General features: G+C 44.5%; 3 protein-coding genes and 1 long non-coding RNA gene across 5 annotated transcripts; 1 reads left to right on the top strand and 3 right to left on the bottom strand.

The window, feature by feature from the left end:
* Positions 1–41,558: 41,558 nt before the first annotated feature.
* HOXA1 (homeobox A1) lies at positions 41,559–43,372 on the bottom strand. The gene is made up of 2 exons (XM_013127840.3): positions 42,679–43,372; positions 41,559–42,254 (listed from the first exon to the last, which is right to left on the bottom strand). Exons 1-2 carry the CDS (start codon positions 43,295–43,297, stop codon positions 41,896–41,898), a joined length of 978 nt encoding a protein of 325 aa, XP_012983294.2. The 5' UTR covers positions 43,298–43,372; the 3' UTR covers positions 41,559–41,895.
* A 232-nt stretch (positions 43,373–43,604) lies between these two features.
* LOC117436781 (uncharacterized) lies at positions 43,605–47,213 on the top strand. Its single transcript, XR_004550115.1, has 2 exons — positions 43,605–43,711; positions 47,056–47,213. It is a non-coding gene; the product is annotated as an uncharacterized lncRNA (long non-coding RNA).
* Positions 47,214–47,742: 529 nt separating this feature from the next.
* HOXA2 (homeobox A2) lies at positions 47,743–50,209 on the bottom strand. Its single transcript, XM_034062937.1, has 2 exons — positions 49,456–50,209; positions 47,743–48,771 (listed from the first exon to the last, which is right to left on the bottom strand). Exons 1-2 carry the CDS (start codon positions 49,835–49,837, stop codon positions 48,026–48,028), a joined length of 1,128 nt encoding a protein of 375 aa, XP_033918828.1. The 5' UTR covers positions 49,838–50,209; the 3' UTR covers positions 47,743–48,025.
* Positions 50,210–54,655: 4,446 nt separating this feature from the next.
* HOXA3 (homeobox A3) lies at positions 54,656–65,382 on the bottom strand. 2 transcript variants are annotated; one of them, XM_031045005.2, is made up of 3 exons: positions 65,318–65,382; positions 57,380–57,971; positions 54,656–55,940 (listed from the first exon to the last, which is right to left on the bottom strand). In XM_031045005.2, exons 2-3 carry the CDS (start codon positions 57,852–57,854, stop codon positions 55,168–55,170), a joined length of 1,248 nt encoding a protein of 415 aa, XP_030900865.1. In that variant the 5' UTR covers positions 57,855–57,971; positions 65,318–65,382; the 3' UTR covers positions 54,656–55,167. The 2 variants fall into 2 exon arrangements, with proteins under 2 accessions (XP_030900865.1, XP_005144484.1); XM_005144427.3 differs by lacking the exon at positions 65,318–65,382 and adding an exon at positions 60,791–60,848.
* Positions 65,383–70,828: the final 5,446 nt, after the last annotated feature.

Here is a 70,828-nt window from a genome sequence, read left to right as displayed (position 1 = left end):
ATGCTAAGTAACAAGCTCAATTTGCATTCCAAGGCACTGAGCCCCACTGTTGATATCTCGAGTAGGAGTTCAAGCCCTATTGAAGGAATCTCACTTAACATTGGTGTGAGCTTTAACATGCATTCCTTTTTCCTGTTGACCTCCTCTTGGGGGTTACAGTTGAGTAGCTGAACTTTAGCTGCTGCCTAGATATGTGCTGAGTGTTTGATACACATTGTCATCATAAGTCCATAAAGAACAGTTGTGCACATTGCCTTTGAGTATTTTTACACATGTTTTCTGATAAGTTACTGAGGATGCAAACACTTTTCTAAGCTCCTTTGCCAGATACTGGGTGCAAGGGTAAGTAACACTTGAAACAAAGCTAAAAAACCATTTCTTGAACAATGTCCTAAAGACTTTAAGAAGCACAAGTACCCCTTACATCTTTGTGTTCTAGAAGTCAAGGTTCAAGATTATGATTTTATAGTTTTAAACTATATAACACATTTTTAAATTTATTCTTTGCACTATGTTGATTATAATGGCCAGATCAAAGGCATTATCCACTTCTTCAGATGTGTCAATCCTGAGAATGTCTCAGTATTAGTACAAAATTTACTACTAAAGAGTCAAGCTAGTTAATTAACTACAGAAGTAGTGCCTTGCAGGTCTGACCAATTCAGGTTCTGTTATCTTTTTCTACAAACATGTAGTGACATTCAGGCTTGAAGCATTTTCAGCTATATTGACAAAATCTACAAAAGAACAGGAAAAGACAGAGCAGCAGAAATAAGACTAAGTATAAAATTCCTATCAGGTGAAGTGTAGTGAGAAATAATATTTTGATGGTAATAGAGGCAGGAAGAGAAGAAATAAGAAGATATTACTTTATTATAACTATCTATCTCCCATTTAGAACCAGGCACTTAAAGGGGTGAAGAGTTAATGTCTGCTGCATCCCAGGTAGTCATCAGCCTCCCAGGTAAATCATAAGTGAAGCAGTAACACCTTTCATTAGAACTGGTTCACGAATTTAAAGACTTGATTAAGTAATAACAGAAATTTTCAGAGATCCTGGGAAAGTCCAGCCCAATTTCCTAAAAATCAGTAAGAACTCAATGCCTCATCCCCTGTGAAAGTCCCAGAAGGGGAAAGCAGCACAGTGGCATGTTATATCAGGCATCTTGGTAGCCAGCCTTTTAACATTTAGCACCTACAGTTATGCAATAAACCTCCTACAGTCCCCTCCCCACAAACTGTGAGATTTTATGCCCACAGTTTACTCGGTGAAGTTACTGGTTACTATACCTTACATCTACTATCTTCTTCCATTGGGAAGAGTCAGGTACTGATGCTGCTTCTCCACACTCTTCCACTGGGAGCAAATAAGAAGAGCAGAAAGAAGAACTGTGTCAGAGCAACAGAGAAAGTGGAAATATAATAATCTATGTTTGGGAAGAGGGAAAAAAGATGTAGAAAATCTCAGGGAATTCTTAAAGTAGATAAAACTCAGAAGTGAAGAAAGGCAAACTGGAGAGAGAGTGATAGAAAGCTCAGGGTTCAGGAGTCTGAGAGCAAGCAGCCATGATCTCAGGTATGTCCACACCCATCCTCTTTGTAAAGCTCTCTGCAGACAGATGAAATGTCACGGAAAGGGCTTGTCCATCTGAGCACTACAGAGAGATTCAGGCTTGGCCTTTAATAAATCTAAGCCTATAGTGATTTAAGGCTACACTGCCAGTCAGTGGCCCCTGGTACTGAATTAATGAAATTGTTTTTTTAATAGGGGTGGAGCAATTGTTGCTTGAAGTGCTATGTTTGATCTGAACCATTGCTGCTTATATGTATGTCTCTGTTGAGACATCCCCTGCCTTGGATGCAATGAATTTATTCATCACAGTGAAATGTTAACTCTCAGATCTAATGAGCTTCTGTTTCACTACGGATCAGTTAGATAAAACATGTAGATAGCTACAAAGAGATTGAAAATGGAGTTGAAGTACCTTCTCTTTATTTTCCAGACTTATCCCTGAATCCGTTATGATTTGTGCAATTGTTTTTCTTACTCTGGTCTGCATACCAGAAAAAGAAGAAAAGAGAAGAAAACCCTGGCCCCATAAAGCCTGTGGCAGGACAATCATTAATTTCAGTGCTGATGGGTTTCTTCTTTTGTTTCCAATTACTAGCCAGTTGATAGAAATCTTCCTTGTAATTCTTTCATTTTATCTCTTTAAATGCATACATATTGTCTCGCCCCTCATCACTTAACATAGTCCATGGTAGAAAAAGTCATGTAAACAGGAACAGATATTTTTTGAGCTTATGGACAAACAAGATCAATAAGCAGAAATGCAAATATTAGTTCAATTTTCCTTCCTGGTCTTTACAGAATGCTTTGACTTCACTGTTGCACAGCTTCAACACAAAAGAAAATCCGGGAGATATGCTATGAATATGTTAACTTTAAATAACAAAGGTGAATAACAAAGGTGGAAGAGGGGCTTCTCATTTGAGTTTCAGGTGGATGATGGATGACAATCTTACTATGCTTCCAAGTTAATTCTAAAGTATTTTCTAGTATTTAAAATAAGAAACTACATCTATTGATTGCAATTTCAATCATTACAGACTTATAATGTAGAATTTTATCCTTTCCTCTTGCCTGTAAAAGAGCTTTTCCAAATTAGACACTGAAGACTTCAACATATCTAGAAAGATATGGCAGCTTTTTCTCCAAAAGAGGTATGAATCTTTCTGCTCTGGGCATGTTTATTTATATCATGCTCAGTTGTAGCCATTTTGCTTCAAATTTTTCAATACAACCTGACTAAGTTACTCATTTGTTACCTTTGGCAATCAAAAACACAGTAAAATCAATTTGTGAGGTCATCCATCTGTGATCCTCGTTGTAAATTTTTTTGTGAGAATGTTGTGATTCTTCTGCTGTCCACTTCTGTTGTAATGGTAATTATAAATCAGAATTATGTTTGGACAAAGAATGTAGAACAAGAGGATTTCAGTCCATCACAGAGCTTATATACACCACAATAACAGTTCCAGGCTTGTTTATTTAATGACAATGAGACTGTGCAGCTACTTATGCCTGAATTCTATTAGGCCTTCATGCAATCAGAAAGCCTGTAATACATTTATTTCTTAAAACACAGTCTTAGTTTAAAGATGCTTAAGTTTTATCTAATTGCTGTGTCTCACTGACCAGCATTCAACCTCTTCAACAAAGGAGAGGATACCTGGCTGTATTGAAAAGAGGTGTGGTTTTTAGTAATCTTCTATAGGCATTTAAAAATAGTCTAGAAACCTCCAGTGGCCAACGAGCAAGAGAATAAAATCCACTTGTCTAATCTAACCTCTTCCAAACATCTGCAGTGTAAGATACACATGACTTCCAGGCTGTGAGTAAGCTAGTTTAGTTTTGGGTGTTGATGATCATGAAATTGTTGTCTTTCATAGAGCTACGTGTGGTTTTATTTCTGCCAAAGATGACTTCATTACTTTCATTGCATCTGTGTATACATATGCCATGTCTTTAAAATTACATAGTAGGTATATCAATCAGTTTGGCTTTGGCACACGCTACAAGGGCTCTTAAAGTGCCTTCAACAAATATGTTCATAATCCAAAAGAAAACTCTTCTAAAATCTCATACATGATACAACTCTGGCTCTAATAGATGAAGGAAGGAGAAGCGTATAATGAAGTGACTAGTGTTTGTCATTTGTGATCATAAGGACACCTGCAAATTCTGCAAACATGCTTCTTTCTTCACACTTCAGGTAGCTATTATGACATCTGTACCAGTCAATGTTCTTGAGACAACAGTCACTGAACAAGATCATACTAGAACAACTTACCAGTAGCATCGCTGACATCCAGTGCTGGGACATACCCAGTGGTGTTTACACAGCTAGCAATACATTGTCTCTACCCATGGGAAAATAAGACAGTTCCAATAGGATTTCAGTATTGTCCAGAGAGGGACTACATTACTGAGTTCCAGTGTTCAGGCTCATTGGAGAGATGAAAGAGAATTTTCTTTCCTTGCCGTCCTCTGCTCTTAAATCTCATGTTATTTAGTCTAGTTATATCAATCCACACAAGCACAATTCCTACTGATAAAAAACCTGTGTATTATCTAAACCAATTTCAAACTTCAAAGCTTCAGTCTTCATAATATTTGTTTGAAAGTATTATATAAACTGTGATTATTTTAGTATCTGACTTTTCTTAACATCCATTTAGTCATTTTACAGGACTTCTTTCTTCAATTAATAGCAATTTTTTTTATTATTGATTATGTTACTTGTGAATTCATCAACAGGGGACTGTACAGTTATGCCCTAAATGAAAGCTTTAAAGTAGTTGGATTATATTATGCAAATAATTAAAAAATATTTTTAAGCAGGCATTACTTTAGCATTTAGATATCGGCTAAAACAGCTTTAATATGCAAGACAGGATGTTAGGTGCTTAGCTGATCCAAATGCCAGTCTATAGATTTGAAAGACTAAAGATCACATCACTGAGAGGTTGACAGAAGTGACACATTGCAAAGTGCCAATGATTTATGCCAATGTCTTGCTTGATGGTACTGTTATAGACAGCACTGTCATTACAAAGTCCCTAACGACTTCAGTCTACATTTATGGTGCACAAATTATAGGTGAGCCCAAGGATCGAAACCTTCCTGACTTTTAGATTTCAATGACCAAGTAATTCTCACTAGGTTAGCTTCTTGTGTGTTGCCTAATACTTTACACTCGCTTTTCTATTTAAGCACTGCAATTAAATCACATCAACATGGGCAATATATATATATTCATTATATGTAACCAAGCCTTTTTTAGCCTTCTTCAGCAAACACCATGCAAAATACACCAAACTTTATACTCCAGCAGTGAGCAGTAACAGCTCTGGCTTTTTCATCAACAGAAATGGTGCAGCCTCTTTGCAAGGTGCCAAGGGCCTCATGCAAGCTGCTTGTGTCTGCTTGGGTCCTCTGGTTCCCAGTTATGTCGGTGTTGGCTAAAAGGGATTTTCAAGATCAGGAAGGACTAAACCTCCTTCTAAAGAGTGCCTCTTGGACTGGACTCTAGAATAAGCTTTCCATGCTATTACAGACTGACTGCCTGTGATACTGTGATGTGTATAAGTGTGATTTTGTATGTTTTAAGCACCATTCCCATGCAACATTATTCCCCCTTTAAACAGGCCTGGAATGATCACTGATACTAAAATAAATTACGATGCCTGGGGGTTTTATTCTCTTCAGTAATTCTGTTACCTTAAGAAGACAGAAATTGAGGAATTAATTACATTAAGATATAGAAGTTCCCAACTAACACTGACAGTATCAAAAGATATAGTTTAAATCAGGAGAGACAGTGTTTCCTATGACTGTTTAAAAAGAAGGAGTAAACTTTCCTAGTCTAGGACTTCTGCTGTAAGAGTCACAAAGCCAACCACAAAGGAAAGGAGGAACAGCTGATATCTTTGATAGATCTAGAAATAGTGGGATGGTAGGACATGGAGGGAGACTCCAGAAGCAAAGCTATAATTAGGTAAGCCATAAGATTTCACACCTCCCAAATAAAGTCATCTCTTTATTCGCAATCAGAGATATAATCTTCCTGAGGGAATAATAATTTAAAAACATTGATTGAAACTCTACAGGTTATTTTTAATTGAGACAGTCCTTTCTGTGTCCATCAAGCAACATACTCAGCATTAACTGCTGCCTAAGAGCTGAATTGGAGCACATTATGTCCTACTGTAGAAGCCATCCAGTCCAAACATACTAGAAAATATCCAATTGCTTTGGTCTTGTGGTTTACTTTGTAACCACAAATCCTCAAGAAAAATACAGTCCTGTATTACACAATAGGATATATTCATGTCTGAGCTAGGACTTCCTTCCGTTTCCATCCCAGTCACTTAAATTCCCTGATGGTTCTGAGGGCATAAATGCAACACACAAAACCAGCCAAGCAAACATAAGAATGATGAATGTCTAGATAGAAACAGTGCCTATGTCAGTGAATTTTTGTGGTGCAGCTGGCAGTATTCTGCAAATTGCTCACTCAAACATGTCATCCCAAAGTCAGATTAAGATCTTAACCAGAAAGTTATGTGTCCAAAAATGTGGGGTTTTGACTGCCCTGAATAAAGCTTGTGTGTATCAGGCTTATTACTATCCATAACAATGTTAAATACAGTGGACGACAGGCCTGTTTAATCTGGATCCCTGTGCAGTATAAAAACAAGTCCACTGGTGTCTTTAGATCCACTTTAGGAAAGGATAGATAAAAAAGTAGTCATCCAGTGAGGAAAGGATAACCTTTTATACATAAAATCTGCTCTGGCAGACACCAGGAGACAACTTCAGAAATGCTTTGTTTCAACAGCCATCCTTTACAGAGAGCACTTTAAGCAGGAGTCTCAAACACTGTGTTTCAAACATGCTGTGTTAATATAGTTAACAGCATACTTTACATGAAAACAAATATAAAAAATATTAAGTAGCTATTCTTGTTATAGTAAATATACATCAATTTAATGCTGCTGTTCAGTCACATGAATAAGAACTTGCAGCATCTACAGTTTATTTTTTTAAATTTCTGAAAAATAAAAAGTCACCATTTGGAATTCTTTGATCTCATATTCTGGTAACTTCATAAAAGGAAGTTCTAGGCAGTTAAGCTAATCTTTGCAAGACTAAAAGCTTAAAAGGAGACTAAAAAGACCATTGAAGGTCAGAATTTACATATTGATCAAACTGTAAGTTTATACTCTTGCAAACATGTAATTAACTTTGCTGTTATTGAATTTTGGTTCACAACCAATTTTATTAGTCATAGTTTCACCAATAATTCCACAGGACTGAAGCATGAGTGACAGATACCTGTGATAGGGTAGAGTGCATATGAAGGTGTTATGTTTTAAAATAAATATAAATCACCTGAAACATTTGTAATTTTGAAGAAAATGCCATTCATAAAAACACAACTTTTGGCAATAAAATCAAACCATCTTCTGAGAATTTTTGATAAGAAGCTGAAGACTTATATAAGTTATGTTGCAAAGTTCGAAACCACTGGACCTTTCTCTATGCAATTTAATTTTATAAGCTAATAATATTAATTCAGTGATAAAACAGCCAAAAATGTTTTTCAACTTTTGTTTCCTGACAATCGAATAACTAGAAGCTGGCAAAAAAAGTATGTGGGAGATTCAACCTCAAGTGTATTGAAGGGATGATTCCTGTCCAAGCAGCTAGCAAGAACACATTGGTGAACAAATGTTGCTACATCTAAGAATTGCTCTAGGACAGTTGATGAACAACCTGGGATCTGTTCTGGTTATGCATCAGCAGCAGAAGTGGTCACTTATATTCCCGCTGAATGAGCAAATGCAAAATTTGCTCCCTGAGACATGAAGAGACTACACAGGAACCAAACATGTCACATCAAAGGACTATTCCTTTGCATCCAATTCCCAAAACTGCACCACAGCCAGGGATATTACAGACATATAAATGAAGATTAAGGTCTCACATTCTTCGAGTTAGTCATAACAGTTAGTAACAATGACTGATCATAAGTCACTGATCTTACTCGTCCTTTCACCTTAGGACAAAGAAAGAGCAGAGGGCAAGGTTTTCTTTTCAGTGTCTCTTTGAACTAACAGATTTCTGCACTATCAGGGTTTCTGTGTCGTGTTCCTGCCAGCAGACACATGATGAATCTGCACCCTTCTTATCAGATCATGTCTATCCTTCTTACCTGGGTACCCTGGGAGCTGGGTACCCAGAAGAAGCAGTGGGTTCTCCCCTCTTAGAGGTTAATGAAGCTGTTTAGATGAGGAGAGAGCTGTTTGAACTTTGCTGCAGACTCACATGCAGGTGGGCTGGCACTGCTAAGAAATCCCACACAGCCTGCAGCCAAACGTATAGATGACTCTGACAACTTTTCCTCTTATGTTGCCAAATAAGAGGACCTGGATACAAAGAACTTCAGAAGTCTGCACGTGTGCTCTCATGTCTAAAAGATGTGTAAAGCAAAGCTAGGTTCAGACCTGAACTCTTGAAATTACAATACCCTCTAACCAAGCATGCCCTTGCTTGACAAAATACTCAAAAAATTGAGATTATATTAAGCATTTCAGGAATGACTATCACAAATCTCAGCAGGTTGCTGTGCCTTCAATATACATTACCCCCAGCCATCATCTCCATGTCAATACAGCCATCAGCAATGAAGACTTCACTCTGAGAAGGGAATTCCTGACTTCACTTGTTATAGCAGGACCCAGAAGCATAATATCATAAAACACTGGAAAAAATGACAGGACCATTGACAGTTATAAGCAGAGCAATGTTATATCTAGTGGCAAAATGTAGCTGTTTGTTTGAAATGTGTTTTATTCCTGTTGAAGACAGGTAAGTTTACACTGCAAGATAGTATGTCACTGGATAAATGTCTACTGAAAACAGAATAAAAACATAAAAGTGTTATGGTCTATCATTAGACAGAGCTAACCAGAAATAGCAATATTTCCAGCATTCATCTGTCCTCATGCTCTATAGATGGAGAGGGGAGGTTTGTTTAGTTAGACTTCAGTTCCAAGATATGAGATGTTTGCTTGTGGCTTCTGTGGTGGCAGCAGCAGTAGACTTCTTGTTGTTTTAGCATTTGAACAAATTACTGTGTCCACAAGCAGCTGTCAATAAATCTCTGGTTTCCTATTTTTTTCTTTCTACAGAGAAAATGTGGTAACAGATTACATCAACTACCATGTTCATCAACCATCGCATTTGAAATCACTGCATTTCATTACAGTCTTAGGCTAGAGCCTGTCAGTTAAACCTCCCATGAAACATGAAACATGAAACAAGCCAGCAAAATGAGAAGGTATGGTAGAGAGGACTGTCAAGGATGCCTCTTTTCTCCAAGTGTGAGCTCCATCTCATCACTTTTCAGAAGTTACTTATTGTGATGGCTGTGAAAATTGACTGCTCCAGCTATTATTCTGAACAACCTCCTGGTAAAAACTAGGTTGCTGCTGTAGTCTCTGATTACTCTCCCAAAGTGATCTACCAGCCTAGAGCTGTAACAAGCAGTTTTCTTAATGATGTGCTAGCTGTAAACATTTTCTTAGTTATAAATATATGGTGTTTAAAATTATTTAGTAGCTATTGTATATTTCATAACCCATGCTATAACTTCAGAGCACCAAGAAGCTGAAATTCAGAGCACAGTGTAAGATGACGTTTTGTATGCAAGCTGAGTCAATTTTATACTTCTCAGAATTTGGCCCACTGAGTATAGAAGAGCCCAAGCTGTCAAAAAGGGAAAGATATATTTTTTAAAATAAATAAATAAAGAGGGGAGGTGCATTTTGGCAATGCCTTGTAAATAGGTAGTTCAAGAAATGCCTGTGAGGTTATAGCACAGATCTCCCTTCCCTCCAGCAGTTCACAGCCAGTACTTGCTGCCTGGCACATGAAGTGATAGCACTTTACTAGTGAAGAACAGGACCTAGTCTAAGAACTTCTGCTGAACCTCTCCAGAAAGGGAGGGAAGGCACTGGAGTGGCTGGTGACAGCCTGGCAGCAGGGAAGGAGCTGGACCTAGTCCAGCAGAAAACTTGTTTTCTCAAGCAAGACTTAGGTGTGGTAAATTAAGGAATGACTGTTATAATTCCCTACTCCACTTTACACTTATAGTCACCTCATTGGTTTACACTAAGCCAGAAGGAACTGGCTTATATAGTGGGAACGCTGTGAAATGGCTCAGTGAGCATCTGATGCTGCAGCACACTTTCTGATGGCACAGCTCAGCTCCTGCAGTTGAACCTCTGGTTGCTTGGGGAAAGCAGTTTTATATCTTGCCACCCTAGAAGCCATTTGTATCTCTGAGGATGCTAAGAGGGAGCAGACCCTTCACTTGCCTGTGGAGTGTGTGTAACACTGGTAAAAAAGCCCTGGAACGTACTTACCCTGTGTTTATGCCTCCAGCACAAAAGCCAGATCCACAGGGTTGTGCTGCGTCTTTTAAGCTTCCTTTTCTTTCTCTGTTTCTAGTAGAAACAACAATAGATGGCAGGCACTAAAGGGATGGTTTAATTTAAAATTTCTATGAAGCTGGAAGAGCTGGGATTTTTATCACTTCATTTTTACAAAATTCAGGGCTAAATTCTGCATTTGGTAACAATCGGGTGACTTCAGAGGAGTCAGAAGGCATATCAGAGGACTAAATCTGGTTCTTAATCATTAAAATATTATGTAAAGGAACATGAATAGAAACAAAGGCAAGAGAGTCTTCACTTCCATATCAATGTTCCAGATACTTTGCATTCATACAGAGCAGAGTTCATGAACTCTCTCTAACCATGTTAACAATCCTCTGGGTTTCTAAAGGAGCAGCAGGGGTTGGAATGAGAAGTCTCCCCATATACATCAATAACATCAGTCTTGACACACTGATGGGATTTCCAGGGGGTTCTTTGCTAACTGTGCCTCCTAAATCCTCCGTACCACTCAGCAGTGGTTGCTCGGTATGCCTTGCAGGGAGAAAAAAAAAATGTCTGAAGTTTGTAGTTGGAAACAAAGTGTGCATCTGTGGCATGTGATTTCTTGTGCAAGAACAAGTCAGAGCGCAGGCATTTCTCAGTGACTGATGTCAGTTCAGGTGTCTTCAATGGGTATTTTTACAGAAATTAAGCACAGCAATGTTTTGCACCATACAGTTTGCATTTCCCAAGATATATATGCAAATAAAGCATGGCTCCATTTGAAAATCAGTGAAGTACAGTTATTTCTCATATATGAAGATGAACTGTGTGTCTGGTGATAGCTAGCATGTTGTTCTTTTTGAGGAAGTAAAAAAATCAGAGCAACAGAACTGTGCCAAACCAAGAATCCACATAGCCCAGTCCAGTCTTGCTCAGTGTCTGACACCTGATTACAAAACAAACATACTTTTGTTCAGCAAATCCTTTTCAGATGCAGAAATCCACAGTATAAGGACACGCTATATACATCCATCTATTCTATGGAATTGTCCTTGATGGTCTTTAGCCGTGATTTTTTTTTTTTCTAATTTTTTTAATGCATTTATACTTTTTGAGTAAGGAGATTGTATTCAGCATCAGATATTCAGCTGCAGCTGATGGCATGTTTCTGTCAAATAAGAATCCAGCCCTTAGAAAATTCAATAGTAGTGTAACAACTGCTTCAGCTACATTAATTTTTTAACTGGCTCACCTTTCAGTGTAAGCAAATTTTTCCATAATGGAAAAATAACCATGTACTGAAATCAGGTATTTTAGTTGAGTGTTCCATAATGATTCGACATATTTTTAAAAACGAAATCTTCATCTTGAAAATAACTTTGAAGCTTTCTAATTCTGAATTAAAAAAAAAGAAAAAAGGTAGATTTTGTAGATTTATATATTGCAAATCTGACCAGTATGAAAGAAAATGTTTCAAAGTAGCAGTAGTACTCTATGTTCTATATGCTTTGAAACTATGTGTATGGAGTTCCTAATGTATAACCCAAATCCAAAAGATGATGATAACAAACTAATACAATCTGCGCTGAGCACATCCAATAAAGTTTTCCTTGTGATAGTTTCACAAAACTGTAAGTGAAATAAAACTTTACTGTGCTTGTGATTATTCACAAAATAAAACCCAATGCAGGTAGTGCTGCTGTAGCTAATGTTTTTCTGTCTTCATCCCAGACACATGCAGTTCCATGCTGGACCACCTATACAAGAAAGATATTGACAAGTGGGAGCAACCTCAGCAGAGGACCACAGAGGTCAGGGCTGGAACAGTTGCCCAGTGAGAACTGAGCCTCTTGAGCATGGGGAAGAGGTGTCTTTGGGAGGATATAAGGCCACCCTTCAGCCCTTGAGTACCAACAGGGTAGTTGTTGAGAAAATAGAGGCAGGACCTTCACAGACGTGCATGGCAGCAGGACATGGAGCAATGGTCATGAACTGAAACATGAGATTCAGAATGGGTATCAGAAAAAAACTTTTCATGATGGGGACAGTTGGATACTGGAAGTCTCTGCCCAAAGAGTATTTTCCTGTCACTATCTTGGGAGGTTTTCAAAATCCATCTGGATAAAGCCTTCAGCCACCTAAGAGCTCTCATATCTGACCTTGCTGTGAGCAGAAGGTTGAACTGGAGCCTTCCTGTGATCCCTGTCAGCCTCAGCTCTCCCATGATTCTGGGATTCTACATGTATCTGTGGTACCAACAGGATTTTACACAGTGTAGATGCTCCATCAGCTCACTTTACTAAGCACAGGCTGCCTCCCACACATACATGGCAGGCCCACAGACAGCAGTGGGTTGAGCTGTGAGGGGAATTTCCCTTGCTGTCTTCTAGACCTTCAGTAGAAGGCCCAAGAGAGTGGGGTGCAGTGATTGCACCCCCATGACCAAGGTCTCCTTTTGGGGTGTACTGTTGTATCAGGCACACATGCAGGCAAAAAGTGAATTGCCAACCAGCACCTTCTCCAGCCTCCATCCTTCCCCTAAAGAAACTGGCCTGTATGAGTCAGAACCAAGCTGGAAGAGGCTGTGATGTGGTTAGAGAAGAGAAACAGAGGCAGCTGGGGCACAGCAATAGTCAGGAGCACAGCGGTGTGATGGTGCAGACATGGCTCGGTCTGCTGATGGGAACAAGCCTACAAAGGGGGACTAAAGCAGTCTAGCATATGAGCAACTCTGCCTTTTCCTCACAGGGTTTTCACAAGCTCTGGAGCTTCTTCTGCAAGAAGCACTTTGTTTACTCGATTCCTGCAGTCTTAGGGACAGCTAACAACATTGGGGTGGTCCTGGATAGCCCTAAGAGCTCACCTGCTTCAAGGTCTTTGCAAGATCACACCTTAAGAAGTGGTCTCTTCTGTCACCTTCATTTTAATCATGCTCATTTCTCCAAGCATACCAATGTTGGGGTGGAAAGGTACCTCTGCAGTCTCCTTCTCGGTTTGCTGTGCAACTCTGAGCTACTTGCCAGAGATCAAATGCTTCTTTAAACAAACAGAAACAAACCTTAAGTAGAAAGTGAAGTAAGTCCTCAGGCTCTAGGTGACTAGGGTGGATTGATTGTACATATGGGAAATGTAATAACAAAACAGGTGTTATACTGTAATTGTGCTAAGTGTCCTAACAAACAAGGGTCATCTGGCACAATTCATCCAAAGCCTTCAGGGAACTTACAAAATTTATTTATAAGTGAGAGAAAAAAGTATTCTCCTTAAGATAAGGAAGTGTGGAAAAATGGAAGCTAGCCATATGCATCCTTCTTATGATGGCAAGCAGGTTTGCTTAAACAGGGGATGATCCTCCTAGGCACTTCTGTAGGAAGGAATGACCTCTATTCCCTACCAGGTCTCCTGCCCACACAGCCTGCCTGGAAACTGGTTCTCTTAACCTTAGACAACAGGGGAGGAGAGCAAGAACTGGAAACAAAGATCTAAACCCAACTTCATCCTGGTGAGTTTGGGCTGATTTTGTTTTGTGTAGATTTGGGGTAACTCAGTAATGGGGTGTATGAAAGACATGATGAAGGGAAATGTTATAGAGGAAACAGCTTTGCAAGTAGATATGGAATCAAGCAAGCAAAATATGTAAAAGGTAAAATAAGGAATAAAGAAATTTGCCAGCTCAGGGGCAAAGGTCAGGGATATAGATAAATGCATTCATGTTTGTATGTTTTCTCACTGTTAAAACCCAAAACATACTCAGCAGCATATAATCATAAATCCTGACTGGATCAGACAAGTGTTTTTCATTGCTCAATCACCCTTCCACCAAAGAGAGTGCTGACAGCTTTTGTAACAGGTGGCACTTGTTCTATTATGTGCTAGTAAAAAGTGAAATGGTACTGGCTGTCGTCCTGTTCCCAAGTATCATGCCTTAAATATGAAAGGGCTTTCAGCATCTGACTCAAACTGGCAGTGTGATCTTCCCTCTTATATCATAAGCCTGTCTACAAAAAGAAGTTTTGGGACTAAAATTAAATAGGTAGACATTTTAGATGATTTGTGGGCCTGTGTGTCCAAGGTAAAATTCTAACTTTACCTAAATCAATTATAAAATTCATACCAATTCTAACAAAGCCAAGTCTTACTGGACTTTTATGAAGCCAGGTATTTTTAAATGTCAGAAATAATGTATTTTAGAAACATTAGCACCTTTGCTAGCTGAACATGGGAATTCCAGTCACAAAAATTTGGCTTTGTTCTCCCAGCTTAGCAGGTCTCTGGACATACTTTGCTGCCTCCTGCACATCACATAGCAGTGCTGAAACTGGCAGTGAACAAGATCTTTCCTTCCCTCCTGAAAGTTTGCCATGCCAGTCCTGCTGGCGAGCCTAGGGTAAGAGCTGGGATCTCAAAGAACACATCCCTGATGGTAGATTCACTCAGCAGTGCTCAGGTTGTTGGATGCTCAGAAGCAGGTTGCTGGAGGCTAGGCTAGTGTTAGATCTATTCCTAGGTACGGGTTTGGATTTGCTCTCCCAGGGTAATGAACCCTTACCCTGTCATGCAAGAAATGCTGACGTTGCCAACAGTGTCTGTGGGTAAAATACTATCTGAATTAGAGTCATTAAACCCAGACTTATCTCTCCGGGGTCAAGGAGGCAAGGAACTGCAATTCACACTTATGGGTGAGTGAGCACATAAATTATAGCTATTTAACTGATTCCTTACCTTACAAAGATTAATTGGACAAGGCTTTCCCAGAAACCAAAGACATTTTGGACATGTTTGTATGTGGGAACACTTTCACAGTCTTCACTGAAAATGCTGCCACAAGATCATTTCTCATTACCTAAACTTTCTGAATTATTTCAAACTGTTTAATGGAGCAAGTATATCCAATGCCTCTCTCTATAGCAAGGATAGTACAATTCCCTGTGGTTCCATCAGAGATGCAGCAGGCTCCCAACAGCACAGGCAATAGCCTTCTGGCCTGGCATAGGAACAGTTAAGGAGCACATGAATGAACTCTGGTCCGACCTCTAGTAAGTGAAACTGGGTGTTTCCCATGCAGTCCTGGGAACAAACTGTGAGACATTAAGCCAGCTCTCTGTGGATATATTTCCCTAAAACATTTGTATTTCTCCAAACCTTGTGAATTTCCATAAAAATAGGACCTGTCCCAGATGACAGGAGTCAGGGGCTTGTATTTTATCTTCACAGAAACAGAGCATGAGGAGTTACTCTAGAAGGTGATGTGCAGTAACGGGTATGAACCAGCACTACTTAGCCCCAGGAATAAAGTATGAAGTCATAAGCTGTGCATTTAAAGAAGAAAAAAGAGCTATAGGAGTCAAAGACTTTATTTGTGACCAGAGGATGCCTGCCAGAACAGAATAATTCTGTTGCCTGACGCTTTCTTTCCTGAGGCTCACAAACCCCAGAGGTGTCTTGGGGACTGGGTGGAGCTGCAATGTTTTATAAAAGTACTCTGGAATTTTATTAAGGTGAAGGGTTGCAGGCGCCTGCAGTTCTGGTCATGTGAGCTTTCGCATCCAGCTGTCCCAGATTTTAATGAGGTGGTGAAGAACATCAGCTATGTAGTTCATGTGGCTGTTCTTTTGGCCTATAACAGGGTTTAGCAAGGTTAACATTATGTTCACATTCAGGTTTTAGTGTTTGGCTTCCTGGAAAGAAAAGATAAGCAAAAACAAATTTCCTATGTTACAAAAGGGATCAGAAGGACACTTGGAAAATGAAAGAAGTGGTTTGGGAATGTGGAGTGCATGGAGTGCAGAGGAAGGTTAGCCAGGAGATACAAGGGATAGCGTATTAAGAGTTTCATATTCAGAGACTTCATTGCAGGTCTCAGACTCACAGAAAGCATTGATTGTCCTATTTCATCCCCAGCCAGGAAGAGATGAAAGCTGACTTGACTTTTTAAAACCTTTATACTTTCAGCAGCAAATCAGATCAAACATACTTCTTTGAAAGAACAAATGGGGCTTCTTTATTAGAGCATATAGTTTGCTTTTGGTCCCAGTCCAGCTCTGACAGGACCTCAGTTCCTGTGAAAGGGCTGCCTGTGTGTTGATGCCTCTATCAGAGAAGCACTATATCAGCCCAGGAGTAGGTCACTGCTACAGAGGTACTGCTTACAGCCCAAAGACAGTAGCTCCCTCCCAGGAAGCAAACTAAATTCCTGTGTGTGCCACTGTTCCAATTTCTGGTCATAAATACTGGGCAGCATTCTGAGAATGAACTGGTATGTTGTCTCATATCCTGAACTTAGATTTAGTGCTCCTTCAGCATGCTTAGAAGTGGGAAAAAAAGCAATTCCATATGTGAATCCTACTCTGAATATCAGCTTCCCTTATAGCTACGGTCATGTTACACAGTTTTTCCACCCTGGTTTTCTTCCTCCCCCACTGTTGGATGTGGTACAGTGCTCTGCAAAGCACACAAAGTCTTTGCTGCTTGCAAAGGAGGACTTGGAGTTTAAAAGGAAGTACACTGTAAGATTAATCACTACACAAGCACTCATCTTCTGCATATGGCACTTTCTCTAGTCAGTTATCTATTCTCAGTTTTTCGAGCTGGAGAATGGTCTCAACCCCAGCTCTGCCACCGCTTGCTGTGGAATCATCACCTTCCTAGGCTTATCTTTATCTTTCTCCTGATGGCAATCTGAACAATTCGATCACAACGTGTGACACTCCAGCAGATATGCTAGGGGGACTCTCCCTCCATGGTAAGACCATTAGAAGGGTCTGGTCAGACTTTCAAGGTCAGTCAGGGATATTTATTGAATGCTCCTCAGAAACTGTCTTTCCAGCCTCTGCCCAGCTCCTCAGGAACTGGGGGTGTCGGAGCTGGAGAGAAAGACTAGGCGTGTTGGGCCAGGGTTGTAGTGCAGTTCCTCTCCCATAAATGCGAAGGCCAGCTTGCCTGTGAAGATATTTGAATAGCACTTTCCCCCTGTGCCAGATTGCAGGCTGTATATCATGCTGTCAAGCTTAGCAATCAGCTTGATTGTTGCAGACTTGACAAACAGGCTTATTTTTAGAACTGCTAGATATTACACATTGCACTAGATCTCTCTTTCATGTTAAAGACTTTAATCTTCTACTGGAGTTTCTTATTGGACATCTGCCCAGAATATAAAGACTGATCTTTCTCTTTTTTCCCCCCTCTTTGATAAAGTGTCAGAGCCTCACTGAAAGGTGTAGATGACAGTCAAAGGATCTCAGCTGAAGTCATGCCTCTCCCACCTCTCATCCAAATTATAAGTAGGGGTTATTGGCAGTATGTTGAAATAACTTTACCTTGGGATAATAGCCTTTTGCTTATCTCCCATCTATCTGTCACACTGTCTAACTTCTGTATTAACAGAGTCTACCTTTGGGCAGCTCACACGGTACAGTAGCTGTCATTCTGTCCTCACTCCTGGGTATTTAATGTAAACTGAACTAAAGTATGTTAAAGATGTACCAGGAAAGACAGTCATTTTTCCATCTCTTTCTCCAGCAAAGTGAGAGGTGGCTAAAAGAACGGCCCTGCAGCACTCCAGATGTGAAGTAGCACAGTACGTATCATTACGGAAGAAACATTTTCTGCCTCAGGGGTCTATTAGTAATTTTGACAGCAGAGGCACTCTAATCCCATGCAGAAGAGAACAACGCTGAAATAAGATGGGGCCTAGTGAGTGCCCAAAATTAAGCCCCAAATCAGGTACTCTGGCCCTGTCATCAGACCAGAGATTGCTGTAGACTATATTCCAGGACTCAATATTGCCTGACTCTGATGGCTGGGAATAAAATAAGAGTTGAAAAGATGGGAAAGTTCACTTAAAAGGCTCATTTATTTCATCCCAAATATAAGGCTAGGTGACAAATGGCCCACAAAGACAATGTACTCTGAGAAGCCAAGGCCACAAGAGGCGTGTGAGCATCTCCTGACCAGCACTCTTCCCCCTCACTGCAGGAGCTGCTATCTAAACAGAGCAACAAGAGAGGGCAGAAAGGAGCTGACATAACAACAAAACCTGACTGGCACACCAAGATTAGTTTTCTGAGAAGCAGAGTTCCCAACAGGTCAGCATCCTCCTCCCCAGGCTCACCTCTCCTTCGCACTGTGCCACAAGCTCAATCTAAAAAATGTGGTTCATATAAGAATAAGCCAAAATTATTATCAATAGATTCATTTTCCCTTATTATTTCTGCTGTCTTTTTTTTTCTAAACATCATTCTCTTGCTGCTCTTTTTTGTTCCATCTTTTTTTTGATGGGGGGGTGTAGACTTTTGATGCCTTTTACTGATTCAAATTTTTAAAGCGCGATATGTGCAAGAAGTCTGTGGCATTTGAGTGAAAATGTAAACCTGTCATGCTCAAGGGAGTCTAAAAATCAAGGCAAAAACTGTCAAAACATGGCATAGCTTTTCCACAGGATACAATGTGTCCAGACATGGAGGTATCCTTAAGGAGGAATCATTATACCTTTACAAGGTATGTGATCTTTGGAGCTGCAAAGCTAAAACCTGCTACAACTTTGTGCATTTAATCATATTCAGACCTCACTACAACCATATCTGTCCCTTCTAGCCTGTTGTCCAGCTGGTAACATGAGCTGATAAGGCAGCCAAGTTCCATACAGAACAAGTATCAGTGGATTGCCTAGTGAGCAAGTGTGAGAAAAGGTAAGAGAGACACAAACAACAGAGAACTGGCCTGAGGCAGTTTAGGTTGTTAGCAGAGAGAGTGGAGCAGCCCTAAAACAGATGTAACCAACACCCTCCATCTGTAATCACAGTACAGTTCTCATGACAGGAGAGTCTGGGCAATATGAGGATCTCAGCTGCTGTCAATGTCCAGTGCATGAGGAAACAGACAATGTGGCAAACCTCCAAGCATATCTCAGTCTGATGGTTCAGCAGGTTAGTGTTATACTGGAGAGACACTTGCTTTCTAGCTACTGATCTCAGTTCCACCCTTATTTTTTTCTCTAGTGACAGATGGGGATTAGTGTAGCTAACCAATATGCTTAATCTCTTGAGAGCAGGAAACATTTTATACCACTCAACAGGAGGCTTTACCGATGCTAGAGGTCAAATTCACAATGATATCCGAAAACCTAAATCCTGTGGGGGTATCTGACTTCCCTCTGGCCTTGGTGGGAATTTAGCCACTGGAGAGTTAGACCTTAGATACCTTTGGGAAACTGAGCCTGGGCAGCTGACATTTAAACAATTTCTTTGGGAGTTACTTCTTGAACTGTTCCCAAGTTTCAAGAATCCCTACTTCACTTATAAACCTGAGAGGAGAAGAGTATGACACAGATTATAACATCATTTACAAAGTCAATCAATAATCCTGCAAGTAGCAAGACAGCTACCTGCTGTAGAAATAGTAGTGGCGAGCTTGTACTTTTAAGCATAACATTGGCCTTTCCCCCTTAAATGCATAGCTGGGAAGCTGTCTAGTGAGTAATATAACTGAAGCCACAGACCCTGAGAGTCTAATATCCCATTCATTCTGTTTAGCTGGAATGATATTGGAAAAACTGAATTTTATCATACCTGTCAATAATTCCACAACACTGGCATTTTTCCACATTTATTATCACAGTGTGTCTCATATACCACAGGCAGTACCTTAAAAATATTGTCATATCACCTGCAGGAAAAAAAATAGCACTGGATTTCACTTTGAAATAAGAATGTCCAATATACACCAAAATGTATCACCTTTCATATTAATTCCTTCCCATGAGTATTTCAATGACCAAGGTTTAAATTAAAATTTAAGAGTGAAGCAACTTAGAATAAGGTATCACCAGTACCTGCAAGGACATGGTCCCTTTAAGGCCTTGTAGTCGGCCCCAATTAACATTCCAGTTTTATTGCATGCACCTACTCTGAAGAGAGTCAGTAGCCACTGGGTGTAGCATAAATTGTTGGCCTTCAGCAAAATGAACAGCTGAAACTCACACAGTACCTGACCATGCTTGTTAGGCTATTTGCTCCTTTAATCACCTGCTGCTCTCATGAATGCCTGCCATTCAATTATCTTCAAAACCTTCACTAGACAATAAAACGTGACAAGACAGGTATTACTGTGGTATGGTCATCTGATATCTAGAAGTGTCTCATTATTCCCTTCAGTGATTAGCTACTATTACTGCTTTAACCTAAGTATTTAAGGCCATAACTGTTGCATATATTCATCATAGGATACCTTATGTGGGGGAAGGACCAGCACTTCCCAGCTGACTGTCCCCAGAGCAGCAGCAACCCCAGAGAGGATGCTCCCAAAACTCTTTCAACCCCCAGTTTGTTCCTAAGACACAGCACTTGCTAGCCTAAGGGTAAGCAGCCTGTACTTTGCCTGTGCTGGCTGCAAGTGATATCAGATCTTTTAAGGATCCATGTGCAAGACCAACCTTGAGTCATCTTCCTTGCCCTAAATCACTCCAGGCAGGGCTGTGGAACAGTTGAAGGCCAGAGATTAATCTGAAGCACTCAAAACATCTCCCACAGGAGGTGCCACAGACACCACAAGAAAGGTTGCCCTCCTGTATGCAAGCTATGTTGGCCCCAAGGAAATAATGTTAACCCTCTCTCGTAATGTCTGGCACCAGAGTTACTACAGTAACTTTGCAGTAATTCAGCTGAGAATTTATAATTAGATATAAGATCAGGCCATCTTGTTTCTTAAACCAACGCAGTCCCATTCTAACAAAGCCCTTCAACCAATTTAGGACTGGAACAGGATTTTATTTTTGACGCCTGAAAACAGCAAGCTAAGAGAGTTAGAATCAATAAAAGATTATACAATCACATGTTCCTCAAATTTGGGTAAATTTGGTTAACTCCCTGAATTCAAATTCATTATTTCTTCCAGGCCACACCATTTATGGTGAGCCCCTCAAAAAGAGAGAGTCCTGCAGGCAAGCAGAGATGAAGGAGATAAGAGTGGCATTGCTGCAGTAGAAATGTTGATTGTCAAGAAGGCAGGACAGACCCTGGGTTTAACATTTCTCTGTAAATCTAAATCACATCCAGAATCAAACTAAAGCTGTCTCTCTCCCTTTAACTCTGCCCAACCTAAGCCAAACTCTGTTGAAGGGGAGAATTTGTCCTGATCTTTGAGTTCAAAGGAAAGACACACATTTCACTGCGGTGTTGCAGGAGGTGGAAATGATACCTGCATAAAGTAGTAAACAAGAACAGCCAGCCTTTCACTGGGGGAAAGCAGTTTCACAGGCACATTGCCAATTGAAACTTCTCTCCCACTGTGGCTCAGACTGGCCCCAGTATTCACTCTGCCTTCAGAGTGCATTCCGAGTGACAAACTAATAACCACAGCTGGCATTGCCGCTGGCGAAGTCAGCAGTTACCTCAAGCAGATGACTGGTCAGAATGGCAAAATAGCTTTTGTGTTACCTACCAGCAGAGCCCTGCAAAGTCAAGTAAGGGGATGTGGCAGATGTCCCACCCCAGTAGCATAAGAGTAGCAGGCCTGGCTCTCCAGGATGCTCCTCAATTCCAGCCCTTCTTTCGTCCTTCCCCATGTAGCAGTAGCATGAACCCAGTCCTCCAACCTTGGGGCTGCAAAAGTCAACCCTGCCAACACTGCTGAGAAGCTTTGAACTGGCCCTGCAGAAAATATATCTCATTGCAAGAGAATGAATTGCCAATTTTGTTTCTCGTGGTACAATGAAACTTATTTAAATAAAATCCTGATTAAGACAGGAAGCCGTGGACTTGATTCACAGCAGGGAAAGCTGAAAACTGCTTGCTACATGCCGTTAAATTACCAATTTCTACCATTTTATTTTTAAAGCAGAATGCTGTTTCTTTGAAGAGGGAACAGCGCGGCATGCACATCATTTTGGATAATGCGTATGCAAGGTCACTTTGTTCATTTGATGTTATGGAGCCCAAAGTAAGAAACATGGGGGATGTTTCCGCCTCCAGTAGAGAGATGTCTTTTTACATGTGGAAGTCAGTGACCCTATGGCAGAAAAGATCTGTCCTGATGTGTAAGTGGTAAAGCAAGGTGTCCCACCCCACCATAAGGATCATGCAGCTTTCACCAGTCATTGTCCTATGCCAGGGTAAAACAAACTTTGTAGCTCTCTCCTCTGTTCCTCTCATTAAAGTCATAACTGCTACAGGGCACAGTGAGTATTTGCAGATCATTGGTTTCTGTCTCGGTTACAGAGAACCTATTACACATACCAGGCACAGCTGGCAAAAGTTCAATTAGACAAGCATTAAGATAGCCTATAACAATGCACCAAAAAAAAATAATGCTAGCTGTGAATAATTTGGCTCATTTTGGCCATATTTCCTTCAAAGCTATGACTATTCTTATGTTAGCCCATGCAGCTTTGCCGTAGCAAATCATTTCAGGTCATTTCCATTTCCTGTTGGGATAAGCATGTGAGCAATCCTGAACAAATACTCAAGTGTACTTTATATGGATAGCTGCATCTAGAGACAGAAACTGGAGAACTTCCATGGAAAATGGCTATAAATAGAGCCTGATCATGATAAAGAAAATGCAGTTACTGTAATTCATATTTGTTTGTCCTTTAAGCTTTTTTTTTTCCTAGATCTTCCTGAAAGAAATAGTTTATCTCCCATCAGCTAGCCTAGCTATGAGTTTGGTGCACTATATCAGCTTACACCACCTGAGAATCTGATCCTTTTTAGACTGTCTGTACTCAGCTATGGCAGAAAGTCACAGAAAACATGTCCAATGCTTAACTGCTTTGTTTGTTTTTATATCACAGGAATGTGTCATATATATTAACCACCATAACTGTTGTACTTGTTTTGAGTACCCAGACAGAGAATTAATGGCACTGATTTTTAGGTATCTACATTTTAAATTAGGGTGCACTGCACAACACAGATGCATTTGCATCATTGTAAGCATAAGCATTCAGCCATTTGAAAGCATCCCTTTGAAACTGATACCCAAGCTTCTCTAATGACAGAAGCTTATATCTGTAGCTGTATTCTGTAATAACAATTTTCAGTGAAACCAACTTCCTTTAGCAGTACCCTGTTTTAAGGGATCCAGCTATGCTAGTGACATTCCATTTCTCTGCAGGGCTACGAGGGGGCAGTGATAGCCCATTGTCACTGTTCTGCTGCAATTCCACTTCAGGCTGTGATGGAGAACAGTTAGCCCTGGCAGCTGCCACCAGGATAAGCTTTCGTGTTTCAGTCAGGTTAAGTCTTTCAGCAGTTATAACCTTGGTTTCCTGAATGGCACAGATAACATTCTGGAGAAATCTAAAGCAGGTAAATTAAGAAGTGCTGTACTGAAAACGTTCATGCTAATCAAGGGGGGTGTTACTGGATTTTGAGGAGTATCTGCATGTCCCTTCTCTGCTGTGTGACACTGTTACCTTATATACATGCCCTCCTTCCCATCCTTATTTCCAAGTAATTTTACATGGCTGTTAGTGCAAAATGCGATTTATTCCACACCATGAGTGCTCAGGTAGCATGCAGCTATGTGTTCATGACTACTTAGTAAGCCCTCTCTTCCTCACCAAAATGTCCCTCCTCTTGTGTGAAATAAACAGACAAATGGAGGGATGAGAACAAAAAGCTGATTTAGGAAAACAGAGAAGGTGAGGTAAAGAAGACAGGTGCATTGGAATATTAACCCTGGGGACGGCAGGGCATTGCAAAGCCTCTGGGTTGTCCTGGGCACCTGGGTGCAGGCTGCTACTTAATGAGAAAAATCATTTTCATCTGTGGCTTTTTCTCTTCACCATAAGCATCACTTTAATAGCAGCCATAGATATGAGCGGATTATTTCAACTTCAGTTAATTAGTTTCTGTGGCAGGGTGTTTAGCCACGATGAAGCTTGTGTTTGCTGTACCTGGACTTTCTGAATGGTTATCTGAGTCCCCTGGACAGGATGGAGGGTGCTTTGTTTCCATAGCAGGCCACAAGCAAATTCATTCCACTCAGGACGGGTACAGATTACTGAATTCTTTATTATAGCAGTCATTCAGTGGGACCCAGAAGCTCTAAGTGACTTCTAGCTATGGACTCTGTTTATATGTGACTACTGAGACCTGTATTACAATCATAAGCCATTGGAGAGATTATTCATGATATGTAATTAAGATGTTGGTTAACCATGACACCCAGAATGAGCATTAGAATAATGACACTTTGCTAAATCTGTAGCAGTATTCCAAGCCATCAAGATATCAGTTTGATTGACAGATCAGATAATCTCTCTAGTAATCCTCTGAATTCTAAACACAGAAACCTGTAACTGATCATCAAATAAGAGTATGCTGCAGTTATACTCTACAGTAATAGAGAACAGTTTCACTTGGCTGGGTTTATCCACTCACTGTTTGCATAAGGTTTTTAGAGCATCTGTTTCAAAACGATCTGTTTCAAAATAAAGTTTATCTTTTACTTTACTAACATCAAGCATATTCATTAATATAAATGGCACGTTCTTGCAAAGGTTCTGTCTTGGTTTGGTTTTTTTACAAGGCACTAATGATGCAATAAAGATTAATTAGTGTAAGTTATAGTGTCTGAAGTGTATACCTTCAAGCTGTTAAATGTGTCAACGGAGATCCATTATGACAACAACGGGCATATTATTCTCAATAGGGATTGCTCTATTTGCCAGTATGAGATGTGTGCAAGTTACTAAGACAAAACCAGTAGAAGAACCCTGATTTGAGTGCAGCTGAAATAAAAGCCTAGCTAAACACAGCATGATAAGCCTTGATTTTATAAACACAATTACTTTGCTTTCATTACATATTCCTGCTGGTATTTCATGTCATCAGCTATTTTACAGGCTTTTATTTGTCATCACACAATATCAGGCCAAAAGAACACACTTAGCACTTCACAGCTTAAAAAAACAAAATCAACTTGGTGATTTATGAAGGATGAATACTTGAATATTTAAAGAGAATCTGTGTATTCGTATCAAAGTCCAGGTCTAGATGGCCCATTGAATGAAAAATGTTTATGCTCACCAAATTTCTGCAGCAAATAGAACACAAGGGAGTGTTGTGGCTAAGAGCACATCTATATGCTTGGGCAACCCATAGTCCAGTTAAGCAGGTATCCACTCACTAGTGGATCAGACATTGAACCTGGACAAGGAAGAAAAAAACCCTTTCCACCAACCCTTCACTTTCTCAGAAACACATAGATTATTCTGCCCAGTATTCAATGAAATCATGATTTTCTGAAATAATATAAAGCATCAGGGCAACCCACCCTACAGGAACACAGACAGCTACACTGGGAGATTGGGCAGCTTTTGTAGATGAGTTAAAGATTCACTTGAACCTGGCCACTTTTGGGCCTGCAGACACAGCTCCTGCTGATCACCCCTGTAACACAGATCAGGAATACTACCTAGGTGCTGGTGTCTGGTTTTGCTATCTGTAAATGAAAACCAATAGCAATTACTACTGCACTGCTGGTGAGCATCCATTCGTGGAAAGTGCTGAAAAAAGGCCTTTGCTTTAGTTTGAAGGCCTTTGCTTTGGTTTGAACTCAGAATTAACACTAAGCTATCATGAGGTTTCCTACCTTGGAATCCAAAGTCTGGAACTTAACATATCTAAACTACGGCTCATGTTACTTTCTAGGAATTAATCATTCCTAGAGTTCAAAATATGTTCATTTGCTTAATATGAATCTATTAATGTGTTGTATGAACGTGTATTTACTGAAGATCACATCTGTGCTTTGGCGTATTTATAATCAGATGCACAGTTTATCAGACAGTTACAGAAGAGATATCTCTGGCTGTGACCCACTTAAGGATTCCAGCCATGTGATTTACTTTATTTATTAATTTTTGAAACCAATCACTGCTACTTTCTGGAACTATATCTTAAAAATGCCTCAATTATGTGTATTTCACAGTGAATGAACCTTTTTCTAATAACAGCATTGCACCTGAAGTAATTAAATGGCTGTAAAGCTTATAATCACAACAGAAATTGAATTCTCAGTTAACATTTTCAAAGTCCTATTGATGCAGATTCCTACTGATTACAATTCCTATTGATTGAAAGTGATTTTAATCAGTTCAGTTAGGTTTTTTTTCTGGAGGTTGGACCACAAAATAAATACTCTTTTCCCACATGAGAATATTTGCATTTCTAGGACCCATACAAGGATGAAGCTTAAAATACGGTGTTGGTTTACTTTACTTAGCTGTCTCCCCTGGAAATAGAAAAACAACTCTTGTTTGAAGACATTGAGCACCACCATTTTAAATGCATGGGCTTATCCATCTCCTATGGATAAATATCAGATTTTTTTTTAAATTCCATTTCTGAGACTGCTGTACATCTCAACCAGTTCAAGCATCTATGTGCTTGGGTGCTTAAGCACTGAACAAGCATGGGAATCAACTGTCAAAAACTTAAAGCTAACGGTTTATCAGTGTAAAGCCTAAATGCCCCATTTCACTACACAGCATGTTAGCTTTATAAAAGTCTAGTAATCCATTCATATTATACACCTCTACTATTTTCCATTGTTATTTTTTTTCTGAGATATATATAAACCTTATGGCAGAATTAACTAGTGGTGTGGAATAACTAATATGAGCCATTCAGATTAGTTCAGCCTTCACAGGGGTTGTAGTTTAGGATTTCTCAAACCTCGTATTAGTGACAGCCACAGCCAGATCAGCTGTCTCTATCCATGAACCACCCCATAATGGTTATTAGTATTTTGCCACAGATTTTAGTGGCCTAAATGAGAATTTCAGTGGGGAGAGCATGGTCTCTGAAGACATCACTGTGACATTGCACAAACTGAACACCTGCCTGGGTGGGGACTGTGAAAAACCCAGTGACTAGCTCCATTTCAGAAGCATGAATTTCACCACAGAAGTGGAAGTCCTGCCACCAGCAGCTTATTCAAGGATACATGGCAATGAGCTTAATTAAAATCAGTAAAGAGCTAACACTGAAGCCCCATCCAAACAGAAACCCAATTGCAAGCCAGTCAGGTCTGTCCTATGGAGTATAGGACTGTAATACGTGGTAACAGAACTGAGTCAACATTGTCCTAAACCACAACAGCTTCCTATTTTTTACATGAACCATAAAAGCATAGGCAAGACGAAAATTTCATCACAGCACACCCACTTTCTCTTACTCTCATGCATAGTATGGACAGGCTTACAAAAAATGGCTATAGTAGGAGTTCTGAACACCTGAACTTCAGTAAAGGGCAATTGTCAAAATAAATTAATCTTTAGATCTAATATTCTAAATGGATTCTTTGCACACTAAAATATCTTTGTTTAGGCATTACAGTGCACAAGTCTTCCTAGAAGGATCTTGGTTAAGATAAGCTGACGTTCTGTCTTCTAGTCTTTTAGCACCTTAACTCTATATTGCTATTCACTTTCAGCTCCAGAATCCTGCAATATTGTGACTTCATCTTAGTGTCTAACCTCGGGTGGGGAATGCACTTTGCTTCCCTGGTATTGTAATGCTATTGCTGAGGACAAAAGATGTAGCATCTGCAAGTGTTTTGATAAATTCTATCACCTAAAGTCTTTTTTTATTAAAAAAAATATCAAGCAAATTAAACCCATTTGGGTAGTGTGATAGAGAAATTATCGGAGAAATGCAACATACAGAAAAGATTCAGGACCTGGAGTCTGGCCATTTTTTCAAAATTACACACAAGACAAGATGACAAACAGATGGCACAGTTAGGAAAATCTAAAAGGCAAAATATAGCCCCCATGTCACTTTAATGATGCTTCTGCTTATTGCTGCCTATATTTTAGATCAACTTATAAGGTATTTTTCTAAATCATAAAACTCGCTGGAGCTCTATTTTCTAAAAACAAACTGATCTGTAAAGATGCATCAGTCAAGCAGAAGATTAATTCCTGTTGTACCAAGTTGTTGGTTTTGGCACAGAAGTCAATATTTATAAGACAGAAAGCAGCTGTAGCACGCAAGTTAGCATAGTGCATAAATCTTTGCAGCAGGTTATAGCAAGAAGATGATACTATCCGCAGGTAACACGATGGAAGCACTGCCACAACAGAGCCTTCCTAATGGTGGTCATCCATTTACCAGTGTGAGCCACGCTAATGAGGTCACACTAATTCACTTCATGTCATTTACCCTTTGGAAGCAATCAGCCCAAATATAAACCAGCAATACATTAGAAGAGGTCACCCAGCGCAGTACCTCTGTAAAGAGTGAGCTGTTTGTATAGGACTCCGAGCCAGATCCAAGCCTGCCTGGAGCAATAGGACATGCAGCTACTGACAACAGGGCCTGGGAAGCAGATTAACACCCCATCCCCTTGAAAGCTGGATGAGGTGAAGCGCTGCTCTCTACTTTGCCTGTGGTGTGGTGCTTCATCCCACCTCTCTCATCACCCCGCCACATCAGCTGTGGGGGCAGCAGGAAAGGCAGGGGGTTAACTCTCAATTTTCTTTCTGCTGATTGAAGCTTTTACCTCCCTTTTGCCTCCCACCCAGTGATACCGGATGGCAGCTTTGGGGTAGCAACAGGATAGGGGCACAGCATTGCTAGGAAGTGTGGCAGATGTGGTCCTGCCTTCCTTGTAGGGGGACAAGAGACTTGTCCTCTGACAGACATGCTCTCCCCCTTCTCCATCTTTCCATCTCTTTTGCCTATCACACCAGCAGCTTAACAGCTGGAGGCTGGGGGGAGTGTTACTAACCACTCTATTTTGGGGCTTAATTTTTTTTTTTGCAGGAGATGGGACATGATATGAAACCCATTTAGGCCAATAGAACCATTATCTTGCCTGCAAAGGGTTTCTTACCGATGCCAGAGCTCCTGAGTCCAGCCAAGGGGCTTGGCAGAGACTATGCAGCACTGTGCTGAGTGCTGCCTCTGGGGCAAGAGATACCCATCCTCCCTTTCCTCCACATCAGAGAACTGGTGTGATCAGCAGCAGGATCAGGGCTCAGAGGTTGGTAAGTGACCAGCCAAGTGGTTCAGACAAGCTCCTTGCTGCCCCAGCCTCAGCTTCCATGTCTTCAGCCTGGCAATCATTCCTTTCCATGAGCTCTGCAGAGGAGAGGCTAGAGCTGATCTAATTCTTGATGCACAAGTTTAAACAGACTACTTGTATCTCCAGCAGCCTTATTCCCTGTGCTGAAATTGAGTATATCAGATCCCTTGCCACGGTGTTACCTCTAAGACTAGATGTGAAGGAAGTGAGGCCTGGAAAGGTACCTAGGTATTTCCCTTCTTGAGAACCCTGTCACGTCAAATTGTGGTCTCCTGGCACTGTTCACATGAGTGCAGTTACTCACAGTACGAGGCCATATGCAGTTTCGAGCCCACAGCTTTCTCTCTAACCACTGCTGCACTTGTTCTGACATTTCCAGCCTCACTTGACCAAATTATATGTGGTTTTAGGCAAAGATGTTCAAAATTTAATGTCGAATAGATGCAGATTGAGCCCACATGGGAAGCAGGAAATACAGTAGAAATATGCAACCCCATTATATTAATTTATCAGTGTACATTCTACATGCTTTATAAATTTCTCTAGTATGATCATCTGTTTCAGCCCTAGAAAAGAAAAAGCTAGCAAATACAAATTTCTGGAAATAAGCAGCAGAAAGAGATTGACTTGAAATAAACAAAATAGTTGAAATTAAATTTTCTTGGCAAGATTTGCTTGTGTTGTTCATCAAATAAATGTACATTATGTCTTGCACTGTTACTCAGCTGTGATCCTATAATGTGTTTTCTGCATCCTGTCAGACATATGATCCTTTGTCCCATAATAGACCCAACTATCTCACAACCAGCTGAGCTCAGGGTCATCCCAGGGTCAGGCTGGTTAAAGATGGCTGTCAGTTCACTGCCTGACTCACAGATGCACTTTAAATCACCTTTATCTTACTTGTGCTGATGCTTTCCAGCCATCCCTGTAGCAGAGGCTTTAGCATCTGTGTACAGTGTAGGGAAATGTCTCATAACATCCCTGAAAATTTCTCCATGGATATGCAATGTGCAATGTGCCGAATATAAAACAAGTGCAGTTTGATGTATAATGTGAAATGAAAACTATTTCAAATTCCTTTATGGAAGGTAGCTAAATAATGTGGTTCTCATGAAGACAAGAATTCAGAGCATGAAATTATCACCTTTCAGATCAGAAATATAATTATTACTTAGCCTGAAATTTCCAGCAAAAGGAGTATTTTTGCATAAGAAGGACAGATAATGTGGTAAATGCATCACCTGATGTTTTTATTGTGATAAATACCTCCCTTCAGTTCCTGATGCTATACAACTTCTTAATGTTTGTCACTACTCTCCAAGGTATAGAAGAGAGACAGGCCTTAATTGTAAATTTACACATGCTTTATTGCCAGTGCAATGGCATGAACACATTTAACAGGATTGTCATTCCAGTTAATTATGCTGATTCTGACATGTACCTATCACATCTAAAATTGATAGTGCTTTTCGACCAGTTAGTAGCATTACAATATGTTGTGCCTTTCTCTCTAAGGTTAAGCATGTTAGGGGCCAGAGAATGGCAGGAAAAAAGAGTCTCTGCATACCAAGTAAGTGCTGCTAGCTCAACAGTCAAACCTCCTTATAAGAGAACTGTAGATAGCTCAGCCCCAGCACATGTTCTGCATTTCTATGTGTGCTCCAGCCCCATCCCACCTGCCCCAGGCAAAGTCAACAATCTTCATTACACCTAATAGTAAACAACACCGTCCCAGTCCCTCAGAAACTCTTGGCCTTGTTCACAATGTGTAATGCTAGGCACCCAAGCAGATGGTAACACTTATTAAAGATATTAAAGTGGAATAAAAGACAGCAGAAAAGGAGGTAACTATTAGAAAACACTTTGTAGCAAGGGAAAAACAATTTCCATGTTTTCCCTGCAGCAGAATTCAGAGTCTGTGAATTCCAGACTGAAGAAATTGGGGGAAGACTTGAAATCAACAGCAAACTACAAACAAATATTAGAGAACAAAACACCTCGGCAGAGTTATCATTGCTTGGATCAAAGTCTCACTTTAAAACCCCTCACTGAAAATGCTGATAGGAACCTGGGGAAACCATACATCCTCCTTTCCTTCCCACACATCTGAGTATAAATCTTGTGGGACATCCCAGAAGGGAAATGGAGGTATACATATATCTTACAGTCACACCTGGCTGACAAGGGTAATGTTTTCAGACTGTGGGAGGAAGGGAGGGAGTGGGGAAGGAGGGAAGGAGGAAAGGAAGAAAGGAGGAAAGGAGAGAGGGAAGGAAGGAAGGAGGGAGGGAGGAAGATGTTTGCTTTTGTAAAAAATTGATTAGAAGTAATTGTCATTCATTTTCTATCACATTATCCACATCTTTAAAAGTAAAAAAAAGCAGGCTTCTGTGTTACATCCAAAAGCACAAAACCATGGGTGATGGAATCCAAGCTAGAGTAGACAGTACAGGAAGGAAGAAATCTAGAGGAATTATAAAACACATTAATGAATAACAACTGTATTGAATGGTCATGTGACATGCAACTTGGAATACTTCTTAATGCACTATAGCAGCTTCACATTGTTCCTGGGAAAGGAAAAGATATCACCACCAAAGTATCTGTTCTCTATGCTGTCCCCCTGCTTATTTCCAGCCTGGGCAGCAGTCTCTCCTTCCAGCTGCCCCACTGCTCTCTAGCAAATATCTTTGGGTACAGTGGTAGCAATGGTCAGCAAAGGCCCTGCATGGTGGTCCCTCTTCTTTCCTCACATCAGCCTTCCCATTTTGACCACTTTCATCCTAACCTGGATTAAAGCATTGGCTGCACCAAGGGCTGGAAAAGTGGAAAAGCTTGCAGCACCAGTGAACTGATCCTGAAGAGCTTGTCTCATAGGTGTGGATAAGCATCTGGGAAACATCTAGATAAAGCTTTATTTTTTATTATTATTATTTTAAATAAGAGAGTAAGCTGTGTGCAAGGAGAGATTTCTTCCCCCAGTTTTCCCAATAAGAACTTCTGCAGCTCTTCACCTTTTGAGTGCATTCAGAGTTCATTTTGCTGGTCAAGAAAAAGCAGTATTTTCAATAGTGGTGCTCTGGCTAAGCACACATGCTCCTGTTTACACATGAAGGAATGTCATTCCGATAGGGTAGAGCATGGTGCCTGCCTTCAGACAAACTCACATTGAGCAGGTATGTCTCAAGACAAGGCTGCTGACACACTTCATTCCCTTCTCCCTCTTCTCTTTGAGCTCAGATGGTGTTCATTCCCCAAGTAGTGACTTTGAGGGCTACTTCCACAGTCCTTTTCCTGAGAAACTCCCCATTGAAACTGCTAGGGTGTTTTATATAGCACAAATACAGCAGGAGTTAGCCTTTTCTGATGCCTGATGGCATTTTTTACTTTAAACATTTTACTACAATAAAAAAGTCCTACTCTCTGAGATGTGAGTGATAAATCTTAGATTATTTAATCTTCACTGAAATGCAGATTGTTTGGATTTTTTTTTTCTAAAGGCTGATATATATTCCTTGCCCTGGAGAATATTTAGAGACAAACAAACCTAATTTTAAGGCTTAGGCTGGATTCCATCAGCTTTAGTGCTGCTGTTCCAAACTGGTATAGAATTGCACTAAACAAAAGACTGGCTTCAAGGATTAAAAAGTGAAAAAACTTCCTCATTACAATGAATCATCAAGGACACACCCATGCACCCATAGATCATTCAACATAGACACCTCAGACACATTAGCACATGAGGGAGCTCTCAAAGGTGCTTCACTGAGAATGGCTATTTGAATTTCCTGGATGAAGTAACAGCATCCTTCTCACTGAGGTTACACACTGAGTGCTGTCACCAGCAGTACAGGGAACCCTCTACAGATGCACAGGAACCGCCATCCCACAAGGCTGGACATGCAAGCTGCCCTCAAGGAAGGGGCCAGGTCCTTCTTGTCTCCTCTCAGCAAACACACACCTGAATGCTGTTGATATTGCTCAGCTCTTCCATTCATCTCCTAGACAGTGTTTTGGTCTCTAAGACGAAAGGAATTTTATGAAACAAAGATCTAAGGACTGAAAATGTGTGTGCAAAGGAGGGAGGGAGTGTGACAAACCTCACAGCCCATGTGAAAGGTTGTTTTGCTTCTAGACCAAAGGGGAGGAGGCCTGATCCTGCTCCCGTGCTAGATAAGCAGATATCCTGCAGGCAAGCAAAGCTGGCAACAGGCTGAAATCGTGGTGAGAGTTGAAAAGCTTGTTTTTCTGTATGCACAACAAACCAGATATGTTGACAGAAAAGCAAAAGAACATCTGCTCGTGCTGATCTATGAACGCTCTCCCTGGCTCCATTAACCTCCATTCTTTCTCTGTCTCTCTTTTTTCCCTAAACTGAAAATTATAATTTTAAATGTTCAAGGCTTTCATTTCTCTATTAATCAAATTAAGCCTCCTTAGCCACAGTTAAAACACTCTGTGAGGTGCTTCAACCGAAGGTCATTTGCCTTGCAATTAGAACCCATTTTTAATACAACAGAGGGGAAATAGAGAACCACAGCTTTAGAATCAATATAACTATAAATTACATGGAAAAGGAAACTGTAGTATCCTAGCTTGAAACAACAGATTTATTATCAAAGTGGGTAGTATTGTATCGACAGAGTACATAAGGTTTATAAAGAAAGAGGGAAGGAGACACACAGAGAGAAATCAATGTTAGCATGGGCTCACTGTTGCTTTAAATGCTGCATTTGTAGTAATTAATTTTCACTTATTATTTTAAATTGTAAAATGTCACATTGAAAAATGGTTAGTGGCTCAAAAAAACCTCTCTGCAGTACTTTCTAAGGCAAAACTCTACAGATTTTAATGAAAAAGGTCTGCAAAAGATGGTTCCATTATGTGCTCTGTATTTAATCCTGGTTAAGACAAGTTACTAAACGGCCTCTTCCATTCCCATATTTTGAGCAGCATTATAGTTAACATTGCAGCTAAGATTTATACCAAAACTTAGATGGTTTGCATTTATTTTGATTCACACCTACTGGATAGGGTGACAAAATAGCAATAAATATTTTAAATGCATCATCTTTCCCTTTCACAAGCAGGGTTCCCCTGCGATTGCTCACATATCCAATACAAAAAAAACCCTTCAATGTCTGACCATAGGATTTCTTGTTACGTTTCAGCTGCTTTCAGTGCACAGTCTGCCCTGTTGTCTTACAGTTAAAATCAGAGGAGAAATTTTTGCTCATTATTGAATACAGAGTTTGCAGTTAGAGCCTGATCCAGAGCTCAGGGTAATAGTTGTGTCTTCTTCTGTTCCAGCTCCCACAAAAGTGGAACTCAACCTCTATGGCTGACTGGTCTCAAAACATACTATTGTGCTCAAAAACAGGAATTCACAGAGATTATATAGATTTCTAGAATCTCTCACCTGATTTGCAATCAAGCCATTTTGAGATGCCTGCTCCAGGAGTCTCCGCAGAATTTTCAGTGTGTTTGGGTTATGTTAATTATAAGTTTTATTGCGCTGTTCAAATCCTGGGGTGAGAAAGTTGTGATCTGAAGAGAGAAAAGTTTCTCTTTTTCCTGGATTAATAGGTTTACAGAGGTTAATCGTTTGATTTGCAGACCCGAGGGTCCAAGGTGTGCTGAATCTTCCTGGGAAATTAGCCACAATAGGTCCTGCTCAAAGCCGATGTATGTGTGGGGTCAGGTACAAGTCTCTGTTAATATTAAACATCTGTTAACATTCTTCAAATGAGTCTAAGTTCTGGGGGAACATGTTCCTATGGATGAAGACATTGGATGTTTCCTGTGCAGTGTGAGCTAAGGTATATCACTGAGGATGGGTCTTGTCAGGCTCTTTTTGCCTCCCCTTCTATTTTCATGATTGTTGCCTTGCCTTCTAGCACTGCCAGAAATACAAAAACTAAAATATTGGGGGGGGGGGGGGGAATGGTAATAAACTACAGAGACCCACAGGGTCCTGCCTGTCTGCAACACCCACCTCCATGTCTAAACATTGTTTGTGCTAATACTGTTTGCTGGAAGGAGTGCTCCTCGAAGATAACATGTTTTGCACAGTGAAATATGCATGACTCTGCTGGCTCACCTCACACGGGATCACCTTTCAGTTTCTAGACAATGATTTGATTTCCTTTTTTTTTACTTTCTTTCTTTACTTCCCCTCCCCCCCTTCCCCCCCCCCCCCACAGAGCATGAGGAACATAACACTACCCCAGCCAACTCATTTTGTTCTATGATCTATCTATCCTCAGAACCACTCGTGGATATTAAATCCACTGATACTACAGAGCAGCACCGCAGGGATTTTATTTTTTGCAAAATAGACTAGTCTGGTTAAAGTCTCTGCCATTGCTGGGTGCTAATAGGAATATTTTACAGCTATGCTACAAAAATAAATTGAGGCTTGGGTGGCATTTCCACTACAACTGATGTTTTTGCACAGGACTTAGTTGAGGTAGTAGACCGGTTATAAAAGTCAAGAAAAAGCTTTGTTTTACTGGTACACAGGAGATTCAATTAAAACTGTCTGCAAATCCCCACCCCTGTGGCTTAGCCCTTTCCATAACCTTCACCTTCTTAGGAAGGCAGGCAGAAGTCTGGACAAGTGGTTATTCTCTGAGATTCCTCCAATATGCTCCCCCTGCTCTGTCCCCAGATGGAGTCTGAGATTTACACAGATGTGCTTTGCACCTGAAGGCTTGGTGGTGTACAGTGTAAGAGAGGTTCCCACTTCCTTCCACCCCCCATTTCCACCGCCAGCCTCATCCTCATCCCTATTCCTTTTCATTACTTAACGAACCCAGTCTCCTGTGTTTTCTCCGCTCTTTATTCCATGTCACCGGGGCTGAGTGACTGCTGAAGATGAGAGGGGATGAGGAGTGTGAAGAGGGAAGCTTCTGCCTTTGGTCTGAGCCTGACGAGGAATGATGAAAACCACATGGGCTATGAAAAAGTCCAGTCCAACTTTCTGTTTACCGAGTTCCCTAGAAACGTCAACATCTGTCACCAAGTTACCCCTAAAAGGGGCACCCCCTTGCTACAGGACCCTGTTGGCAGGTCCCATCCCTCTTCCCCCAGCACGGCCTGGACCTGAGGGGTGTTGACAGAGGCAAGGGGAGGTTATCCGGGATTTGGTGATGGCTGTATTAATAGACAAAGGACAGCAGAAGCGATATCCCTGCCTCAGCCCTGCCATGCCACCGGCAGCGCGGGGGGGAGCCGCCGGGCACCCCGGCTGAGCTCGGCATTTGCCCTCCCTGTACCGGGGCCTCGGCGAGTCATCCGCGGAGAGGCGCGGAGCGGCCCGGCTGCCGCAGCCCTGCTTCGTTGTTATTACAATGCACACAACGAATTTTCCTCATATTAGTCATTTCCCGAAGATCAAACCAGAGGACAGCTGCGAATGCAATCGATCCCTACAAAATGCGTTAGCGAAGCGTTCAATCAAAGTAGATATTTCCTTGGATTTATTCCTTTTTTGTGTTTTAGTAATCGATAGCATATTGCCTTTTTTACTTTATTTTATTTTCCTCCTGGCGGCGCGTGTCCCGCCGAGTTACAACCCCGCGTAGGTTAGAATTAGAAAACGTATAAATACTTATGAGCAAAGCCAGGCGTATCGCATGCAAAGAGCAGTCGCTGCGCCGCGCCAGGACGCCGGGCAGGCAGCGGGCAACTCCCCCGGCTCCCGACCGCTCCAACACTTCCTACACGCTCTAACAACTGTTGCGAGAGAAACGCTCCATGAGCCCCTGTATTTTCCTAATCCCTCCGCTTCCCGCTGGCTACACCACGTCTTAGACCCATGTGAACACAAGAGTTGGTGGCTGAGATTGTCTTCGTGTCCTCTCGCCGTCCCTCGTTTGGGCTTGTTTTGTTTGTTTGTTTTCTTTTTGCTACTTTTACTTTCTTGGACAGGGAGATTTTTTTGCAATATGTTGAGTTTGTATTTATAAACTGAGCTCTTGGCAAAGTCATAAACTAGCTACTGGTTTCATTGTAATCACAGTAGATCATTATTTGGGTACATTTTTATGAGAAACAGTAGTCCTGATTTAACTTTGCAAGGTACACATTTTCAAGGAAAATAGATTGGGAAGCCAAAATAATTTTAGAAGTAACGGCTGAAACATTCTCCCTGTGGAACAAATGCTTAAAACATGTCACTGCCCTATAAAAAATAGCGTGGAAGCGTTTTCCGGGCCAATTTCTGCTCGTAGTATTGGAATGTATAATCCTCTCGAAGTTGCATGGCAAAGAGTACTCCTCGCATGATCAAAATCAACAGTTTCACCCCAGATTCTTAGGGACAAGGGAAAACTTCTTTTCCCTAGAGTTCCCGTTGATTTCAATGGTCTTTCGGAGCCTGAAACAGGAGTAACTGTGACCTGTAATATTTTATGACACAGAAACTATGAAAGGGTAATGTTAATAGTGAAAGTCGGCCGAGTAATGTGCCTGGGGAAAAAAAAAAAAAATAAAAAGGAACGTTTGCCTTGGAAAAAGAGAAAGCTAAAAGGGAGAGAAAAAGTATGAGAAAAATAAAGATGAGAAGACAGAAAGAAGGTAAAGAGAGAGGAAGAAGAGAGAGAGGAGGGATGTAAAGCAAGAAAGAAGAGAAAGGAGGAGAGATAGAGAGAAAGAGAAGGAAGATAGAGAGGAAGAGAGGAAAGAGTGAAAGGAAGAGAGATAGAAAGAAAGGAAATAAAGGAAAGAATGGAAGAAAGAAGGAAAGAAAGAGAAGGAAAGAAAAAAGCTTTTTAATATTATATTGCCATTTATTCATATATTATTAATTTCACTATTTATGTATTTCCTTTTTGTGGTCACAAATTTGCTGCGGTCTCACAGAGTTAACTGCTGAGGAAAAACAAACAAGACATTTTGCTCCTAAGATTATGCAGAAAAACGTTCTGAAACGATTAAAGAAACCCCACAGACCCTCTAAAAACTACAGACTACGTCTCCCCAGGTTGCCCTCTCCGGCTGCCCAGGCTCTCCCGCGGCCCCGGTCGGAGTAACCCCGGAGCCGGGCCGGGAGCTCATCGACTTTTGTGCCCGGGGTCCCCCGACAATTCTTCGCTGGGAGTGGGATGAGAAGCAATTTGCTTGTGGAAACCCGCTCGAGTCTATAGCCCAAACGTGAGCTGCCATTAGAGTGGTACTAATAAATCCCTATTAAGCATGCATTTATGCAGTGATTGCGTGAACTTTGGCCTTTGAAGAGTCCCTGCAATTAGCAGCGACTTCCATCGCGCTTTGCCCAGCTTTCCCTCTACCCTTTTTTCCATCAAGGATGGAGAGGGGACTACGGCCCCGCCAGCGCCTCCCACAGCCACCCCCGTCTCTGCCGCGGGGTGCTCCAAGCATTTCCCCCGTTTGCCTCTGGACCCCTCCGTGTAAATGAGGATCCCTTGAGGTGGGATGTTTCCCGCACCCCCGGTATCTCTCGCCTGGAATACCAGCCTTTATATAGGAGTCGGCTGCCGCACGGGCACGGAGAAGAAGCTGGGGCTTTGTCGTCTCCGCAAAAGAGCGGAAAGTGGTTAAAATTTAGTAAAATCGGCTGGGCAAAAATTAGTGGAAAGTTGCCACTGCCGGGGAGACAGCGAGAGAGAGAGGGATGAGTCTAATTGTCGCCTTTACCAAGGCTGTGAGATTAACTATTGGGATTTATTCTAGAGTGACCCACCACCGAATTCATTTCTGCTTGAACTTTCGGTGAACCTGAGATTAAAGAGGGGAGAGCAGCTAAGCAGTTTGTTGTTAGCTGCCTTTTCAACAGCCCTTTCAGACTGAGTAAATATTGATCGGTTTCAATCTGATTGCCCCAGAGGAAAACACCAAAGCATCTCAATAGCCTCCAAAAGTAAACTTTAAAGGTGAACAGCAAAAATGGCCTTAAATATGATAGGAAGATGCTAAACTCCGTTAGACATTTATATGCGGTTTGGGTTGGAGTTTCCTTGGCTTGTTTTGGGGTTTTTTCCCTTTCTGAAGGGTTTGGGTTTGGTTTTGGTTTTTATTTTTTGGTACTCCTGAGAGTCTAGAGAGAAAAATTAAAATACATTTTGAAAGGTATGAAAACAAAAGGATCCCTTCGATCCGAAGAGTAAATTAGTGTCTACATCAGGCCAAAGCACGCTGTGATTTTTATTTATTTATTTAGCGATATCTTCGTGGTAGAAACTCCAAGGTAGGTATTTTCATTTTTCTTTCCCACACTCCCCGTCCCGAAAGGATGATAGTACCGAAATAATAATACAGCTAACAAAGTAAGTCAGGATAGGGAAATTTGGGGTGACAGTCTGAAATCGATCAGGACTGCGAAAAAAAAGATAACCTGGGTTTGGGCTTGGAAGGACAAGGGATTGTTTGCCAATGAATCGCTCACCTCAAGATTGACGCTCTGACAAGTGTCTTGTCTCTCGCATTTAGGTTATAATTTATGGCAGCTCTTTTTAACGCATTAAGTCAACACCCGGGGAGCCGGGTTGCAGATCCGGATTCCAGCAATGTTTAGATCCAGATTTCGATATTTAAATGCCCTCATTGGCATGCAAATGTCACTTTAACACATCCAAGTCTCTGGAAGAAAGACATCTGTTTTGCTTTGTGGCTTTACACTAATAAACAAAAGGTAAAGTATATGGTAGTCGGGGAAATTAAAGAAATAGGGACATCGGCGGGAGCCTTTGGAGACAGCCCTGCTCCTTTGCAGATAGCTCAGCTCTTGATATGGCCGCGCCTTGCAAATCAGGGCTTGTCTCTTTTGACACGGAAGTGAAGAAAAATTCGTTGCCTCTCTGCGGATCCCGCAAAGCAAATCCTGCGTGTGCAGCCCGGCCCCGGGAGAAGCCAGGGAGCACCCAACCCTCCGCAGCTAGGCCACAGGAAGGAGATAATACGTATGTTTGCACTGAAACTCAAGAGGCATCAGTGACTTGAAAGACACCCCCCTGTCCAGTTGTGCATTTCTCTGGTCCCTCCTGCCACCTGCTCGCTCTCCACACATGCTCCCCCGACGCGACCCGGCCCGCTATCCACTTGATATCCCTTGGAAATCTAATTATATTTACCTGTTAAAACGTAATTTTGACCCCCTCTCAAAAAAAAAAAAAAAAAGTGGTGGTGGTGAATAGGCCAGGATTAGCAACACAAGCACTCTGCCAAGCACCTGAGAGACATCTCCCAGCTTGGCACCCAGCAGCCACCATGTTTGGGAGCCTGAGATAGGGCAACAGGAAGGAGAAGCTGGATCAGCTCAGGGCCCAAGCTAATTGAATGTGCAGCCCTTGGCGAGGGGCCTGAGATGTGAGGAAAGACTGGCCGAAGACAGTTTCTGCTTTTGAAGGGTGCTCTGTTTACATAAGTGTCAGCATCCATCCCGAGGTGAAAAGGTTAGCACTTGACCCAGGAAGTTCTCGTGTTTGTGCTTCAGAAATAGAACAGGATCATAAATTCCTCCCAGTTATGGAGGAGGAGAGGAGGGCCTGATATTTCCTAAAAATATTGTTATTTGAGCATAGGAAAGGAATAAGCTTTGTGTTATGAGTAAGGCTGGGCAGCCAGAGTTCTGATCCTGGCAAAACAACTCATGAGGAGTTACACTGGGAGAGACTTTTCTTCCCTTTCCCCCTTGGAAAGGCCCCAGCAGTAAAAAATAAGGGAAACCAAAGTTCTGAGCCCATCCTGTGACTCAGCGCTGACGTCACGCAGAGGTAGGCATACAAGGGCTACCTGAAAGTGGAATATATTTATTACAGACGTTATAAGGACCCGTAAATCTTGCCCTGGCTTCCATCACTGGCAGAATTCCAGAGCTTTTCATGATTGTACAGAAAATCAGAAGGACATTTCACTCACACACGACAACTGATAGAACTCAGTGTACCCGCAGTACAGCAAAGCACGGTGCATCATGCAATGGTCTGGACACCAATCACAGAAATTATACATTCATTTGGCCATTCGTCACATTCACAAGTAGGTTGAAAAGACATCGAGTCAAAAGTAAGGTTAATAGGAAACTAGGAAGAGATGAGGTCTTTTGGGAAGTTATACCCTTTGGTTGAGCGTAATCCAGCAGAGCTTTGGGGAAGAGGGGGCAAGCACATCGGGTAAGGTTTACAAAACCTAGTGCAATTGAAGCCTTGTTTGTCACATTTAAAGAAATAGCGCTACTCTTTTTTGTTTTGAGGTATCTGCTTGAGCTTAAGACGTTTACTTGATACGGTCGTCAGCTTTACCAATATAAAAGTGGATCCAGTTTGGCGAATGCGCTCACCCTGCTTAACCTGATAATCGAAACGTCATTTCTAGAAAAATCTGTAAAAAGATAAATCTCTCGGACAAAGTATTTACAAGCAACAAACTCATAGACACGAACAAAGAATACATTAAATTAAGGGGATGAAAGTCCTAATAGTCGTGTAAACACTTGCAATAGTGCATCTCTTCATGAGGTTATGTACCCTAGATAACCTGTCTGCCACTTCAGGAAACTCGGAGGACCGTCTTTGCCGTAGAGGAGGGAGACTCGTGTGCCAACACAGATCCTCCAGCAGAAAAAGTTTGGGACGGTTGCCGGGATTGGGGGGAGAAAAACCCCCGGGAGCCGGATGATGGGAGGTGAGCGTGCGGCGGAGCCGGTACCCCCGGGACCCGGCTGCGTGGGAAAGGGGAACTGCGTGGGGGAAGGGGGAGCCAGGACCTCTCAGGGACAGTGACCGACCAAGGGACCAACCGGGAGACCGACATAACGGCGGTGAAAGGAAGAGAGCTGCGCTGGCGGGGCCCTCTCGTCGGACGGCCGTCGAGGCGCGGCGGGTCTCAGTTGGAGGCAGCGAGCGTGTCCGAGGCGGCGGAAGAGGCAGGCGAGGCAGTGCAGGGCGAGGAGCAGGACTTCTCCGACGACTCCTCTGCCTTCTCCTCGCAGCCCGTGGGGGTGGCGGGGGAGATGGGCAGAAGCCCCTCTTTCTCCCTTTTCTTTTGCTTCATCCGCCGGTTCTGGAACCAGATCTTCACCTGTGTTTCGTTGAGCTGGAGGGAGGCAGCGATTTCTACCCGCCTGGCCCTGGTCAGGTACTTGTTGAAATGAAACTCTTTCTCCAGCTCGGTGAGCTGCTTGGTAGTGAAGTTAGTTCTGACTGTGTTGGGCTGCCCCACGAAGCCGTATTCTCCAGCTTTGCCTGCGAGAGGACATTCAACGGTAAGTAAGCGCGAATGATTTATAGGAGACGTAATCAATATGTCCACACCGGCTAAGTGATAGGGAGCAAGAACTTCTTAGGATAAGGGGGAAGCCCCGGCAGGGTGAGTGATGGAGTGCTAGGTGCTAAACCGGAGTCAGCCTCTAGTGTCAGAGGAAACTTGATAAGTGGTTTATGAATTACAAGAAATATGACCGCGGAGAGGCGGAGAGGGGGAGTAGAAAATAAGCGGCGCTGGCTGCCAGCGCCGTGGGCGGACGGCAGCGGCTGCTCCCAGAGGTGCGGGCCGCCCCACCTGTCCGGTACCCCGCGGGTACCGAGCCGTTTCCCCCGCACCCACGGCCGAGAGAAGGAGAGAAGGAGAGGAGTGGCCCCCGCCCCGGCCCTCCAGCAGGCCACTGACCTGTTTTGGGTGGGTTTCTTTTCACTTTCATCCAGTCGAAGGTTTGCGCCGGTGGCAAGGTCTCAGCGGAGGGGGAGCGGGCGTTTTCCCGGTGGCCGGCGTGGAGGGGAGACAGGGCATGGTTGTAGGTGCTCAGGGACAGGCTCTGCTGCTCCTGGCCGTAGGGGGGAGGCACGTACTGAGCGGGCCCCCCGGCGTAGCCCTGGTGCGGGTGCTGCGCGGCAGCAGAGGACGAGGAGATGCTCCCCGAGTACACTGCCGGGGCGCAGGGGGGGAAGCCGCCGCCCATCTCCGCGTCCTGCCCCAGGGGGTATGGGCCGTATGCCGGTCCGAAGCCCTGCGCGCCGTAGGTCGGGCCACAGCCGGGATGCGCGTAGGACACCCCCAGGCCGCCGTGGTGCTGGTAGGCGGCAGGCTGGGCCGGGGGGTGGTGATGATGGTGGCGGTGGGGGCTGATGGGCACCCCGCGGCCGGGGAGGAAGCGGTCCTCCCCGCTGCAGCTGCCGGCGCTGACGGCGCAAGGCTGGAAAGTTGTAATTCCGTGGTCAGGGTGGTAGGCGCGGGCGGCGCAGCCCCCCGCCTCTCCACCGAGGACGGGGTACTCGAGGAAAGAGCTCATCCTCGCTGCGTCCCTCTGTCACGCCGCCACCGGGTCTTCAGCGTCCGGCGGGGCCGCGCCAACTTTCCCACTTCCTCCATGGGGCCGGCAGGAAAATGACACGAAGGTACAGGCAGCGGGCAGGCACGTGGGGGGCGGCAGCCAATGGCTGCGGCGCCTGCGGGACTTTCCCGGCTCCTGCCGCTGATAGATCGCCGCGTCGAGGGCATTTAAAAGCCGAGCGCTCCGACGGCGCGGCACGGAACGGCACCGCGGGGTAGGGAGGCGGCGGCCACCCCCCGAGGGGCTGAGGGGGGCCGGGCTGGGCTGTCGCCCCGCCACCACCGGGGTCCCTCCCGCCGGCTGAGAGGGGAAGGCAAGAGAGATACGGAGGCTGCGCCCGGCCCGCGGAGCCCACCGGCCGTCCCCTCCAGGGTGAGTGCTACTGTAGCCAGGGTGCCCCTGCACATCCCCTGCTGTGGGCGCTGTCAGGCTGGCGCTGGGCACCTCCGCCGCACATCCCCTCCCCCCTCCCATCTCTCGACAGGGGCCATGGGGGTGGGGGGGCTGCTGAATCCGCGGTACGCGTCGAGATGCTGGGGAGGAGGTCGGCTGGGACAGCGCTGGGAGCATCAGCCCTGGAGACGAGGATGGGGATGGAACTGTGGATGGGATGTGGAGTGCTATGGGAACGAAGAATGAGAATGGAGATAGGGACGGGGCTGAGGATAAGGCGAAGAATAGGAATAGGGCCGAGGATATGGATGAGGATTAGATGGGATTGAAGATGGGATGGGGATGGGGCTGAGGGATGTTGCTGGTCCTGCCCCGCCGCAGTCCCAGCGCGACACCAAGCCAAGAGTTAAAGGGGCTTGTCCAGCCGCATCACCAGGCGGCCGCGGACATTAACATGGAAATGAGCCGCTTTTGGGACTGACGGCCATTGTGCGCTCCCGGGCCTACCGGCCTCTCCCTCGCTTGTATCCTTGCTCCCCCCCACCCCTGCAGGGATCCCCGCAGCAGCCCGGGGCTCGGGTAGGGGAGGAAGAGCAGGGGCAGGGGGACGGATGTTTGGGCGGGGGCCCGCGGACTCCGCAGCCCATCTGCTGGGACCCCGCAGTGCCACTGCGGCCCACCCTGGGACCGGGAGGGGGGGAGGCTGCCCGGAGTGCCTCGGGCTGCTCGGGAGGCGGCCCGGAGCATTGGTAGAGGGCGGCGGGAGGTGCAGGGCCCACCTCCCCGGCCCCTTTGTCCCTGCGCTCCGCCACCCGGTCCGGCATTGGCGGGAGGTGGCAGATGGCCAGTGGCAGAGGCAGCCAGTGGCAGAGGCGGCCCCTGGACCCTTGGGAACCGCGCTGAGCATCGACTCAAACCTACCCCTCCCTATCCTCACGGAAAAAATGAAAGGGTCCGTGGGCAGAGAAGGAGGGAGGGAGGTGGGATGTATTCCGTTTACGTGTGCGGAAAAGGAAAGGGGAGGCAAAGGCCGGGCATCCGTCCTTCCCGGTGCACCCAGCCTTCTGCAGGGGGACAGGGTGGCACCAACAGGCTTCAGAGAGGCGTCCTGCGAAACGTTACCCTCTGGGTTGGATGGATGGATGGATGGATGGATGGATGGATGGATGAATGGATGGATGGATGGATGGATGGATGGATGGATGGAAAGTCATGTCCCCTTCCACCAGCCCTAGGAGAGACTGTCCCCTCTGTTTCTGCAGGTGCATTTCCAGCCGGCTTCTACATCCTTCTGTTCTCACACTCAGTTCTTGCTTGGTTTGAAATCCAAAAGGCTCTTCTGCCCTGCCACCTCTCCCTGCTCATGAGCACACATACACAACCCCTCACGCTCCTCCCTCCCCCATAGACTACAACATCCTCTCCTAGGTGCAAAGCTCTCCTATCACCATTAGGTCAGCCCTTAACCTATACCACCTCCATGGCCCCTCTACTGCCAGGCAAAGTCAGAGGGCTCCTCTCTCCACGACCAGTCTACCCGTATGCCCTCAGTATTTCTGTTTGTTCTGAATTACTACGCGGGCACGGATGATTAAGAGCCCTCTGGAAAGGTTCCGTTTCTTAAACTCCAGAGGGTAGAGGACAAGAGCAATAACACTCCGGAGGCATTTATGTCATTATACTGCACCAATTTTGGCTATGGTTACAGCTATAAACACATTTATTTCATTCTTGTAAAGCAGTTGTGATAAATACTGCATAAGGCAGAGAAAAAAGGCAGGCCGTTGGGACTGTTTACTAATGAAAAGGCTGGCATCTTTTCAGTGCTTTTTCAGCCAGCCAAGGAAAAATATATTTTACTATAAATAAATATATTTTACCTGTAAATTCATCCGAATTACAGCCCTTCTCTTATAGTCTCCAGCACTCGGAAATCGTTTTCCTTCTCCCTTTTTCGTGCCATTGTCTCTTTTGTTGCATTGTCTCTCTGACGGGGCTTTGGGGGCTTGCTGCCTGTACCGTGCGTGGGGTCAACATCAGCTGCCCAGCAAGGGGGTGCTGCAGCCCCTTCCCCTTTGCCCGCCGGCCGCTCCTGCCCCTCCACTCCTCTCTGCGGCTCTGATCCGCTTTTCCTGCCCCAGGACTGGGAGTGTTCCCAGCGATTTAGGATTTTCTGTGAGACTGTGCCCCCGCTGTGGCTCCAGGGCTTACCGAGAGACTCGGAGGCGACTCCTGCTCTCTGAGTTCCCCATTTATTTCAACAGCGTTTGCGAAAAGTTAAAATCTCGTATCGCATTTTCCTTCACTTTTTTTTCCTTTCCTCCCCTCCCCCCCTCCCCCCCCCCCGTTTTTTTTTCCTTTATCGTTGCCAGAATGCAAAACTGTGGGCACAAAAGAAACCCCAAGCCCGTAAGTGCTCTTTGCTGTCCAATTTAGCCCAGTGGCAGAGGAGTTAAAATGCCGATGAGGCTGCTTGCTCTCCGCAGGGACAGGGCTGGAGCGGAGAGGAGGAGAAGAAGCAGGGCCGAGGTTTCACAGCGTCCGCTGCTCAGCCAAGCTGTTGTTTTAAAAGAGCAATAAAAATGACTTATGACTAAACGCCTTCTCACTTAATGGTTTTAGACGGGGATCCCCAGCCCCGGCAAATACGTAAGAGGATTTTTATTTGTGCATGTGTTCCTGCAATTGATCTCTTTGATGACATTCTCATTCATAGAAAGAGTTTGATTTATGACTTTCGGAAGAATTGCGTTCAGCCCTTCCAGCTATAACCCACACATTCCAGCTCCACAACGTGTTGCAGGGCTGGGAGAGAGCACTCCTCGCACAGACGGACAGCAGAGCCCCGGCCACAAACCTCACTCGCCCGTGTAATGTAATCACACGCACTCACACACACACACAGGGAGACGCGATCGCACCCGTCCGGGATCCCCCAGCCCCGGAGCGGCAGAGCCTCGTTGGCATCTGTTGCTCAGTTTTAGCCCGAAGGACGGGGCTCACCCTGCTTTTTGGAGTCCGCTGGCCGGGTGGCAGGCAGTTTGGTGGAGGTTTCTGAAAGCCCATCTTTGCTGCCGCCAGCAGAGAGGGGGGAGGCCAGAAGAAATTGCAACTTTAAAGTCAGAGTTTCTCCTTTTCGTTATCAGTCCTTTGCCCCGCAAGAAGGTTTAAACAGAAAAAAAAAATATATCTTCTGTTGTGTCCCTGCACTGCTCATCAAAAGGACGGGTGAAGGGGCTGATTTCTCCCTACGTTTTTATCCTGTGTTTCTGCCACCCTTTTGATTTTACAGGCACTAACTTCTCCATTTCCTCTCCTTCTAGGGCTGATTTCTTGGACCGCTCAGCACGTGAGAAGTAACCAAGCCCCTTCTCTGTGAGGTCTGATATTTTCTAAGATACGCTTCTTGAAACTGCTTGCTGGCTGCTAAACACTATTTCTAGAAAAACAGGACTCCCCTCCCCAAAAAAAAAAAAAAAAAGCTTTTCTTGTATGTAACAGGCTAGTTTCTGCAGGAGACGCTTATCCTACTGAGTCTCTCTTGTGTTTTCCCTGCAAGAGAAAGTGCTCGTTCATGCTTTTGTTACAGCTCAGCATTTCCAAGCTTTGTATCCTCACAGAGATAAGATGTTACATTTATACATTAAAAGGAAGAGGTCTCCATCAAAGCTGCGAATGATTTTAGTTTCTCTGGTTTCTTTTTGTTGCTTTGTTTTGTTTTGTTCTGTTCTTTATTCCGCGTGAAAACCCCTGCAATAAAGAATGTGAACCTATTTTCCCTCTCTAATAAATGTCTTAAATTGGCAAAAAGGGAAAGCTCCCAGTCAGAATGCTGAATTTTGATTATTAGTAAATTAATAGTACAAGGGATGGGAAGGAATACCCTTCATGTTATCAGTCTTGAAATAAGAAAGATGGAGGAGAAAGAAAAAAGAGGAAGCTCCTTGTAGCAAACAAGAATTTATTCTACCAAAAATACTTATGACAATGCATCCTAATGCAATACAAAAATAAAAAGAAAGTGAAGATACAAATCCTATATGATCACTTTCTTACAGACCTCATATATTGCTTTCATAAAAGGACCTAGAATGTGGCTAGGTTAGAAACGAACACAACTAAAACTTCGTAAGAAACGGCAAAATGGCATAGCAGAGGGAGGTAAAAAAACAGAAAATACTGACCAGGAAAAGGGAAGGGGGAAATAAAATAAAATTAATTAACGGGAAAAAAAGTAAAGAAGAAGAATAAGGAGGAGAAAGCAGGACCCTTGGAGAGGACGTCTTTAATTTCTCAGTAATTCAGATGTTGCAAGTCAATCGTAGTGAGTGTGTCTGTAAAAAAGTCAAAACTGTCAGCAGAAATATCTACGGGACTGTCTAGAGATCCTGGCAAACTGGGGGAAACTGCATCTGAAAGCTGTAGGCAGGAATCTGTGGAGAAAACGTTAAAGTCCTGTAAAGAAGTGACATCTAGGGCCTCAGGACTGTCATTGTTCAGGCCAGCTGCACAGTTCTGGGCCATTGTTGAGAGGCAGTTTTGAACAGTGGGTGACTGATGTTGAAAATGTTTCAGATTTTTCTCATTGCTCGTTAAAGGCGAAACGGGGAAAGTTTGGGACTCGCCATTGTGCGCATTCTGTGCCTGCTGCTGGGAGAGGGCATTCTGCTGGAAAACATAGCCTTCCCGCTCCAAGAGAGCACCGGAGACGTTGCTGAGGGCTTGCTCGAAGAGGGATTTCTCCTCCTCCTCCTCCTCCGCCGTTTTCTCGGGGTCCTCTAGGGTCTTAAATTTCCCGTCGCTGTTCTGGTTCTCCTTGCACTGAGTCTGTCTCTTGTGCTTCATCCTCCTGTTCTGGAACCAGACTTTCACTTGTCTCTCAGTCAGATCCAGCAAGGCTGCAATCTCAACCCTCCTTGGTCTACAGAGATACTTGTTGAAATGAAATTCTTTCTCTAGCTCCAAAAGCTGGGTGTTGGTGTAAGCCGTCCTCAGCCGCCTAGATCCACCGCTACCGCTATCGGGGATTTCAAGGGGGTCTGTTAAAAAAAGAAAATGAAAAACAAAAAAAGAAAACCACCACCACCACGCGCACCCCAAATCACCATCGCCAGAGCAGCGAAAGTGAACCCAGACGCACACACACACAAAACAGATAAATGAACGGGTTGAATTTCAGCACCCCAGCACATCGCATCCCGGAGGGTGGGGGGGAGGGGAAGTGCTCTCTCTACACGTATGTGTCTATATCTATATGTCCATATAGCATAAAATAGCAACTGCAACAAAATGGCCGCCTTTGGATGCAGTAAAGCCATTGTGTTGCAGTGCTGAGCGCCTGGTGCTGCGTGCCCTTCGACCACCTCTGCCAAATCACTGCATCCAACTCCCCAACCTCCCCACACCAGAGCAAACTTTATATTAGCCATACCGCAATTTATAATTAATGCATCAGCTGCTTAGCTAAGCGGGAGCAATCTATCACTCTTCATTACTGTCAAATATCCTAACTCTAAGACGGCGAGACAAGAGAGGTCAGCTCCAACTCAAATAAATCATCCCGCATTAAGCAACTTGGGGGAAAGTTTGGGTTTCCCGCTAGCCCGGCCAGCGCCATCCGCCCGCCCGCCCGCCCCTCCGCCTTGTCCCCCCGCGAAGCTGGGGGGATGCGGGGAGCCAAAAAAAGGGGCCCAGCGGGGCCGGCGGCGAGTCTTTGGACTGACCTTTGTGGCTGAGGCAGGCAGGTCCGGCGGCTGAGGCGGAGGCCGAGGCGGGCGGCAGCGAGGATCGCTTGGACGCCTTTTTCTCTTTCATCCAGGGGTACTCCGGCTGCGGCGGGGCGCCGGCAGGGCCCGGGCTGCCGCTGCGGCCGCGGGGGCTCGCCTTGGGGCGACCGCCGCCGCTGTGGCGAGGGTGGCTGCCGGGGTTCAGGCTGGGGATGGTCTGCTCGAAAGGAGGAGGAATCAGTGTCGAGTGTGAAAGCGTCGAGTTCTTGATTGATGAACTTTGAAATGTATCACCGACAGGGGGAAAAGATGTCAGGCACTCAGCAAGCGATGGCTGGCTATTGATAAAACCGATCTCTCGCTCAAATGCGAAATTCATGGCCTTCAACTGGCAGCCCCCGCGGAGAAAAAGTTCGCTCGGATTCAGGGGGCTCGGGGGGGGAAGGCCCAGGAAAAAGGAGAGAGAGGAGAAAAAAATATAGCATAGAAGATCGCTGGTGGGGTGTTTTTTTTCTAATTCACTGATTACAGCCGTATGGGGACCGTGCTACTATTAAACTATTGAATTCATGGAGACAAGGTTGAAATTGGACCGAATTGGCTGTCACATGATTGCCTCTGCCCAATGACAATTTGGGCTTTAATCAAAAGAAGCCACTGTCTGTTTGATTGATCCAAAAAAGTCGGGAAGGAACGCCTCATTGGGGGCCAGAAAGGATTTATTTACACTTTTTTTAAAGAGGGAAATGATATCTCGAATATCTATCCCCTTGGCGTCCTAATCTGAAATGATCGAGGAGGGGGGGGAGGGTGCGTGTGCGTGGATATGTTTGTGTGAGAGGCTGCGAGTGTGTGTGTGAGTGTGTGTGTGGCTGCTTGTCCTGCAGCCTGCTGCCTCCCTCGCCTCCACCCGCACACTCTTCTCTCATTGTTTGGGACTGTCAGGAAAACGCTTTGCACCTCACAAATCATTTAAGCACCTCAATCTGACGCCTTGAGTCATTAACAAAGTAATCCATTAATCTTCAAAGTTTTGACACCGCCAGGCCCCCTCATAAGAAGTTGCACCCAGACTGGACTCTGAAGCAGAGCGTCTTGATTTTTTCTTCCTAGGAAAAAATGGCACTTCCTCTAAAACTAGTTTCTTCTTCTCGACCTACTCTCGATGGGCTCCTTTTTCTTCCCGTGTGGGTTTTTTTCTTTCTTTCCTTTTATTTTTTCCCTAGTTTGTTTCTTCTTATCTTTCTTTCTTTGAGTTTTTTCTTTTTTCCCCCTTTTTTTCCTCCTTTTTATTTTTTTTCCATTTTTGGTGGCTATCGGGTGTACAGTACGGAGAACAATCGGCCGCCGGTGCTGAGCCATTGTTTAATAGGATCTTCCTCAGCAACCTTGCTTCTAGGAAAAGAGTCACATAGGCAGCAGCCCTTGTGCTTCATGACTTCCCTCTCCAGTTGGCTTCCGGGGATTGGACCGTAAAACATAGCCCTAGGAGTACCTCTCTGGGCGAGCCAAATCGCGAGTCTGAAAACGCGTCTGGCTGTTGCCTCTTTAAAAAAAAACCCAAATCCTGTGCCTTAGCTTGCAAACGATACTCCCGTCTGCTGCCATAATTTGCTTAATAACCGTAATATGCTGGCTCTGGTGAGTATTTTCGATTACCAGGAAATATACGGGCTGGTAGCGGGTTTGTTTTCACGGGGCCAGGCTGAGCGCAAATGCTGCGGGGTTGTGACTTGAGAGACGGGCACTCGCTTCCGACGCTGGGCTCTCGTCGCCGCCGCCTCCTGTCGCCCCTGCTAGGTCGAGGCAACTTCCGAATTTGGATGCTTTGGGCACAGTTTTCCGACCAGGCTGAGGGAGAGCGATGACAATGCTGGCCACAGCCACCAGCCTGATGAATCTCGCGGTCACAACCGCCCCGGGCAGCCCGGATGGGACTTGCCTTCCCTCGGAGCCGGGGGGCGCGGCGGGGTTGGGGGCGCCTGGGCCGGGAAGGGAAGGAGCTTCAGAGCCGCTCTCCGTGTCCTCCAGGAGCCAGGGACCATCGCCAGGGCGATACCGAGCCTCCTCGCTTTATTTTCGGAGCTGCCAAAAAGGGGTCAGCAACAGTCTTGGAATTTAAAAAAAAAAAAAAAAAAAAAGATGGAAGAAGAAAAAAAAAAAAAGGAAAAACAAGACCCCAAGCACTCAGCGGATCAGCCTGCGTCCAGACTGCACGAAGTGCATTTTAAAAATCGGTTTTAAGTTAATGCACCCACAAGATGTAGCATATCTGCGAAGGCATTGGAGAGAGGGGGAGGGGAGTGGCCGGGAGACTTTAAATGGGCTTTTTGGTGGTTGCTTGTTTAAATAAAATATAGAACGAGACTTGTCATTTAATCCCTCAAAAGGGATGCCTTACAAATATCGATGCTGTTGGAAAATGCAAGGGGTTTAATTTTCTTGCTTTTAGTCCAAACAAAGCTCTGGTGGTGCCTGCGCGCGATCAATCTTGGCCGCCAAAAGGTTTGACAGCTACTGGCCCTTAAGAACACATTTAAAGCTTCTTGCTCTTTCCAAGATCAAATGTGGCCGAGAAAAGAGGCAGAGCAAGAAACGCAAGTAAACAAGGAAAAAAGCTGCTTTTAAAATATGCTGGCAGAGGATTGGGCTGTTTGTGGGAAAAGTCCGGTTTTATTTTGCTTCTCAGTGCCTACCTCGGGGTCGGGCTTTTCTTTAATTTTTTTCTTTTTTTTTTCTCTCTGGAAAATATTGGGATTAACAGCAGGATGACAAAAAATAAAGAGAGAGGTTTGGACTATAACCAGGCTTTGTGAGTAAAACCTGTGTGGGTGTCTCTATTCTGCACATTTGTTTCTTGTGGTCAGTCTAATACAAAAACCACCTGGAACAAAAACCTTTGGAAAGAGGACGCGAAATTCTTGGGCAAATCGATTACTCTGCCTCCAGAAGGATCTTTTAATCGGGCGAATCTTAAATGCAAAAATACAAATTCTCATTTGCAACTTCTACTCTCCGAGGAAGCGGTTGAGTATGGTTTCTGTAAAGAAGGGGGCAAAATCGCTTGTATTTTATTTTCTTTCTACTGGGGGGGGGTTGTAAAACGCCAAATTCCTTCCTTTGGACATGTTCCTAAACATACTTCGTGGTGTTAAAGGATCCCCACATATTAAAGGATCCCCACAGTTACCGTTACCTTTTGTTGTATCTAACCTAACTGCTCCGAGGGGTGGGGGACCGGCTTGAATTTTATAATGGGCACTCATTTGAAAAGAGCAGCGTCTTGCAATGTTGCAAAAATGCTTCATTCGCCTGCAAAACAATAATCATTCATTGGTCTGTGTTGGGTAATAATCAGGTTTCAATGAAAAATATCAGACTACATAACCTTTCCTTCCACGGTTACATATCTATATACACAATAAACAGCACGGTATAAATATATTTGCAATCCCTTTCTCTGACTGAGCATGCTTTATCTATTTATGCAGAAAAGCTCTATATAGATTCATGGATGCATGACAAGGCTTCAGCATCAGGCAAGGACGGTTCTGGGAACAAGATAAAGCCCGAAGATTAATAATATTTCAGCAGGAGACCAAAATGGCGACATTTTTTTCTGTGCTTTAAAAGATACAGATGGTGAACAGCGTGCGTTATTATCTCACAGCATAGGAATATGTCTTTATAAACGTGCAGGGGTATATTTTACCTAGTCTATTAAGGTCCATTTTGATTTATCTTTCAAGTTTCGATCTAAATATTACAGACATAACGCATGAAAGAAGAAAAATCGCATTTAAACACACGCTGGCGAGTTTCTGCCTTCCACCTCGAGCCGACTCGGACAGGGGACCCCCATGGGTGCCTGTTTGGGGTCGGGACAGTCGTCCTTGTGTAATATCGTGTCCCCACACACACCGTACACACACACACACAAGCACACACATCCACACACATGCACACCCCCGCGGGAAGAGAGGGAACACAAGGCTCCCCTCCCCCACAGCTTCAGGCTGCGGTGGGAAGGGAAGCAGGCTCAGCAAACATGAAATCACCTCAAAATAAAATGAAAAATAATAATAAAATATAAATATATATATTAAAAAAAAATCCGCTTTTAAAGAAAAGGGACAAAACAGCGGCAGGAGTGAAAGGAGCTGTGTCCGGAGGTAGCTATGCTCGGCGTCCACCCCGCTTTAACAGGGGCCCTGCCACACCGCCTTTCCTCTCAGGGGCTGGGGGGCTCCGCCACCCAGCTGCCTTCCTTCCCAGCGGGCGAGCCCGGAGCCCGGCGGCCCTTCAGCACCCACGCGGGGCTTTATCTGGAGCTCTGTTCCCTTGTGCTTCACTCACAGACATGCAAACCCGGCAGGCAGGCCTGCCGGGGAGCCAGCGGAAGCTCCCCGCGCCGCAACGAGGATGGTCTCCCCCGGAGCCCCGGGGAGGGGGTGATCCACACCCGCCTGCCTTCCGCGCCGGGCGGGCACAGCGCAGAAGGCGCAGGAGGAGGCGGCAGCGAAACCCCGCTGGGAAAGGCAGAAAAAAAAAAGAAAGTTGTTTTTTTTTTTCTAAAGAAGAGGAAAAAAAAAAAAAGAAAAAAGAAGGGGAAAAAACATCCTTCTCCCTGCTTATAAAATGCTGAAAAGGCGTCGCGGAGCCCTTCGGGTGGGTGAATGGATCCTCGTGTGAGCTTACAGACGAGTTTCCCAACTCCCCACGTCATGTAGGGCTCTCCCTTCCCTTGCGCTGTGAAGAACATGTTCTTAACTCTTTATTACTCAGAATAAAAGCTTTATTTTTTTTGTTTTGCTTATTTTTTTCTTTTTTTTTTTTTCCCCCGAACGTGAGCAGCAAAGAATGTATAACTTTCAAAACAAATCTAGCCTTTGCAGCTTCACACGCTTCCCACCTAGCTGGATGTTACAAGCATAAAGTATTCAAACCATGATCTTTTTTCCCAGATTTTATTGCATCATCATCATCATCGTTATCACCATTTTTAATAAAAGGAGTTATAGTTTCCTTTCAAATGCTATTTCCAACGCTTGCCAATACGCCATCTAACATATGGCCTGGTAAATACCTCCTGAATATTCAGGGTACAGATTTTTTATATATATATAAATATGAACAAATGGGGATAAATAAAATTTTAAACACTTAGATTATTCAATGTTTGCAAAAAAAAATATAAATAAATCTGAATGTTCACCAGCATACACACATTGAAAGACTTACACGTATTAATAATTGTCCAGGGAGTCCCTGTCCAAGCGTTTTTGATGTCTTTCTTGCTATTTAAAAGAAGTGCAATAAAAAAAATTGCTTCCCCGTGGGATCAATCATGTACGAACAAATTCACATTAAGAATTCCTTTTATAGAAAATTTGTTCATATACCCTGTTTTGATAAAAGTGTAGAAGGTAAAGTATAAAGCCTCTGCATACTCCCAAAGTGAGACACAAGGCTACAGTTCAAGAAGATAAATATCCACTAGTGAAACTATAGAGCAATTCAAGCAACAAATATTGCTACGTCACATAAACTAGAAAACGCTTTTACCAAAGGAAACAAAACCAACCAAAACGAACAAAAGAAATGAGAAGGAGAGGGGAGGGCACATGGCAGGGGGAGGAGAGAGAAGGGAAGGGGTTAGTACTCTCCAAAAGCTGGGGGCTTGGTGTTCCACTTAGTGACTCCTGTCTCTTACAGATGGGTGAGTTTGGGTGCTTCCTGAATTCTTCCCTGAGAAGGATGGTGAGCAGTAAGGTCTGTGTATGTTGGGTGTGGATCACAAGGTCCATGGTGGTGATTGTTGGCCATTGGCCCAGCCCCGCTGTAGTCCATGTTGGCAGAGGGAGGAGGATGAGGGAGATGAGTTAGACCAAAGATGGAAGGCCCAGAACTGGTCATGGTCTCCACGTAGTTGCCCCCTACATAGACGGGGCTTCCCTGTATATGTGGATTCCCATAACCGTTGCCTTGAAGAGGATGAGTATCATATTCAGGTGTCACAGCTGCTGTCCCTGTGTATCTCTTTTGAGGAGGTGGGCAATTATTAAGAGGAGCGGTATACGATGCAGGGATGCCATAGGTGTTTTGATGAGGCTTGTTAAATGGTGGAGGCGACTGGGGCTCATAAGGGACACTGTTTACTAAAGAATGCATAGAGTTTAGATATCCTCCAGCAGCTGGAGGGACAGGGCTTCTGTTTGGGGACTGTCCTCCTGAAGAGGTCACCATGCCCTTGCCCTTTTGATCCTTTTTGTATTTCATTCTGCGATTCTGAAACCAGATTTTGATCTGTCTTTCCGTGAGATTGAGCAAATTAGCCATCTCTACCCTTCGTGGCCTGCAAAGGTACCTATTGAAGTGGAACTCCTTTTCCAGTTCTACCAGCTGGGCACTTGTGTAAGCTGTACGGGCTCGCTTAGAGGAGGCTTGCCCTGGAGGGCTTTTATCACCAGCACAACTCTCACCTATGTAAATCACACAAAGAACACAATCAGCACAGTGCACCCCAACACAAGAACCACAAACAGCCAACAACACCAGCACCTGGAGAATCCAGCTCTTGGACACAAGATGGGTGTGCATGTATGCAATGAGTACTCTCCCCTATGGCATGAGCTATCATGCCAAGCTATAAACCTCAACAGACCTCCTTCACCTCACTAGTAGCACTACATGACTTTTAAGAATGGCAGCATACAATGTATCTTTAGCTTTGCATAAAGGAATAGGAAAAGTTTAAGGAAACACAAGTGGAGTTTAGTAACTTTGAAGGTGAACCTATGGCTCTGCTCACATGGTGGGATCAGGGGCTTCAAGAACTAGCTGTTCTCCACTGCTGTAAAGACCTGCTGCCCCCTTTCTCTAAAAAGCCTGATCTATACACATCATCCACAGATGCCTGAAAGCTAGGTATCTACAACACATTACAACATATAAGCATTAAATTTACAGTATAGCATTTCTATCATATCTAGCATATAGCATAAACATATGGTAGTGATTGGGAAGTATAACATACATAGAAAGAACATACAGTGGCTAGGCTTGCATATAGGCACACAGACATATTTACATGTTACTGCTTTTTAATAAAACAAATATATGATGCGAAAAGCTATAAATGGTACTGTTACCAGGGCTTTAAAAAGCAGACTGGCAAAGACATTTACTAAAGTTTTGAACTCTATTTTCAGGGAACATTTAAGGAAAAGGGAGGAAGAGGTTAATGTAAGTCCAACTCTAAGGCACTGGAGCTACAACTGGTGTTATCGATTTGGGTTTCCTCGAGTCATAAAAGTGTTAATATACACTTCCATCCCTCAAATAATATTTTATGGGCTGAAGTTCATGGCATTCTGGAATGATTTTTGTTTACCAGGCTTGTAACTTTGCCAATCAGCTTGTTAAAATAGGAAGAGGTTCTGACTGCGTGCAGGGCATTGATCCTGCCTGCATGTGATTATGAGCTATTTTATTCCTGTTACACTTCAGCAGAGATAGGTCACTGTCTTATTAATCTAAGAGCACCATGCCAACAAAGTACTTGGGACAGGCCTCTGGCTTAAGGCCTGGGCTGTTCCACACTGAGATGATTTACTAGAGGGGGGGATTATGTAAGAAATGTGATAGATGTAGGAAGGCACAAGTGGCTTAGCCATAGGAAACAAAATCACTTCAGACCCATCCTGCAAAGCTGGTAAAGCTTTGCAGGGAGTAGTTTGTTCACTGAGCTCCCCTTGTGAGTGGTGGCAACCCCTTTCCAAAAGCTTAAGGGGGTCAACTTGGAGAGGAAATATGCCTCCTCCTTTCCCTTCCTGAAGCAAAGGTGAGCAGGGCTACCCTCCCCACTGGATGGGTGGCCAACCCAGGGGTACCCAGAGAAAGTGGGGAGCATGTTTCATACCTGAACTGGAACTGCTGTTTTTCTGCTTTGTGTTTTGCCGAGACTCTTTCATCCATGGGAATATCTGTTTGGACATGGTGGGCGAGTTAAGAGCTGCGTTCTTCGTGGGGTTGGCTGGGGCAGGGTTGCTGCTGGCATTTTGGGATGGTGAGGTGGAGGATGGAGGTGGTGGAGGCTGTGCCTGCTGGGCTGGAGCTGGCTGCGGTGGGGCCTGTGGGTCTGCGAGGCCAGGGGGTTGGAGAGGCTGGCTGGGAAGGGTCCTCATGCAACTCTCACTGATGTCATTGGTCTTGTGGTGGGACACGGAGCTGCCGGGGGACTGGAGGGAGCACGCGGGGCGGTGGTACTCAGTTTCCACAAGTGATGAAGATGGAGGATATTGCTGCTGACTCGCATTATAAGTGAAACCATTTGCTCCTTGGTAGGGGTAGGCACCATAGATTGCAGAGCTGTCGTAGTAGGTCGCTTTTTGCATTTCGTTGTTTCCCAATATTTATTTCGCAAACTGACAGGGTCTTGACACCCTCGGAGAATAACATTGGCACCCCTCTGTCACGTGGCGCTCTTCCTCCAATGGCCTCTCCGGGCAGACCTGGGGTGTGGGGAGAGCAGAGCAGGGTGAAGAAATGGTACAAATCCATCTTACTTTCAATAGCTAAGTGACATGAAAGCCATAAAAGAAAAAGTGGTCAGCAATATTTAGCAGCATGACTTGGCCTCAGGCATAGAGCATTTCGATATAAAAGCTGCCTGGATTTACTGGCAGCTACAAATATGTGCTTTGCTGCAGCAGGATAGGGGCTTTCTAGGGTATTTTCTTTCTTCTTAAGAAACAGTGCAAGAGGGTTGATCGTTTATCACTGAGAGGATGTTTTAGTACCAGTCTCTGAGGTAAAGGTGATCGAGGAATCAGTAATGCAAAAGGGCTGGTCTGTTCATTCATTCCAGTTCTAGGATCAAACCCTCTCCTGTAACGGGCATTGTTTTATTTTCTCTCCAGGTTATGGCTTTCCATACAACTTCAAAGAAATACACGGGATTGTTCCTGTCTACATGTGCCAGGGGGCAGGAGCGGGGTGGAACGGTTTCCTCGCCAGGGATACTTAAACACCCCCATCCCAAGTGACGGACTTCGGCTTGTCTATGAAATGCTCGATGGCAAAATAAACAAAGCCAGAGCCTTCTCCCCTCTGTACCCCACCCCGAGCCGCCCAAGTCGCGCACCCCGGCAGGAACGGCTCCAGGCCGGTCCCGGAGCACGGCTGGGGCCGCCCCGCGCAGCTGCCCACCCGCTTCCCACCAGCGACTGGGGCCGGAGCCCTAGCTGCACCCAGAGCAGGGCGAAGCCCCCTCGGCCAGGCCAGCAGGGCAGGTTGGGCGCCCGGGCGGTAGTTGGTTTGGGGTTTTGTTTTCAACAGTTATTTTCAAGACACTAACTTTTCGTGGAATCAGCCAGGTCCTACCTGTTAAAACATGATGGATTGGGGAAAAAAAAAAAACACACCAGGAACCTGAAAAACCAGCGTTCATCTCCATGACCACGGCTTGAACTTTCCTTCCAACTTAGCGATAATAGGTTCTGTCTTGGAAACTGCTATGTAATTTGATGTATGAGGGTCACTTGGCTGGGGAGAGGGTGGACACAAACCCAGAGAATGCTTTTCCTGCCCAGGCGAATCTCTTTCTTCCCCCTCTTCTTTTGTCCCCCGTCCTTCTTTCTTTATGGATTTATTTTTTTCCCCCCACCAGGTTAAAGTCTACAGGTCACCTGCCCGAAAATAACCAGTTAAAGAATCTCCTGCATTCATGAGAGAGGAGACCTGTGCATAGTCTCCTCTCTAGGAGCTCTTTCCACACGCACTCACGGTGTTCTCAGAAATTAGTGTGTTCTTTACCGGCCCTCATCACTACCTTCTTGCTGACAAACAGCCACGTCTTTTCTGATCAGAAGAGCTCACGTTTCTTTTGCCACTTTCCCTGTACTTAACCAGCTGGATACTTTTCCCCCAAACATCTAACGAGGACAAATGCTTAGGGGCGAAAAACCTTACACAACACATGCACCAAACGAGCTAATTCTACGCCTTTCAAGTTATACAAGTTCTTAGAAAACAGTATTCCCTTTGTTAGATCGTAACAAAGTGAAGGTAACACACCTACAGCAGGGCGGCTACCCTGTCATTGCACTAATCAAGCTCTTTGGATGTTATTTAGCTAATAAGGCAATGGAGATCTGAAGAGCACACACAGTTTCCAGCTCCTCGCCTCTCCTTCCTGATGCTATCTAGGCCTGGTGTGATTTTTCGCAATTCCTTTGAAAGAGAGAATATAGACACCACTACCAGAGGAGAAAGAGGAAATAATGAGCCAGCAGTGATTTTACAAAGGCACCTGCCTTTCATGATCGCGACATCAAATATTTCGTCTCCCCTGCCCGCTGGGAAGTCTGCCGGTGCAGGCAGGGCAGGCAACACTGAACCGGGATGTGGGACGCGCTGCTCCCGCAGCCTCCTGCCCGCAGACAATGGGCAACCTTGCTCCGAAGGCAAAAATATTATTGAGGCTTCGGCAGCCTGCCAGCAAGAGGAGAAAAACATAGCAATAAAAAAATCATCAGCTACCGCCTTTGGCTTCCCCAAGTTAATCACTTCCTAAAAGTTCTGGAGGAGCAGGGGTAACCTGAGGAGCTCCCGACCATTCCTGGCGAAAGCGGGAATAGCGGGATTAAGAGCGACAAGAATCACTGTAATAACAGCGCCCTAACCGGAGAAGGGGGGTGGGGAGGGAGCCTGTCACCTCAGCCGGTGCCCGGGATGGGAAGAGCTCTCCTCTCCCCTCGGAGACAAAAGGCCGAGTCTCACAAACACATATGGGCCCCCAATTTTTGCAGGGCCCAGTTGATCGGCTCCATCTCTACTTGTGCAACACACCTCTCGGCCCTTCACCAACTTCTTTCCCCCCACATTCTGCCTGGAGACAGAGATGAAAACTGCTTGGGGGACACAAGTCCCCCCCCGTTTCCCCCGCACCCCGCTTAAGCTATTCCCTACCCATCTCCATCCCTTCACCTCCCCCTTCCCAAGCACACCACGTCTTTGCCCTGTAACACCCAGCCGAGCCCCAAACTCTGACTTTAGGACAAAAAAACAGGCAGCCCCCCTGAAAGATTTCCTGAAAGATAAAGACAAAGTTGAGAGAAGGAAAGGGTTGGGGGGGAGGCAGGGGGATTGGGGGGGAAGACAGGAGAGAAAGCTGCCTGAACACGAAGTGTAAGGGTATCAGTCACTGCCTGGAAGGAAGCCCCAGCTTGTGAACTCTTCTTGAACCGACATTTAAGTCTACGGTCATAAATCACTGGGACATAAACTCCGCCATTCACGACTGATAGCAGCGTATTTGTGGCCTGCTTACCTTAACTTCTGACGACTGAGGCGGAAGCCAGCATGCTCGCTCTCTCCCTCTCCCTCTCTCTCTCTCTTTTTTTTTTTTCCTTTCAAATATTTTAGAGCCGACACGACCCCAGGAGCAGGCGCTGCCTGCCCCGGCCCGGTCCCTGCGGCCGCGGGGTGGGCACCGGCTCAGCTCCTCCGCACCCGGCACCCCCCAGCCTGCCCCGCACGGGATGGGGACGGTTCCTCCAGACACCGGCCTCCCCTGCTCCCCTCCTGTTCCAGGCTGCCCACCCTGCCCCGAGCCGGTCCCCGGCGTGCAGGGCTCCCCCTGCGCGGGGCACGAAGGATGGGGGTGTTTCCCAGGGCTTCTCTGGGAAGGGAAGGAGAGAAAGGGAATGAGAAAGAGGGGTGTGGGGGGAGTGGAGTGGGTAAAAAAATAAGTAAAAAGGAGAAAGGAAAAAAAAAAGGAAGGAAGAAAGAAAGGCGGCCGCCTGGGGAAGCCTGGGACAGGGTGGGGGCTGGGAAAGGAGCGGAGGAGAGCAGCACTGAAGGAGTGCGGCCCCCCCGCACCCGGGCGTCACCGAAGTCCAGGAAAATTATGCTAATGAAGACAAACGGCGCTCACAAAGGGTCGCTCGCTCTCACCAGGCTCCGGGGGTGCTGCCGAGGGGGGGCTTGGATTTGTCCCTCTTACCGGTGGGCTTGGGGGGCGTCTGCGGAATAGCCCCTCTGCCGCTCCCCGCCTCTGGGAGCCCCTCAGAGCCCCGGCTGAGTCCCGGGGAGGGGAGCAAAGCCCGGAGAGCCGGGGCTGGGTTGGGAGAGCAAACCGAAGCCCACCAGGATCCCCGCTCTGGGCAATGCTTTCAGAGCCACGCTGGAAATCATTAGAGTTACTAATTATTAACTCATGCATGCGTGAGCGCACAGACACACAGATGTACACACAAACACCCCTCTAACTCCCTTCCCCCCCCCCCAAATATCCCCAGCTCCCGGGACGGGCACAGAGGCGCTCACACACACAGGCGCTCACACACACACACACACATACACACACATGTGCTGCACAGGCGATCCGGGTGCCCGCAGCCCGCCGTGGGGAACCGTGGGGGGCAGTCCCGCGTGGACGGGGGCCCGGCGCAGAGCAGATTCACCTCCCGCTCATCGCAGAGCTGGGAAGGGTGCTCAGCAATTCCTCCAGCGCCCTGGGTTTTTGGGGTGGTGGTGTTCACCCCCTCTTTTCCCTGCAACAGAATCACAGCAGCCACCGTGCAAACGAGAACTTAAATAAAGTTGCAGCCCCTGCCCCTCTCGCAGGCGGTAGCAGGACTGTGGGCTTCGTACATTCAGCGGAGGCTCCGGATAATGCCTAGGTGTAAATTTGACGTTACTTCGTTAATTAAGGCATTACAAATATAAGTAGTGCGGTTAAAGCACGAGGGAGCCCGGCGTCATCTAAAAGCACAAACAAAGCGAGAGGGAAGCGAGAAATAGAAAGCACTATAAGGCTGGGGTGGCCTCTTACGCATACCAATGGTTTTTGTCATTTATGGCTATGCAAGATTTATGACTTCATGCACTAAAGCTGTAAACAGAGCACTAAAACAGAAAACACTTGCTCCTTATGGCATAAGTGAGAAGGCACCACATGAAAGGGGAAGCAGGGAGCGTAGGAGGAGAGGCAGAAATCCCGCGTATGCGTTTTGCTTCAAACAACCCCTTGAATGTTGCATCGGAAGAAAAAAAAAAAGTCTTTTTAGTCAATAATCAACCCCACACTTTCTTCTGAAACTGCTGATCGGCTATTCGCCCACTTGCCCGACCAAATAGAGAGCGGCAGAGCTGCGCCCCGACGGAGCCCCCGGGCTGGAAAGGAGGATTTGGAGAGGGAAAGCGAGCCGGGGACTGCGGGAACCTGCGGCCGCCGGGGACCCGTCGGTGTGGGGAGCCTGCCGAGAGCCTGGGCCAGCTTTTCCTGGGAGCGTGTTTAAACTTGGAAGCCGACTCCAGCAGGATACTGTGACTACATGTCTGTATTTAAGAGCGGGGAAGGGGAGGTGGGGGGGGGGAGGGGGTCTTTCTAAAACTGAAGGGATTTGAAAGGGACTTTAATCGTGAGAACCAAAGTGGTTCGTAGGACTACTGAAGTGTTTTCTCCATTCGTCTTACTGCCTGCAAAGAGTATTTTGCGAGATTTGCCTATTAGCCCCGTTTCCCCACGCCCTCTCTCTCCCCAAAGAGATCATTTTAAACATGAGAAGATGATTATTTTTTTTATGTCTCCTATAATGTTGGGATAAGTGTCCCAACGCGCAGATCCCCGCTGCTTTTATCTGTGTTTCACTCCCAGGGGCCGAATATTTTCTTTCTGCTTCATTCCACGGGGAGCGATAGGGTTCATCACGGGGAGGGACCAGCGTCATTTGGGGCTGATTCCCAGGTCAAAAATTGGCTGCTTTTTCTTCTCGAAGGGTTCCACTCTGAGGGACTTCCTTTCCCCTTTTCCCCCCTCCCTTTTAATGGAATTACTTTTAGTTTCCGAATAAAATAATGCCTGTAAAGAGCTTTGTCCTTGGATGCTCCGAAATGGAAGCAGGGAGCACCATAATTCAAGACTGATTTGGGGGGATCTCTCAGTGATGAAATAGCAACGTAGGGATTTTCTGAAAAAGAGAACCAATTCTAGAAGTGGTGCCTGTCCAAGTAGTTAGAGAGTTAGAAGATTATATTAGCTGCTTTAGAGAGTGGCTGGACTATCGAAGCAAGACATGGTTATTCAGAATTGTTTCTATTCCCTAACTCTGAAGAATGGTAACGCGCTCTTTGGTATTTGCTTAGAAAACTGAGTTTATTTACACAACTCCCTGAAATCCTTCTCTCCTCCAAAACTATTCTGGCTTTCTCTTGCTCTAGAGCAGAACTGTATTATTATGAGTGTTTTAACTGGGTCAATATGCATCCGAACTGGGTCATAAATCAGAGGAAACGTTGCCAAGTAATTGAGCTGCAATTAAAGCTTGTACTTTGCTTTTGAGGTGCGTTTTGGCCCATTTCAAAACACGGCAAAGCCAACCTTGGCTTTTAGACACACAACTGGGAACGAAATAGCTCTCCTTCCCTCCCTGAAGAGGGACGCCGTGTCTGAGAAAGTACAACGTGCTTCAGTATTGTGAGAAGGGGAAAAAGCATTTTCTTGGGTCAGTTCTGCTCTGAGAGCGGCTTAAAGAGCAGGAAAGCAAGAAACCAGGCCAAACAGGTATCTGCAGAACAGGCGCGAACAGCTCCGGGGGAGGTATAACCTTTTATTTTGGTTTGTTTTCAGCGGAGTTTTTTATCATAGTTCTCTTGCCTTCCCCTCTCACTTTCTTTTTGACCCCTCAGAAGATGAGTAATTACAAGCACCTAGCGACTGGGTACCAAACACGACAGCAGGAATGGGTGAGAGGCACGGAGCGACCTGGAGGAAAGCGAACCCCAGGGCTCCGACCTTCCCCAAGCCAGGACACACGGGGGAAATGTGGTTTTTTTCTGTAGCATTTTGCCCTCCTTGGCTAGTCAAGTGGTCTTCGATTTTCGAAATGTAGAGTGCATTCTTTATATATAGCTACACGCACGTATTTATAAATGTATGCAAATACTTAACATATATATCCTTAATTATTTATATATCTATATTTATGTAAACGAGGATATGGATGTGAAATTAGAACTAGAATATATTCTCCTAGAAGATAATTTCCAGTCTTCCCCTTTTTATTCTCTCTTTACGGATTCCCATTCAGAGAGAGGAAAAAAGAACCCCACATTTCCAAAGCCGATTTATTGTTAGAAGCCATGACTGGCTCTTGGTTCAGCTCTTTCTCACAGTGGAGAAAAAACGAGAAGCTCCCTCGGCTCTTTTGGAAATGGGAAGCTTTGCCCCAGAGCTGAGCACCCATGCAGCCCTCCGCACACGGTAGACAAAGTACCACCAAAGCATCATAAATAAAATGGCAGCGTGATCACACAGTCATCGATTTACGGAGCGGCAGCGGCCGAATAAACCCCCATAAAACAACAACCGCCACCATACTCGAGCACGACCCCGACCGAGGAACACTCCCCCCAAGTCGTGTTCTCCCACTTCCCCAAGCGCATAAATACATAAACAAACACACAAATAATATAATAAAATAGTAAAATAAAATTAAAGCAGGGGGAAACATCCAAACACGACAATAAAAGTGGCTTCCCATCTCTAGCAGGTCATAAATAATGATAAGATGGCAATGGAGGGGCTGGAGTGGAGGCAGCTGGGCATCAACAGCAGTGTGGGATCTCTATGGAGAAAAATAAATAAAGCAGCAAACTCTCCCTGCTCTGCTCCCTGTGAGGGGAGAGTTGAATATTTACCGCAGCAAATTGAAACAAAGAGGAAAGCAGCCCGACTCCGGGTGCCCACACACCCGCACGCACACACACACACGCACTCCTTCCAGCCTCCGCCACTGACCTTTGCCTCGAACAGCCATAACTCACCACAGAAATGAACAATCAACGGAAATACCTTAAAATAAAATCCATCCTTTCTAACGAAGCATTTCGTCCTCTCGGCTCGACAATAACCTTTCCATAAGGAACGAAAGCTGTCAGTGAAATGGCCAGCTCTTGCGGGGACGGTGATGGGGGCAGGAGGAAAGGGAAAAAAAAAAAAAAAAAAAAAACGAATAATAGAAAGCAGTGCTTGCTCTGAACAGAAACTGGAAAAGCGTAATCGCAGACGGAGCCAGACCGGGTCTTCACTCCAAATGCCACAATAATGCGCTGTATTATGTGCTCACGTGGTCATACGTCAACTTAAATCCTTTTATTTGAAATAGGGAATCATTGAAGGAACAGGGTTTCTTAGCGCGAGCCTTTGCTTTCTAAAGCCTCAACCCAATGTGTTAAAGGAGAGTTTTTAAGGGAGGAGGGAAAAAAAAATCCAAGACATGCTGATGACTGGGAGGGGGGGAAGAGAGGTTTGGTTCTTTTTCCTCCCACATCAATATTTCTTTGCACAAAGCCCATTGGAAGGTAAGAGGAAATTTTCATATAATATGGGGTTACGCTGCACTTTGATACTTAGCCTAATTAACCGGCATTTGCTCCCCAGGCCCGCCGCTCTGATCCACGTCGCGTATCCTCTGCAACCCCCGAAGAAAGCAAAAATCCTAATACTATTATTTCCAGCCCCCTTCTAAGTGGGACGATTACCAGCCTTCCCCCCACCCCCAGCCGCCTCAGCCCTGCCATTGTACAGGGCTTGCTCAACTCCCACACGCTACATCAGGGCTCCTGTAGAAACTAAAAAGACCTATAATTACCTGACAAAGGCCCAAAAGAGTCTCTTCTAAGAGGCTAGTTGATATTTGTCCTTGTAACACACTATGAAGAATACACCTTCCTTCACTGGCGTGGCTCTGAATTTTGCAAAACCTTTTGGGACCTTGCTGTTAAACCTGTGCTTACGCATTTCCTATACAGCTAGTTTGAGTGATGCACAAAATTATAGGTTTCTAACGATGAAAAAAAAAATTGGGGAGGGGATCTCTCTGCCTAAGGGGGAAAAAAAATGAAGAAAAAAAAAGAGAAGAGCAAAGTTGCGTGCGGCCCTCGAGCCAGGCAGATTCGCCTGTGTGCGAACACACCACATCTTCCCTGTAGGACTGTTTAACTTGTGCTATTGACACAATAAGCTAAACAAACAAAATAAACCCTCAACTCACATAACTTTTCTGGAAGGAGTCAAAGAAAATCAGATAATTTACGCTTTTAACTTGTTCCTCGTCCAGTTCTGTGACTCCAGCATTTTGCATCGTGATGTGTATACCCTTGCCTAAATCTTCCCACCATCCCCCATGAACCCAAAGAAAACTTCCAGCTAGCTGCATACCCCCTCTTACTGTTTCACCTGCACTTCACTAAAGAGTGGAAGTTTTCTTTTTAAAGGTGATTTTTGGTGTTACGGGCAAATCTTGGGCACTCCCCCTTGACTAGTAAAAGTGGGCCACTGGAATTTAAACCCATCAGTAACAGTGTGTAGTAGTGAACACTGCAGCCAAGTCAGCGTGACATTACAGTGGACGAAGGATTTGCAATTTTTCATATGGAAATGACTAAACTAGTAGCAGGGTACACATGTATTATCCCTCACTAAGAACTGGAATAAAACCTTTATAGACCTTTGAAAAAACAGAGCATTTGATACACACAACATGCCCAAGTCTGTAGCTATCAGCACTATTGGGACCTCTACAGCTCTCGTACTTAATGTAAACCAAAGCTGATATTTACTCGAGATGGACTCACGACACTTTTAAATACTGTGCGCTTAGATTCCATAAAAGAAACACACAGAGAAGTTCTTCTGCAACAATGAAACTGGAAATAATAGGGAACAGAGCCGATGTTGAAAAAAGCAAAGCGAGTCTTTCTTGGGGCTGTTGTAGAAAAGTTATCGACTGCTTTGTGTCAAAAGTAGAAAGATGGCCTTAGAAGTTACAGTCCTGAGCAAATAGAAACTACAAAAGCAATAAATCACAATCATAAGTCAGCTTAAATGCCTTAACGCTAGCTGTGGCTATTGGCTTCAAAACCCTGTTTCTATGAACATCTTTATTAGTATTAATGGCCAAGTTAATCCTAAAACTACTGTTTAACAATTAACTTCTTGTATGTAATGGGAAAACTAATTAATTCTTAAGAAAAGTAACTTCTTGACGTGTGAATACCTTCCACAGGGTGTGCTTTGTGAAGGCGGAAGGGGGAGTCTGACTAACTTTATGCTGTCCTGGATGGCAGCTGAAAATTTTTCTCTTCCGCCGATTTTGGAGAAAGCTTTCTTTGCTCTAGTATCGCGATTACGAGTTTGCAAATACAAAATCAAATGATCTTGCGAGTCGCAGGCGCTAGAATTCCCTTGCCACCCCATATATTGCTTTGTTCCTGTTCCTGGACATTCAACATTGTGTTTTATTACCTCGATGAGTCGGAGACCTGAAGCATGGTTTCTAGTAAAAAAAAAAAAAAAAAAAAAAAAAAAAAAAAGTGGATTTTGTCAGTAGGTCTGCTACTGATTTTTCTGTGCTTTATACACATGGTTTCGAGCTGAGCTGAAATTCCACGCTCAGTAACGACAAACAGATCTGAGTTCATAACGTGCCTTCATTAAAAGAGACCCTTTGTGCCAGCTCTGGCATTAATAGCCGCTTTTACCATGAATACTATTCAAAGTTACCTTCAATATCATTAGATTTAGAGTTTTTACTGTCTTTCAAGTTTACTTTCGTGCCAGTTGTTAAGAAGTGAGCCTATCACTCCCATGTGGAGATGAAATATGAATCACTGTACTATCTAAGTATTTACTTCCTCGCTTCCTCGAAAGATTTGAAATCTGCTGGGATGCAGAGCTGTTTACCTACATGTGTGCATCTGATAAAGTTGGTCTTTGATCATTTCCAAGCAGATAAAAAGAACAAAGCTATCGACTGTGCTTATGAGAGAAGTTCTGCCCAGAGTCAGCTGAGTCTGCCAGTGTTGGGTCCGTTAAGGAATCCCATATATCTCTGCAGGCAATGCTGCGGGTACATGCCACCGGTGGAAGGTTCCTTCGTGCCGTATTTTCGCTTTTAATTTCCTAACACAAGCGTGAATAGACATTTGCAGAGCCTTTTTGTAGTTAAGATTTAAGCAGCCCATTAAGTCAACACAAAGAACCCTTGTAGTCCTGTAATTTATGACCGCTTTTAAAAGGTAGTAAAATATACTAATTGTACATCAGCGTCCAAAAATAAGTAGGTAAATCTACCAGGAATTTGAGCTAATTCTGTGTAATCCTCCCCTCTCAGCAGCCCGCACAAGAAAATTGTTACTATGAAGAGCATTGCTTTTCTCCTGCCTAAGAACACAGCACATGTGAAGGACTCCAACAGCTCTGAACCACCAAACACCAACCTCCGCCCGGTGCAAAGCAGGCCAGGCCAGGCGAATTCACGAAACTTATTCTGGTGCATGTATTCAGACAGAAAATCAGGTTTTCTAATATCCCCACATTCACTCCCCACGTTTGCAGGACTGGCTGCAGAGCCCTTCGAGAAGGAGGCAAACAGACAAGCCGCGACGAGGTACTCAGCGCAGACATAGCTCCAGCCCGCTGTCCCTCTCCTTACGCCTTTTGATTTGGGAAGGAGCTAAGAATGGACAAAGAAATTCTCAACCTCTTTCGCTCTTCAAATGACTTTGCATCCTTCCTGTCCCCCAATGCCTTTATAAGGATGGCGATCACTCAGGTCCCATACGCTTCTTTGTCTGCCCAGACACGCGCATTCACCACTCTCAGAAGATGAATAGAGCCAATCCAGGGAAAAGGAAAAAAAAAAAAATCCAGCTAGGTTAAATATTTATCACGACAACAACAACAAAATCTTATTCAAGCAGGCTTGTTCTCCATGCAGGTACCAGGCAAATGGCTTGCTTACAGCTGCGATCGGCGCAAAAGCAGAGCCTGGCCGCTTCCCTGCTCTTACCTCCTCCAGCTGCACGGAACTGCGCGGGAGCGCTCCCGGTTTCCACCGCCCCAGCCCAGCGGCTCTTTTTCGGGGCTCCCTGTAAACAAGCAACAAACAGTGCCTTACCGGGGAGTGCAGGGGGAGGTGTTTTGCTCCTTCATAGGCAATACATGCTTTGCCGGGTACGATGGGAGAGCTGCGGAGCGGAGCAGGCAGGGATGGAGGAGAAGGAGCGGGCTCCTGGCGCGGAGCTTACGTGGGTTCCCACCCGGGTGAGGAACACGGGGAGCTGAGAAATAAAAGCGTGCGGATTTTTTTTTTTCTTCTTTTTTTTTTTTTCCCTCCTTTCCCTCCCCGTAGACAGCTATGCCTTCTGTCTCCAAGTGTTTGGAAATATTGTCATTCCTAACTCTTGTTACATGAATGTCTGCTTTATTTTCCTCTGGGAAACCTTTGTTTAGGATCATTTAATCAAGAACAGACATTAAACACAAGTCGTGGCGTTCATCTCTGCTGAATAAAACGCGGAAAGTGTTCCAGTTTAAATGCGGAGCGTATTGTGATTGGGCTTTTATTCAAACGGTTAGCAGGGCCCGATCCTGTCACCACTAAGAAAAGCCTAAAAATTGAAAAAAATCCTCAATGAGTCAGGATCGGGCCCAAAGACCCCCCCCTTTTTTATTTACCTTTTTTTTTAATGAAAACCATTGAAAAAGGGGAAAAAGTGGACTGCTTTGCTTCCCCTAAAATAAATAATATTGCCCAATCCAAAAAGACAATAGTCAGATTATTCGCATGCCACTTACTGAATCACGTTTACGTCGGAATTTGTCAGATATAATAATGTCCCCTCCGTATTCATTCTCGCTAATAAAAGCCGCCTAACGCATCTTAAAATTGTCAGTAAATGTAAATGCTAATAATTTAATAACGCCACTCTTGCGGAAGGGTGTCATCTGAGCCTTGGAATTAGTAACTCTGTCTTGGGAGAACTTTTCGAGCAGAGATTTTGCTTTGGTAATTTAGTAGTTCCATAATTACGCTAATAATTTTAAATTTGGTGTTGAACTCTAGTCTACATAAAATCATGCCATAATAGCCTACTAAGCTGTTTATTGCCGTCTCATAAATTTGAGAGCGCTGACTGTTAAAATCTACTGGCAAACACAAAAGAAAATGGCAAGTTCAATCTGGGATCTCGGAGCCCTGGCGGTGCTGCCCAGGGTTGTTCTGAGCATTATCTTCCGCCCCACTCGGCTCCGGCGCAGGAGGATCCCCGTGGCATTTTATGCTTAGGCTCATACCTTAGCCGTTTTGAACCCTAATCAATAGGCATGTTACAAATGGCAATAACCATCTATCAAGCTTGTCGTGACTGGGTTGCCCCACTCATGTTAAAGATGGAGCGTGTATCTAAAAGTGGTGCCAGAGGCTTTCTGTTATTTATTTTGGAGCGAGGAAGTCACGCTACCATATTTTACAGCGCCGCAGCCCTTTAAACTATGCTGCTCCTTGAAAGAGTTGCTAAG

The sequence above is a fragment of the Melopsittacus undulatus genome, chromosome 1, assembly GCF_012275295.1.
Source record: "Melopsittacus undulatus isolate bMelUnd1 chromosome 1, bMelUnd1.mat.Z, whole genome shotgun sequence".
Lineage (NCBI taxonomy): Eukaryota > Metazoa > Chordata > Aves > Psittaciformes > Psittaculidae > Melopsittacus > Melopsittacus undulatus.
Note: the sequence above shows the minus strand (reverse complement) of the source record. Positions and strands in the feature narration are given on the sequence as shown.

Bases quoted from the DNA above. Each gene is read 5' to 3' on its own strand.
- HOXA1 (XM_013127840.3), bottom strand. From the start codon at position 43,297: ATGAGCTCTTTCCTCGAGTACCCCGTCCTCGGTGGAGAGGCGGGGGGC. The intron at 42,255-42,678 runs GTCAGTGGCCTG...GTCCTCTCGCAG, and splicing joins AAGAAACCCACCCAAAACAG to GCAAAGCTGGAGAATACGGC.
- HOXA2 (XM_034062937.1), bottom strand. From the start codon at position 49,837: ATGAATTTCGCATTTGAGCGAGAGATCGGTTTTATCAATAGCCAGCCA. The intron at 48,772-49,455 runs GTCAGTCCAAAG...TTTTTTTAACAG, and splicing joins TGCCTGCCTCAGCCACAAAG to ACCCCCTTGAAATCCCCGAT.
- HOXA3 (XM_031045005.2), bottom strand. From the start codon at position 57,854: ATGCAAAAAGCGACCTACTACGACAGCTCTGCAATCTATGGTGCCTAC. The intron at 55,941-57,379 runs GTATGAAACATG...TGATTTACATAG, and splicing joins AAACAGCAGTTCCAGTTCAG to GTGAGAGTTGTGCTGGTGAT.